This window comes from Nanorana parkeri, unplaced genomic scaffold (assembly GCF_000935625.1).
Source record: "Nanorana parkeri isolate BGI_ZX_2015 unplaced genomic scaffold, ASM93562v1 scaffold1142, whole genome shotgun sequence".
In the NCBI taxonomy this organism is placed as follows: Eukaryota; Metazoa; Chordata; class Amphibia; order Anura; family Dicroglossidae; genus Nanorana; species Nanorana parkeri.
Window position 1 is genome coordinate 503,102 of NW_017307410.1, and position 56,993 is coordinate 560,094.

Here is a 56,993-nt window from a genome sequence, read left to right on the forward strand (position 1 = left end):
TCCCCCCAGCCCTCCCACCCCCCCCCTCTCTATCCCCCTAACCCTCACACCACCACCATCGCTATCACCCTAACCCTCACACCACCACCATTGCTATCACCCTAACCCTCACACCACCACCATCCCTATCACACTAACCCTCACACCACCACCATCTCTATTACACTAACCCTCACACCACCACCATCCCTATCACCCTAACCCTCACACCCCCACCATCTCTATCCCCCTAACCCTCACACCACCACCATTGCTATCACCCTAACCCTCACACCACCACCATCCCTATCACCCTAACCCTCACACCACCACCATCCCTATCACCCTTACACCACCACCATCTCTATCACCCTAACCCTCACACCACCACCATCTCTATCACACTAACCCTCACACCACCACCATCTCTATCACACTAACCCTCACACCACCAGCATCCCTATCACACTAACCCTCACACCACCACCATCCCTATCACACTAACCCTCACACCACCACCATCTCTATCACCCTAACCCTCACACCACCACCATCCCTATCACCCTTACACCACCACCATCTCTATCACCCTAACCCTCACACCACCACCATCTCTATCACACTAACCCTCACACCACCACCATCTCTATCACACTAACCCTCACACCACCACCATCTCTATCACCCTCACACCACAACCATCTCTATCACCCTAACCCTCCCTGTAACAGTAATCCTGCATCCCTACCCTTCCTGTAACCCTAACTCTTAGTGCTTGTTCATACCAATTACATTGCGTTCCAGCGCAGTTAGCTGCTCGAACGACGCACTGTATCACATACTAAACACACAGCCCCCGCGCGTCAAGTCAATGGCACTGCAGCCACGCCCCGCAGCCCTCAGTGCGATCGCCCGCACACATTGCCTGCGTTCCGGTCCAGTTGGATCGCAAAAACATGCTGCATGTACTATCTTTTTGCCATCGCACTGGACCGGGACACATGCATTGTTGTGCCAGGCGTTCTGGTGCGGACGAGCGCTCTCGTTTTTTCATATATCGAATACTTGCCATCAATAGATGTATACAAAAAAAGTGCTTAATTGTACTTTAGATTGAGCTCTGGGCTGTTTGTTTGTGACTCCCACTCTTTGCACAGCACCTGAATGATGTTTGGATAGCAGCAGGTAGCGCTGATCATATAGATAAGTGTAGTTTTGCTTTCTTGCAGATCACTTGGGGTTTTCTAAGGATGAACGTCTCGTTTTTAACTTGCTAGATATGTCTTTTTTATAGTAACCACCTCCCTATGTAACCAACGAGTGCAGAGATTTGAAATCACATACTTAGAGGAAACAAAAGACAATGAAACTGATTTATTTTTTTATGTTAACAAGTAGGTCACATAAAGTGCATAGTAAAAGTAACCATGGCACCGGCACTAGAAACTAGGGATGCACTGATACTAGTATCGGTATTGGGGCCAATACCAAGTATTTGCACCCGATGCCTATCCTCATACCAGAACTTCCAGTATTAGGAAGCCGGGCGGGGAGTCGTTACACGCTGCCCGGCTTCCTGATTGTCTGGGAAGCCGTCTCCATGCTCCCTCGTCATCAGGTGATGAGAAGGAACTGATCAAAAGTCTAAGCTCCACGTGACTCTTGGCAAGAAGCAGCAGCAGGGAGATGCTTCCTTAACACGGAACGGTGGGGGAAAATAGTGCAAAACACCCAACACTTCACCTAGCCGATGACATCAGCGCTCAGTCCCTCAGCATTAACCCCTTTCCATGGCAGAGAGAGGGAATAATGGCACCCGGAGACCTAAGAAAGAGAGCTCCAGATGTGAACGGCCTACTAAGTCTTCAGAGACGGGGCGAGTACTGAGGCAATTCCGATGGCTCCGGAGCCGGAAAGCACTTCCCAGATAACTTTTACTAGAGTTTGGAAAGCACCGGAACACAGCGCCCTAAGGGCATTTGGAGGATGTACCCAGAATGTCCATCAAACATGGTCACTCAAAAAGCCAGGCTGAGGATGACTGGATAGTTTCAAGGGAAGAGAGATCCAGAAATTGTCCATCTTCATAGGACACTAGCAAGAAATTGGGTCATGATGGAAGTGGGAGAGGTTATCTTGGGCTGGCCTTTGAGAAACAAAAAGGGTAGGGATCAGCACTAAACGGAGACACCACCCCTAGGTATAAGCATAAATACAAAAAAAAAGAAAGAGAAAGACGGGGCTTTATAGGTGACTCATGAACAATGCGGTTTAAACATAATGTCACATATCTCATTTTATATAGTAAAATTCATATTTAATAACATAGTTCCATGATTAGCAGAAATTAGCACATACAGGACATACCACACATTTAAAAACAGGGCCATTCAATATATAAGCAACATGTCACCTCTAGGGATCTGTACAAAGGCCCACCAGTCCTCTGTGCGAGTAGAACCGTCCCCACCCGGAGGCGCAGTCGGCTCACCACCAGAATATGTGTAAGGGGATACTACCAATTGTTTTAGACAAGGTTATTTATATATATTTTTAGATATTTATACATTTATAATTATATCAATGGAGAATGTGAATCATGTGTGATTAGTCCCAGTGTTGTATGTATACAACATATTATCTTATTATAATTTGCAGTATGGACGGACGGAAACTAGCCTCCCGTCCCTATCGCCCCTATGCGTCCCTCAGTCCCCATGTCCTCTGTGCGGTGGATGTTGGCCTACTGGGGTTGCGGACCGGTTCACCACTAAGACCCTCAAAAAGGTTATGTTTTTTCATTATTTATTGTATGTTCAATATGTGAATTAAATGATTCTGTTAACTTTAGGATAGCCATACATAGTTACATTTTGATACTTAAATATTACAGGCAGCCTCTTATCTTCCTGAGGAAGCTTTTTAGCGAAACGCGTAGAAGAATGGAAACGTACAGATTCTTGATTGGAACACTTAACAAAATGAAATTATATATCAATATAGTGACTGATCTGAAGAATTATACATTGACTGATCTAATTTATTATGTATTTATTATAAAATCAAGAATGCCAATTATTGCTATTTTGCACAATATGAATTTGTACAGATCCCTAGAGGTGACATGTTGCTTATATATTGAATGGCCCTGTTTTTAAATGTGTGGTATGTCCTGTATGTGCTAATTTCTGCTAATCATGGAACTATGTTATTAAATATGAATTTTACTATATAAAATGAGATATGTGACATTATGTTTAAACCGCATTGTTCATGAGTCACCTATAAAGCCCCGTCTTTCTCTTTCTTTTTTTGTATCTTGGGCTGGCCTACTATTTATTTTGTGTTTGACATTGTCCATTCCTCCTGTAGGTGGCAGTATAACCAAAAGGCAAAGATTTCCTGTGCCTCTTAATGGACAAGAAAGGAAGATCTCCCTCATTTCCATCATGACTTTGGCTTCTGACCGGTGTTATTTCTAAGAGGTAATAGAAGATTTTTCAACAGCTGGACATGTGTTCTCCATTACGAGCTTGAATCCGGCCTCTTCTCAGTGTGAATTCTCCTATGAAACTTAAGATTGCTCTGCTGGCTAAAACGTTTCCCGCACTCCGAACATGAATAGGGCTTCTCCCCCGTGTGCGTTCTCTTGTGTAGCTCCAGATGGGACCCCAAAGTGAAACATTTGCCGCATTCTGAGCACGAATACGGCTTCTCCCCAGTGTGAGTCCTCATGTGATTAACAAGAGTGGAACTCCTACTGAAACATTTCCCGCACTCCGAACACGAATACCGCTTCTCCTTTGTGTGAGATCTCTTGTGGGTAGCGAGAGCTGAACTCTCAGAGAAACATTTCCCGCATTCCAGACACAAATACGGCTTCTCCCCTTCGTGAGTTCTCTTGTGGTAAACAAGAGCCGAATTTGTAGTAAAGCATTTCCCGCATTCCGAACATGAATACGGCTTCTCCCCGGTGTGAGTTCTTTTGTGATAAATAAGAGCTGAGCATGCTCCAAAGCATTTCCCGCATTCGGAACACATATACGGCTTCTCCCCGGTGTGAGTTCTCTTGTGATTGACAAGGGCGGTGCTCGTGGTAAAACATTTCCCGCATTCAGAACACGAATACGGCTTCTCCCCGGTGTGGATTCTCTGATGTCGGAGAAGATGGGAATTTGAGTTAAAGCATTTTCCACACTGGGAACAGGAGTACGGCTTCATGCCAATGTGAATCCGTCCATGGGATATGAGAGAGGACTTCTGGGTGAAACATTTCCCGCAATCTGAACACAGATATGGCTTCTTTCCTGTGTGAGTTCTTTTTCTATGATCTGGATGATGGGTGACAGGAGGTGAGCGATCGGGAAAACTCCCCCCAGGTGTAGAGGGATCATGTGACAGATGTGCCCCCATGTTGCTTATGATGTGTTGGCCATCTGGAGGAAACAAGCGATAGAAGGGGAACAGGGACAGTTAAAATATAGGGCAGGGCTCCATTTTTTTTTATATAGGTCATGGGCGGCACTACATTAATATCAATGAATCTGTGCAAATAATAAGTAAAACTAAATGGAAATCAAGTATATTAATCGATATTGTTGCTGTTGCCCCTCCCCCACCCTTCATTCTTGCTCCATGCAACAGGGACTGTAGGAATGTGCTGGAAGCAGGGCCGGCGCTAGCGCAAGGCAACATGGGCACTTGCCTTACGGCGCCAGGGAGCAGGGCGGAAAATTGGCAGTGACAGTCGCCCGATCGAGACCAGTGTGTGGGCTGCCGCTGCGGGCGGGTGGCATCTGAAGGACGAGTCCGCGCCGGCCGCAGCGGCGCTGACCTGTGCAGTCTCACTGTCCCTGGCTACGTACTGCGGCTTCTCCTTGCCCTCCGTTTCCTCACCGACATGCTTCTCAGCGTACGACGTCGCTAAGATGCGACTCGTAGTGCAGGCCGTGGCTGATGACGTCAGGACCAATCAGAGGCGGGTGCGCGCTTCTCGTCTAGCGATGGGAAGAGAGCCTGCAGTACGTCAACTTACTGAATGCGGGGGATCACCGAGCCGGGACCTAGGCACCTCTAGTTACCATGGTAACGACCTGCTGCTGTGTTAGGGGAGAAGTAGAGCAGTTACCCAGAGCAACCACTCAGGTTTTTTTTTAAGCTGGATTGGTTGTTGATGACTTTTGGTCCGTGTTTTGTCCATGAGCTTCACAGAGTGTTTTTGTAGCTGACCTCCAGGCTGGGTCATTCTCTGACCCCGAACGCAGACAGATTGCATCCAGGACCAGTCATCTGTCCCCAGCTGCTAGTGGCCCCTGAATGTGCAGGGACATGCGGACAGGGGTGGCTCTGGTCATGGTGACCCACCCCAGACCAGACACATCGGACTCGTATCGGGAATTGGGATCAGGAGCTGGCTGAAGTGGGAGCGGTATGTAATGTAACAAAGATGTAATGTAATGTGCACGTGGTATGCTGCATTGTATTGTATTGTTTTTTATTGTGCATTGTATTGTGTATTGACAATACACAATACAATATACAATGCACAATACAGTATTGTATTGTGCATTGTATAATATATTGTGTAAAGTGTATTGTATTGTATTGTGTATTGTATAATACAGCGGCACAATGCTGAACACCAGCAGCTATAGAGGAACAACAAATCCCAGCAATAGTACATTATACGGCTGGTTAATATATAATTGATGGGATTTGTTGTTCCTCTATAGCTAATATAAATAAATAAGTTAAACGATCACTTTAAGCTTCATAACCATTAAAGCTTAATGGAGCACAGATATAATGTATGGTGTGTGTGTGTGTGCGTGCGTGCGCGCCGGGGGAGGGGCGTCAAAATGCACCTTCGCCTGAGTTGGCAAAAATCCTTGCACCGGCCCTGGCTGGAAGGCATGACTTCTGCTAACACCTTCCTCCCATCAAGGACCACATTGTTCCAGATTAGCTAGTGGTCCCTCCTACAGGGCGTCCATGTTTCTAGGTTGGAGTAAGCATCTCAGGATTCCTACATAGTACAAAAGAAAGATGCTGAAGAAGAAGGTGACAACGCGGCTGGAATTCCATCGACGACCTCCCAAGATCAAGATCCCCTTATATGTGTACAGTTCTCTGCTGGATGATCATCGGCCAATCAAATTTTAGTGTTTGCTACTCACTTGTGCTGATCTCTATAGGAACTTCCTCCTCTTTAATCTTCACATGTCCTTCTTCCTCCTCCTCAGATTTGACGTCTCTCTGAGTGTCTCCGGGGTCTGTGGATAGAGATGAGAGTGAGGCCCCCCTGTACTGAGTTGTATGAGAGACCCCAGAGAGTGTGTGTGGGGGGGGGAGACTGGTCACGTCTCTTGGCTGGTAACACACAATGACATGATGTGAGGAGGAGAGCCGGAGTCTAATAGAGGCTGATGGCTCCTGACTCCCCCCACTAGACACATTCCGTCCCCCCATTACTGTCTACTGACAGAGGAGGGGGAGAAGAAGAGATTGTTGTAGTGACTGAACAAGGAGAATCTGGGACTTAGATTTAGTGTTTATTCCTCACCTGTGCTGATCTCTAGAGAACGTTCCTCCTCCTTACACGGCTCATCATCCATCGTGGACATCACTTCTTCATCTTCAACTTTAACGACAATCAGGCCTTCTCTCTAAATTAGACACAAAGTATTTTCTAAATTTTGTATTAGGCGAATACCAAATTGAATTAGGACCCTCAGTCTCAACTACCTGATAAAGGTGCTGGATCTCCTCATGTTCCTGTGTGGAATCCCGGGAATACAGAGGACGGGTCTGAGGGATCTCATGATGTTCCTGTGTGTAATCCCGGGAATACAGAGGACGGGTCTGAGGGATCTCATGATGTAAGACACATTCCGTCCCCCCATTACTGTCTACTGACAGAGGAGGGGGAGAAGAAGAGATTGTTGTAGTGACTGAACAAGGAGAATCTGGGACTTAGATTTAGTGTTTATTCCTCACCTGTGCTGATCTCTAGAGAACGTTCCTCCTCCTTACACGGCTCATCATCCATCGTGGACATCACTTCTTCATCTTCAACTTTAACGACAATCAGGCCTTCTCTCTAAATTAGACACAAAGTATTTTCTAAATTTTGTATTAGGCGAATACCAAATTGAATTAGGACCCTCAGTCTCAACTACCTGATAAAGGTGCTGGATCTCCTCATGTTCCTGTGTGGAATCCCGGGAATACAGAGGACGGGTCTGAGGGATCTCATGATGTTCCTGTGTGTAATCCCGGGAATACAGAGGACGGGTCTGAGGGATCTCCTGATGTTCCTGTGTGGAATCCCGGGAATACAGAGGACGGGTCTGAGGGATCTCATGATGTTTCTGTGTGGAATCCCGGGAATACAGAGGACGGGTCTGAGGGATCTCCTGATGTTCCTGTGTGGAATCCCGGGAATACAGAGGACGGGTCTGAGGGATCTCCTGATGTTCCTGTGTGGAATCCCGGGAATACAGAGGACGGGTCTGAGGGATCTCCTGATGTTCCTGTGTGGAATCCCGGGAATACAGAGGACGGGGACATCTCTCTGGGGTATTCCTGTTCCTGGATCCATCTGTAGGAAACACACACACTGACTGAATACATTGTTTCTATGTCTTTATATCAGAGGATGTGTGTATCTAGGGGGATCCTCAATACTCAAGAAATTAAAGTCTCCTCTTACCCGGCGATGTGAGCGGCGGCCGGTTCTCCATCGTGACGTCCTTGTACAGGTCCTTGTGTCCTTCTAGATACTCCCACTCCTCCATGGAGAAATAGACAGAGACATCCTGACACCTTATAGGAACCTGACACACACAATGATACAGTCACCATCCAGACACATCCCTTGTCTGTCCCTGGATCATGTCCCAGAATTCCCGGCACCGCTCACCTCTCCCGTCAGCAGCTCAATGATCTTCTGGGTGACTTCTAGAACCTTCTTGTCATTCTTGATCTCAGATATTAGGGAATAAGTTGGAGGCTCCATAACGGGTCTCTGTTTCCCTCTCCATTTTTGTGGCCTACGTGTCATGTGATCATCAGATGGCTTCTTCACTAAAACATATTCCTGTGTTTCAAGAGGGAATTCATATTAGTACATAGAAAAAATAACACACATCTCATGTAAATCAATGGAGGTTCCCAAAACCCCTCAGTTCTCAGGTTATGAATAGAGATAAGAGTGATGTCATGTGACCTCCCAGAATCCTCCTCACCTCTCCGGTCAGGTCTGTGTTTTATTAATAGAGGTAAGAGTGATGTCATGTGACCTCCCAGAATCCTCCTCACCTCTCCGGTCAGCAGGTAGATGATCTCCAGGGTGAGGTTCAGTATCCTCTCAGTCATGTGACTCCGCGCCTTCTCCATATTTGTGTTCGCTTCAGTTATTCCGGGACACAAAGAACTATAAAAACAGGAAAAGTAAATCATATATATTTAATATATTAATGGGAAAGAAGAGTTGATATTACATCAGAAGAGAGACAAAGGTTGAATTATGGAAGCAGAGAGGGAGATGTGCAGAGAGAGGACAATGCTATGATGTAATCTGGACAGAACATGCATACATATGGAGGTGAATAGGACCTGTCATCGCCATGGGAACATACACCTACAGCTGCCCATACATGCTTTGGATTTTGGTCTGTTCCATCTGAACTGGCCAAAATTCAAGCCATGGGTGGACCTGTCAACACCACCCGACTCCACTATGTCATTTGTTGTTGTAGCCCGAGAAAGATTTCTAATGAGTATCTACGACACTCGTTATAGAGGGCAAAGGTCAACGGTCATGTCACATAGGGTCACTTGCTAGCTACTGATGCCAAATCCAGTCCTATTGTTGGCATCAGTAGAAGGTGGGGAGCCTTTTATTTCCCTTCTGCCCAAATGCAAATGAAACAACCCCACCTGTGGACATGTGACCTGACTTTAGTCACATGACCCCCCCCATCCTCATCTCATAAGAAGAAGACATTATTACCTCCTTTCAGAGCACACACTCTTCAACAGGAAGCTTCTTCCAACTTAAAAAAAAGCATTTCTCCACCTCTTCCAGGCTACAACAAAATGGCCTCAAACCTGCTAGTCTGAAGACATTTCCATCTCTCACACAGAAAGCGACTTCCTATGGCGGCCATTTTGTTGTAGCCCAGACAAGATGAGGAAAGGATATGGCTTTGTTTTTAAGCTGAAAGAAGCTTCTTCCTGGAGAGTGTGTGCACATTGAGGAGGTGATACTGTTTTCTTATTGTGAGAGAAGGGGGAGTCCTCTGTGCACGGGAAGGGGGGTCATGTGACTTCAGTCAGGTGACATGCCCTGTATGAAGCACACAGGTGGGGTTGTTACATTTGAATTTGGTCAGAAGGGAAATAAAAGTCTCCTCTTCTTCCTGCCCGGCTCCCCTCTGTTCCCAGCCCCATACCAGGCCTGAGGAAAGCCATATTCCCTATTGTGGGGGGTCAGGCTGACGACTGGGAGCTCTGCTCTGAGGTGTGTGTTCCCCCAGCTATGACAGGTTCTCTTCATCTCCATAGATAGGTGTGTCCTGATATGGTTGTCCTCCCTCTTCATGTCTCTCTTCCTCTCTGTGTCCATACTTCTCCCTTTCTATATCTCTTGTAGAATGTGTCACCTGGAGGTTCTTTCCTCGTCCTGTCTTTAGATTTCTGTGTCCGGGGACAACTAAGGAGAAACCTCAAACCTGATCACCTGATGGAGACGGAGCGCAGTCACATGACCGAGAGGATCTTACACCTCACCCTGGAGATCATCTACCTGCTGACCGGAGAGGTGAGGAGGATTCTGGGAGGTCACATGACATCACTCTTATCATTGTCTCTGGGAAGGGGGTTGTCAAAGAAGATAATGTGGAAGGGAGTGGGCAATTGTACTGATTTACATGAGATGTGGATTATTTTCCCTATATGTTGATATGAATTTGTGTCTTTAAACCCAGGAATGTATTATAGTGAAGAAGCCACCTGATGATCACATGACACGCATGCCACAAGGTTGGAGCAGGAAACAGAGACCCATGATGGAGCCTCCAACTCCCTCCCTAATATCTGAGATCAAGAACGACAAGAAGATTCTAGAAGTCACCCAGAAGATCATTGAGCTGCTGACAGGAGAGGTGAGCGGTGCCGGGAATTCTGGGACATGATCCAGGAACAGACAAGGGATGTGTCTGGATGGTGACTGTATCATTGTGTGTGTCAGGTTCCTATAAGGTGTCAGGATGTCTCTGTCTATTTCTCCATGGAGGAGTGGGAGTATCTAGAAGGACACCGGGATCTCTACAAGGATGTCACGATGGAGAACCGGCCGCCGCTCACATCGCCGGGTAAGAGGAGACTTTAATTTCTTGTGTATTGAGGATCCCCCTAGATACACACATCCTCTGATATAAAGACATAGAAACAATGTATTCAGTCAGTGTGTGTGTTTCCTACAGATAGATCCAGGAACAGAAATACCCCAGAGAGATGTCCCCGTCCTCTGTATTCCCGGGATTCCACACAGGAACATCATGAGATCCCTCAGGCCCGTCCTCTCTATTCCCGGGATTCTACACAGGAACATCAGGAGATCCCTCAGACCCGTCCTCTGTATTCCCGGGATTCCATACAGGAACATCAGGAGATCCCTCAGGCCTGTCCTCTGTATTCCCGGGACTCCACACAGGAACATCAGGAGATTCCTCAGGCCCGTCCTCTGTATTCCCGGGATTCCACACAGGAACATCATGAGATCCCTCAGGCCCGTCCTCTGTATTCCCGGGACTCCACACAGGAACATCAGGAGATCCCTCAGGCCCGTCCTCTGTATTCCCGGGATACCACACAGGAACATCATGAGATCCCTCAGGCCCGTCCTCTGTATTCCCGGGACTCCACACAGGAACATCAGGAGATCCCTCAGGCCCGTCCTCTGTATTCCCGGGATTCCACACAGGAACATCATGAGATCCCTCAGGCCCGTCCTCTGTATTCCCGGGACTCCACACAGGAACATCAGGAGATCCCTCAGGCCCGTCCTCTGTATTCCCGGGACTCCACACAGGAGGATCAGGTAGATAAAACTTCCAAAAAATTTACAATGAGTTTCTTTCTTGACCATCAGGGAACACAGGAATACAGATACTGTTGGGTTATACTGCAGTGTACAAGACTGGACAATGGCAAACAAGAAAGGCCGGCCCTCCTCTACCCAGCCTGCTTCAGTTTTTTATTAGTGTTGGATGGACATCTTTCTGCTCCTAAGACAAGTCTGACCAAGCTTTGCTAGCCTTCTTTGTCCATGGACGTCCATCAGGATTCCTCACTACCTCACTTCTTGAGCTCGTTCTTGCATAGCAGCCATCTGGATGAGCCTTTCCTATGCCTGACTCTGGAGTGCTGACTGATCCTTCATGGATCCTCGTAGTCAGCACCATCCTGTAGGCCCTAACACCTGAAAGATCCGGCCACACAGTTTCCCTTTAGGACAATTCCTTCGGAACCTTTTTTTCTTTTCTCAACCCGTAGTTGCAGTTACTCTCTGTAGGGGACAGAGTATGTCCTGATGACTTTGTGGAACCTATCCACCCGGGGATGGGTCCTCCTTTCTTGGCAGATCCCCAGCCTGTTGAGGAGAGTTCCTCAGATTCCTAACTGTATTCTATTCTTACCAGGGGAACATTCTTAATGGAACTGATATGGGGTGTCGGGAGGTATTGTAGGCGCATAGCTCAAGGTTTAGGCAGGACAGTCCTCTACCAGGATCCTTCAGGAGTGTCCTTGTGGCACCTTTTATGTGCCAGGCAGGATGTGTTAGCTTCAGCCTCAGAGTGGTATGATAGAATCCCAAGATAGGACTAAGGACTCGCCTTCATTCCTCTGGAGTTGCTTTTCACGCACGTTACCCCTTCAGTCACACTGACATCATGGGATTGAAACCTTGAGTTCTCTGGGGGGCTCAGGGCACTTCATACCCCAAGCGGGCTTTGGTTCTTTGCCGATACATGGCTTTTCCTGATAAGTCTCACCTAGCGAGTTTGGTTGCTGGCCAAACAACCTCTGTAGTCACAGAGTTTCTCCTCTCTATCCTAGAGGAACAGGAATGCAAGGCCTTTCTGTGTAGACCGACTAGACTTTCTTACCTGGACCTCTTTGATCCTAGAGGAACAGGAATGCAAGGCCTTTAAGTGTAGACCGGCTAGACTTTCTCACCAGGACCTGTTTCATCCTAGCTGAACAGGAGTGCAAGGCCGTTCCGTGTAGACCGGCTAGACTTTCTCACCTGGACCTGTTTCATCCTAGGGGAACAGGGGTGCAAGGCCTTTCCGTGTAGACCGGCTAGACAAGCCCATTCTGTTGTGGTCTTCCCTTCCCAGCAATTGGTTATGGTTTCACCTATTTTGAGTGGCTTAGTTCAGGTTCAGGTCTTGATCCTTCAGACGGCTCCCCTACTGCCTGGGGAGCCATCTGAAGGATCAAGACCTGAACCTAAAATGGTTTAGGTGAGCCCCATTGTCTAGTTGGGTTTGTTAGTGATTGTTGTTGTGCTCCTCACCCCATAAGTGGACTGCCTGTGGACATCATGACAGTTTCTGAATTCATGTGTCTGTCTCTCCAAGGACCAGAAAGAATATAGGATTTTTGTACTCAGCATTTAAACATTTTGTTGGAGTCTAGTGAAGGATGGAGAGAGGAGGTGTTGTAACTTTTTTTTTTTTCTAGTGTCCAATCCTCCTGTAGGTGACAGTATAACCTCACAGTATCGGAATTCCTGTGTTCCTCAGTGTACTCCAAGTAGAAGATTTTACCTTAAGTACAAAAAAACAAAATGTTATGTTACATTTTAATCCAGATAATATTGCAAAGAACCTGATGTATTTTATTCAGGACGAAGGCCTAATTGTGATTAAAGTTGAAGAAGAAGAAGAAGAGCCTTATATGATGGATGACGAGTTGTGTAAGGAAGAGGACATCCCTCCAGAGATCAGCACAGGTGAGTAATAAATACTAAATCCAGAAAAGAGTCCCAGATTCTCCTTGTTCAGTCACTACAACAATCTCTTCTTCTCCCCCCTCCTCTGTCAGTAGACAGTAATGGGGGGACGGAATGTGTCTAGTGGGGGGAGTCAGGAGCCATCAGCCTCTATTAGACTCCGGCTCTCCTCCTCACATCATGTCATTGTGTGTTACCAGCCAAGAGACGTGACCAGTCCCCCCCACACACACTCTCTGGGGTCTCTCATACATCTCAGTACAGGGGGCTTCACTCTCATCTCTATTCAAAGACCCCAGAGAGATCCAGAGAGACGTCCATGCTGAAGAGGAAGGAGGTCATGTGAGGATCAAACAGAACCAAATTCCTATAGACATCAGCACACGTAAGTCATAAACACTAATACAGTAAAAATGTATTCATACTTGCCATCAATTCCATTTCTTTGAGGGAAACCCACCACTCTGGGTCTATGACCATGCTCTTGGTACTGCTTTTCCACAAAACTAAAGCATGCTGGGAGTGGGAGGGGTTATACCGAGCTGGCCACAGTTTTTTTTGTTTGCCATTATCCAAATCCTCCAGTAGGTAGCAGTATAACCCAATAGTCTCTGATTTGCTTTGTCCCTCAAGAACTCTAAAATATGGATTCAATTTTATTCTAGCTAACATGTATCTGTTTAAATGTTCTTTCATTGTTCTTGTTCCCATTTATAAATTTTTCTTTTCTACTAGATGGACAACAAATCAGGAGTGACATGGAGGAACCTCACATGATGTACAGTACATGCAGTTCTCTAGGAGTAGACCCCATTAACCCCAACCTCCATCTCTTGCCCAGTACCGCTTTGTCATCTGATCCCTCTGCACCTGGAGGAACCTTTTACGGTCCCTCACCTTCCATCACCCCTCATACAGATCATAGCGTGTGTTACGTTTGTGGGAAATTCTTTACCAGGAATGAAACTCTCACCGTACACCAAAGATCTTACACGGGGGAGAAGCCATGTTCTGTGTGCGGGAAATGCTTTCTTAGAAAATTGTGCTTCACCAATCAAGAAAAGCCCCATACGGAAGAGAAGCCGTACGTTTGTTCGGAATGCGGTAAATGCTTCAGCCAGAAGTCCAATCTTACCTTCCACCAGCGGATTCACACCGGCGAAAAGCCGTATTCTTGTTCCCAGTGTGGTAAATGCTTTAATGTCAACGCCCGTCTTCTCCAGCATCAAAGAACTCACACCGGGGTGAAGCCGTATTCGTGTTCGGAGTGCAGAAAATGTTTTACGGAGAGCTCGGCTCTTGCAAAGCACAAGAGAATTCACACGGGGGAGAAGCCGTATTCGTGTTCGGAGTGCGGCAAATGTTTTACTCAGGGGTGCCACCTTGAGTTACATAAGAGGACTCACACCGGGCAGAAGCCGTATTTATGTTCGGAGTGCGGGAAATGTTTTGCTACCAGTTCAGCTCTTGTTAATCACAGAAGAACTCACACCGGGGAGAAGCCGTATTCCTGTTCATATTGCGAGAAATGTTTCACCCGGAAAAAAAATCTTCTGTTGCATCAGAAAGTTCACACTGGGTAAGATCCATATTCGACAACGTGAAATCATTAATCCGGTGCGGGAAAGGTTCTCTCACTGAAGGTCCACACAAACCTTAAACCACATGTTTTCAGAGATTCTTATCCTTGCGTCACATCCTAGAGCTTCCCGGAGAGTTCCTTTCTGCCGGAAGGAGACCACTATACATATGTTTTTGCCTACTTGTTAATACGAACAATAACAATATGGGTTTCATTCCTTCTGTGTCTGTTTTCATTGTGTTAACCATTATTTGAGGTTTATACAGTTGGTGTCCTAGGCACATGGTCAGCTATAAAATAGAGATGATAGAAATAACACACACCTGTCACTGGTCACCATCAGCCCACGTGCCGGAAGACAAACCTCCTTCATAAAGTACAGTCCAATCTTCTTGTATGGGCAACAAAAATGTACTCAATAGGTTGCATAGTCGTGGCTTCGGCTGTGATGTCATTCAGCTCGGGAGGGCCCGGTCATCGTCACAGAGGAGTATGTCCAAAGGGGGTTGGGATTACATAGGGGTGAGTTCTGAATTTTGACCAATTCCTGCTATCCTGGCCTTGTCAATGGACATTTGGTGAAGAAACAGGTCCGAAAATTCTTGGTCCATCCAGATGTAGGCTCCGTGCGGGAAATGCACAAGCAGACAGCAGTGATTCCTCTACGCATGCATGGGGGGTAGCGCTGGATTTCTCTCTTTCAGCATTTGGGGGATGGAGAGAAAATTGTACCGTGTATGGCCTCTTTAATGTTGGGCTTACAGAAAGGGTTAGTGTTGGGGTTACAGGTAGAGTTGGGGTGGGTCAGTGTTAGGTTTACAGAAAGGGTTACTGTTGGGATTAGAGTTGGGGTTGAAGTCACAGCAAGGGTTAGTGTTAGGTAGGGATGCACCGATACCGGTAGTCCCATTCCGGAGGCCGGGCCGTGTGTAATGACTCGCTACACGATTATCAAGGAAGCCGTCTCCCCGCTCCCGTGTCATCAGGCGACGAGGAAGCACGGAGCCAGCTTTATGGCTAATCATGGAAGCCGGGGGGCGTGCAATGACTCGTCGCCTTTCTTCCTGATTGCCCAGCTTCCCGACAAATCAGGAAGCTGGGCGGCTAGTCATTAAATGTTGCCCGGCTTCCTGAGTGGCCGGGAAGCCAGTGTTCTGTCGAAGGCTCCAACTCGTCGAAATCTGTAACTGTAAGGGTTACAGGGACGGTTAGGGTTACAGGGACTACGGTTAGGGCAACAGAGTGGGTTAGTGTACGGGTTCCAGAATGAGTGAGGATTAAAGATAGGGTTACAGGGACGGTTAGCGTTACAGAGTGGGTTAGTCTACGGGTTCCAGAATAAGTATGGGAATTAAAGATAGGGTTAGGGTTACAGGGATGGTTAGGGTTACAGGGAAGGTTAGGGTTACAGGGACGGATAGGGTTACAGGGACGGTTAGGGTTACAGGGACGGTTAGGGTTACAGAGTGGGTTAGTGTACAGGTTCCACAATGAGTGTGAGGATTACAGATAAGGTTAGGGTAGGTTAGGGTTACAGGGACGGTTAGGGTTACAGGGAAGGTTAGGGTTACAGGGACGGTTAGGGTTACAGGGAAGGTTAGGGTTACAGGGACGGTTAGGGTTACAGGGAAGGTTAGGGTTACAGGGACGGTTAGGGTTACAGGGATGGTTAGGGTTACAGGGAAGGTTAGGGTTACAGAGTGGGTTAGTGTACGGGTTCCACAATGAGTGTGAGGATTACAGATAAGGTTAGGGTTACAGGGACGGTTAAGGTCCAGGTCCCAAGAAGGGATTGGGTGGGGATTAGGGTTACCGTTCTGTTAAACACATGAACAACCTGTACTAGTGATGGTCTCAGAGGGCAGCACATGACGTTGGATCACCAGTCAGTTCTTCTGGATCGGGTTTAAACAACATTTCATCAAACGTAACAATACAAAATCACCAAGTGGTACTCATGCCTGACAACGATGGCCGCCTATTAGCACATCGTTACCTGAGGTGGTCGATGATAATTTGCCTTCATCTATAACACTGTTGGCGGTTCATGTAACTGGGTCGCAGGGCAGGACTTTAGCTGTCTCCAGCGGGCACACGCTTCAGTCAGCATGGAGTACAGAACCGTGCCGACCTCATTTATGGTGGAGATAGGATTCTCAGCCTTAGGTAAACCCATCTGGGTACATGGGCATTGCCTGTTAGATTGCAAGCTCTTGGGAATAGGGATGAATTGTACAGTCATCAGGAACATGCTGCCCAATCAGTAATGGTCCAACAATCATCTCACGGTGCATTGTCACTTCGATCGCAAGCTCTTGGGACTAGGCCTGATGCCTTGTACGGTGTTCAGGAACTTGATGCGGAATCAGTAACGGTCCAGCAATCATCTCACAGCTCCGCGTCTCCTGAATCTGTCCAGTCCATGGACACGGGGCGGCGCCATGCCTAAGGAGTTCCTGCTCATGCTTTGCAGGCCTGGGTTCTGCTCACACCAGTAGAACTCTAAGTGTCGTCATACGTGTCCATAGCTGACCATGCTCTGGAAGTATTGGTGTCATTGAGTCCAGGACGGATGGGGGTGACCCATTTTCATTCATAGGGCGCCTCTGTACACAATACTGAACGACGAATGTCTAATGATGACAGAACACATCCGGCATTATACAATAATGAAAATACAGAAATCACTTCACGTAAGACACGGTGCTTTACATCCCAGATACAGCCTGACATTATATAGAGACACTTCCCCTAGTTATCTATAATACAAATATGATTCCAGCTCAGGCTGGGTACATGGAGACCCCCCACTGTCCTGAGGAGCTCTTTGTCCTCTCTATGGTCATTATTCTCCTCCTTTGGTTTATTCCAGTGTACAGCCAGAGCCACCACTAGAGGGCGAACAAGGAAAAGTCCTCAGTGCCCTTGGTGGCCATTTTGTTGTAGAGCAAATTAGGAGGAAGAGGAAGGCTTGTTCACTAGCATCCTGGAAGGGAGGCTGGAGAGTGTGCACCCGGTGAGGAGGAGGTCATGATGAATTCTTATTATGATATAACGGGGTCCCAGCACTCTGTGTGGACTATGGGGGGGGGGGGGAATCATGTGATCGGGGAGTCAGGTCATGTGCCTTACATAAAGTACTCATGTAGGATCGTTTCTTTCAAAACTGGGCTCCATTGTGAATTTTCTTTTTGTCTGTTCCACAGATATTGTTTTATTTTGCTATTTTGGACTTTGATATTCCTTTCTTTTTTCCTTCACAGTGAGACCCGTCCTTTTCCAACCGCGTGGAGTCTATCGGGGACATTAATGTGGTAGAAGGTGATCCTAAAGAAGGAATCCTTTCAAAAAGGCCCATCCATTGACCCCTCCCCCCCTCGCAGCGGGGTTACAGAGTATCTAAACAGCACCGGATTGAAGATGGAGACGGAGCGCGGTCACATGACTGAGAGGATATTAAACCTCACCCTGGAGATCGTCTACCTGCTGACCGGAGAGGTGAGGAGGATTCTGGGAGGTCACATGACATCACTCTTATCTCTAATAATAAAACACAGACCTGACCGGAGAGGTGAGGAGGATTGTGGGAGGTCACATGACGTCACTCTTATCTCTATTAATAAAACACAGACCTGACCGGAGAGGTGAGGAGGATTCTGGGAGGTCACATGACATCACTCTTATCTCTAGTAATAAAACACAGACCTGATCGGAGAGGTGAGGAGGATTCTGGGAGGTCACATGACATCACTCTTATCTCTAGTAATAATACACAGACCTGACCGGAGAGGTGAAACTTATTGTAATGAGAATTATGTTGATGAATCGAGGAAGTTTAATCTGCTTTGGATGGTGACATAAGTTGTGTTTTGGCTTTTCATATAGAATTATATCACTTTCAAGTTGTCTGATGGCTTAGTTGCTTCCAACATGATGAAGATCCAAAACCCCGACATAGATCCTCCATCTCACTCCCTGAGAAAGACCAAGAAGGTGGAAGAAGTCACCAGCGAGATGATTGAGCTGCTGACGGGAGAGGTGAGCGGTGTCGGGGATTCTGGGACATGATCCAGGAACATACAAGGGATGTGTCTGGATGGTGACTGTATCATTGTGTGTGTCAGGTTCCTATAAGGTGTCAGGATGTCTCTTTCGATGCAGAAGAAGATAAATATTTAGGACACCGGGAGCTCTTCAAGGACGTCATGACGGAGAACCGGCCGCCCCTCACATCACCGGGTAAGGTATCTATCCCTCGAGATACACACATCATCTGATATAAAGACATAGAAACAATCTATTCAGTCAGTGTGTGTGTTTCCTACAGATGTATCCAGGAACAGAAATACCCCAGAGAGATGTCCCCGTCCGCTGTATTCCCGGGATTCCACACAAGAACATCAGGAGATCCCTCAGACCCATCCTCTGTATTCCCGGGACTCCACACAGGAACATCAGGTAGATGGAACTTAGCATCCTAATGATAACTAATACTATGTTTCATTCAGAATATAATGCAGATATTGTCCTCTGTCTTCTCATACTTTTTGTTCCCTTAAAGGGTTTTTTAAACCCTCCGGTGTTTTTGCATATATATATATATAAGTCTTGCAAGCAGTAGATATATGCAAAAAAAAACCACTTTAAAAGCGGTTTAAGCTTACCTGTGTCTTCCCCGCACGCTCCCATCCGAAAATGTTAAAATTCTCGGGCGGCCGCAAAGCATCTTGGGGCGGGCGCATGCGCAGTTCACATTTTTGTCAGGGATGCGAGGAGAGACGCAAGGTAAGTCTATGGACGGCATGCACCCGCATGCAGACACCGTGGGACAGGAAGTGGCAGCAAGGACAGAGGAGTCAGCGCTGGTTCGGAGACCCGCCGCAGTGCTGGAGGGACAGATGAAAAGGACAGGAAAGAAGAGGAAGATCGGATTAGGAGACATCATTTAAGGTAAGTGCTGACATTAATATTGGGGGGAGGGGTGGGAAGGTTTGCCTTTAATGTCACTTTAAGATGACAGGAGTTCCTCAGCAGGATCTGGTGGAGGCTTTTCTATATTTGAAGTATCTTACTTTGTGAGGCAATACTGCTTTTATGTTCAAGAACCGTTTTATCCCTGTGTAGGGTACACTGGACGTAAACTGGATTGACTGTAAACCAGAAGTTAAAGAGGAGCCAGAAGAGCTGTATGTGACGGGTGATGAGCCGTGTAAGGAGGAGGAATGTTCTCCAGAGATCAGCACAGGTGAGTCAGTAGACAGTAATGGGGGGACGGAATGTGTCTAGTGGGGGGAGTCAGGAGCCATCAGCCTCTATTAGACTCCGGCTCTACTCCTCACATCATGTCATTGTGTGTTACCAGCCAAGAGAAGTGACCAGTCTCCCCCCACACACACTCTCTGGGGTCTCTCATACATCTCAGTACAGGGGGCTTCACTCTCATCTTTATTCACAGACCCCGGAGACACTCAGAGGGACGTCAAAGTTGAGAAGACGGCAGAAGAAATACACCAACAGACTCACACAGGCTTTCCGCCGACGGATCCAAACAAGCCGTACTCCTGTGCCGAGTGCGGGAAAAGCTATATGAAAAATTCTGGCCTTCTGCGACATCAGAGAGCTCACACCGGGGAGAAGCCGTATTCATGCTCGGAATGTGAGAAATGTTTTGCTATGAACGCAGATCTTGTACAACACCAGAGAACTCACACAAGGGAGAAGCCGTATTCCTGTTCTGAATGTGGGAAATATTTCATGTGCAAGTCAAATCTCACTGTACACCGTTTGACTCACACAGGCTTTCCGCCGACGGATCTGCACAAGCCGTACTCCTGTTCAGAGTGCGGGAAAAGTTTTAAGTTTAATGCTAGCCTTCTCCGACATCAGAGAACTCACACAGGAGAGAAGCCGTATTCATGCTCAGAATGCGGGAAGTGTTTTACGATAAATGCTGGCCTTCTCCGACATCAGAGAGCTCACACCGGGGAGAAGCCGTATTTATGCTCGGAATGCGGGAAGTGTTTTGCTACGAACGCATATCTTGTTCAACACCGAAGAACTCACACGGGGGAGAAGCCGTATTCCTGTTCTGAATGTGGGAAATGCTTTAGTCAGAGGACCAGTCTTATTTTACACGAGAGGGCTCACACAGGAGAGAAACCATATTCATGTACGGAATGTGGCAAACATTTCAGGCAGAAGTCAAATCTCACTCTCCACCGATGGACTCACACAGGCTTTCGACCGACGTACAGGCACAAGGCATACTCCTGTTCCGAGTGCGGGAAAAGTTTTACGATAAATGCTAGCCTTCTCCGACATCAGAGAGCTCACACCGGGGAGAAGCCGTATTCATGCTCGGAATGCGGGAAGTGTTTTGCTATGAACGCAGATCTTGTACAACACAAGAATACTCACACGGGGGAGAAGAGATATTCTTGTTCTGAATGTGGGAAATGCTTTAGTCACAGGAGCAGTCTTGCTTCACATGAGAGAACTCACACTGGGGAGAAGCCGTATTCATGCTCCGAATGTGGGAAACGCTTTAGTCAGAGGAGCAGTTTTGCTTTGCATAGGAGAACTCACACCGGGGAGAAGCCGTTTTCCTGTTCTAAGTGTGGGAAATGCTTTAGTCAGAAGAACAGTCTTGTTTTGCATGAGATAACTCACACCAAGCAGAAGCCGTCTTCATGTTCATAACGCAGCTTCCATTCAAGCTTGAGGATACCATGCCGTGGTATTGATGTGGCGCACGTCACCTTAAAATTAGAACAAGAGCCAGTTTCTGTTACTATTCCGAGATCCCTGAAAGGCCGCAAGACTGTCACAACGTTTCTGGGTCACTCCCTACTTGCTTTGAACGGTGACTGATGAACAATTCACTCTTCCCACACGCCTAATAGACCAATACCAATAGACCAATATCCCGGCCTAATACAACACCGAACCCACTGAGCATGCACCAGTGTTGAAGGATCCCATCTACAAACGCTTTCCAGATCATTGTCTCTGCTCACATGTCCTTGCTATCTCCCCGCCATACCTGGAATGTGTTCAACCTTCGGGGAATGGGCCAACCTGATGTAGAAGAATCTGGCTACTACCCTTCCTGATCCGGTCTTTGTAGAAGGTTTAGAGCTTATGACTTCGGCCCGATACTATGACGTAGATGGATTAGTTGGCATTGTCCCAAAGGAGTCCCTATCAGTGAATATGCAGAGAACTCTTTGGCTTCTCCAGATGTACAAAACGCACGCTATGCATGTCTATTGAAGGTCTACATCTTTCTGGTTCCTCTTCGGATGCCCTCATAGGATGCCATGGGGGGGGGGGGGGGTGTTTTGCTATTTGTGTATCTGGTTCTTGTAGTAAAACCAAGGAAACTGACCCAATAGTATTTGTTTGCGTTTTTACTATACAACAAAAGTACTACATACACAAAGCTAATTTGTTAAAGGTAAAAACTAGGGATGCACCGATGCCGTCATTTTCGAGTACCGATATTTTTTTCCCGGTTCTCGCACCGATACCGAACACCGATGCCTTGTGCCCCGATTATCCGGAAGTCGGGTGGCGGATCATGATCTGTCGCCCGGCTTCATGATTGTCTTTGAAGCCGGTGTTCTAGTGAAAGAACTCAGGCTTCTCTTGCCGAGGCTGCCTAGCAACAAGTGAAGCTGACTTCCTAGCCATTCAGGAAGCTGGGTGGCACGTCAGACCCGCCCTCCTGCTTGGCTAGGAAGCCGGCTTAACTTGTTCTAGACAGCATGGCTTCCTGATCAATCAGGAAGCCGGGCAGCACCCTTATGACTCGCGCCCCGGCTTGGTTATGATGCCAGGCTGCTTAGCAACACGTGAAGCCGTCTTCCTAGCCAATCAGGAAGCCGGGTGGCACATCAGATCCCCCTTCCGGCTTCCTGCTTGACTAGGAAGCTGGCTTCACTTGTTCTAGGCAGAGTGGCTTCCTGATTAATCAGGGAAGAGGGTCATTACACGCTGCCTGGCTTCCTGATTGGTTAGGAAGCCAGGCTGCTTAGCAACACGTGAAGCCAGCTTCCTAGCCAATCAGGCGCCATGCTCATATCGGAGGTGAGTATCGGAGCATTTGGGTGAGTATCGGTGCATCCCTAGTAAAAATAATATAAAATACAGACGGCTACAATACATACATACACATGCATACATTCCACCCTTCTCTAGCACATGCAATGGCTTCTTTAGGAGGATACACTGAAAAGTCTCGGGGGGAAAATGGCTTCTTGTCGTGGCTTAGTGTTGTCCTCTGTTCCAGTGAGGAGCTCTGGTCAAAGTTCCTCAGTGAAGTCCTCCTAATGGCTTCTGCCCATCCATCTCTATCCTTGTTGCTCCCGTTCACTCACATGAGGAATACACGATAGGTCCAAAGAACACAATCATATCTTTCTCAGGATTGCGGTTGGATGGCAACTGAAGTCTCTTTGAAGGTGATAAACAGCGGCTGTAACACATTTCTGATGCTCGGGTGAGATAAGTCATTTCCAGGGGCTACAAGCTGGAGTTCTGCTCTCTGCCTCCTGCCCATTTCATACTATTCAGCCAAGACTAGCAGACCTCCATGCTGCTCTTGCAGATCTCTTGAGCCTGGGGGCTATTTTTCCTAAGGCAGAAAGGTTTCAGAGGTTTTATTCCAACCTATTCAAAAACCAAATGCCCCATCTGCCCCATCATGGATCTGATTGTTTTAAAGGTCCAAACTAGAATGCACCAGGTCTGTCATAGCCTGCCTATATGTGGGGGACTTTACAGCCTCCGTAGATATCCAGGATGTGTATTTTTATGTCCCCATTGTTCCATTGCATCCATGCTATATCTGTTTTTGCTGTGGGAGCTCAACACTACCAGTTGGAAGCCCTTCCATTTGGTCTGCCCTGGTTCAGCAAGGTATTGACATCTATGCTAGCCTCGTGATGCACCCAGGGTACTCCCATAATGGGATACCTACACAATCTCTTATGGAGGGAACGGTTAGCGCAGATACTGACCAACAATGTCATGCAGAGAGTCTAGACGTTCAAAAGGTTTGGTTGGATCCCGAACGTTCAGAAGTCAGTGCTGGACATACCTCTTGGGAGTATGTGGGTCTCCTCCTAGGCACAGCTCAAGCCAGACTTTTTTGTCTGGCTCCAGTTCCTCAAAGAAATCATGGGAAGGAACCCAGTTGGAACTGTAAAACAATATTGTCCGAATGCAAAGGAAATATCCGGATCAATAAAAGGCGTGGAACATCAATCAACTAATAGAAACATCCTACACATAAAATCCCTGATAAGCCTGTTTATGAGAATCTCAACCATTGGATAAGATGTGAGGATAAGCATAGATCCCAGACTTTATCCATGCATCCCCGAGAGGGTTAGGCCATATTGACAAAACTCCAAAGAGGAAGCCATAGAAGCCTTCTATTTAAGGACAATGGCTATCCTTGCATAATACAAGAGAAGACTTAAGAAAGTCCTTGCGATACGAGTCTGGGGCTACTGGTTCAGCCAGACCCAAGAGACAGATCTCGACTATAAGAGGGATCATAGTGGTGGTGACCGATGTTATAAAGGTTTGTACTTCCTGCCAAAATGTCTGAATAACCCGGCACGTCCATACCATATGAATGAAGTCAGCATAAGCCTTGGAACACCTCCAGCACTGCGAGGGTAAATTCTGTGTATTTTATAAATGAACCCGATGGACGATCTTGAAGTATATCAACTTATATCTAGCAGAGACCAAGTTTGTAAGCGGATAACCCCACATGTCCTCCCCCATTTCCTGTGAGTCAACACCCGAGGCATCTGAGAGCCATTGAGAGCGAATACTGTTCAGACTCCCGTGAACAGGAAGAGTTTTGTACGTCGAGGATAGAGGTTTGTTCAAACCCTCAGAATGTAGGAGAGATTCCACTTCATAGGGTATCAATTCCAACTGCTCTACACCAAACTGGGCATGGAAGACGTGTCGCAATTGAAGGTATCTAAAGAGGTATTAGGCCATTTAAACCTCTGTTTCAGTCTAAAGTGAATGAGACCACGGTCCTCTACTATGCGTGTTAGAGTTTTTATACCCCCTGAAGCCCAAATTACTAGATCTGGGATGGCATAAACGTGCCTCAAACTGGGGTTCAGCCATAGTGGTGTGTGAGGGGAGTATCTGCATGGTGGGACATTGAATTTCTTATGCGTTAGGTCCCAGGCCTTTATCATAGCCAGCATGGTAGTAGTGAGATTATAAGGTGCCGATCCACCCCTATAGAGAAGGTTAGTGAGAGCTTCATAGGACCCCGCACACGCAGCCTCCGAAACCATAGCGGCATTCGACTTATCCAAAATCAGCCAAATTATGTGCGTGACAAAGTAGTGCCACCCGGAAATAGAAATCTGGCCACACCCCCATGTTGCCAAAGTCTCTGTAGAAGTGATAGAGGAACATTTGGACAATTAGGCCCCCAGAAAAAGGGTATAGTCAAATAATCCAGCTGTTTATTGTGAGGGAATCCAGGTAGGGGCAGGTCTCTGTACATAAAGAACAATGGACAAAACTTTCATCTTGACTCCATTTAGTCTCCCAAGAAGGAATAAAAAGGAGATTTTCTAATGCTTTGAATTTGCCTTTGATGGTAGATAGCAGAGGAGTTAGGTTCAAGCTACAATAGTCAGTAACCGTAGTTATCGGTACAGCCAAATAAGTTATTTCAGCAGCCCAGCGGAGCGGAAGATCCGGGTCTGCATGAGCTTTAGCCTCAGCAGCAATCGGGATTTGTCCCAATACACCCGGAGTCCGGGAAAAGGCCAACCAATCGAGATGGACCAGCATCTCCCAGCATTAAGATAAGGTCATCCACATACATTCAAAATCTTATTTTGTAAAAAAGTACGGCCAATGGTTTTCGGTAGATACCGGTTTTTCGATATCTATATTTATTTTTTCAGTACTCGCTGATACCGGAAGTCATATTAAGGAAGCCGGGCAGCGTGTAATGACTGGCCGCCCGGCTTCCTGATTAGTCGGGAAGCTGCCCAATCAGGAAGTCAGGCAGCGAGTCATTGCCCGCCCACTGGCTTCCTGATTGGCCAGGAAGCCAGCTCTATACTTACTCGTCACCTGGTGGTAAGGGAGAATGGAGACGGCTTCCCGGCTATTTAGGAAGCTGGGCGGCGAGTCATTACACGCTTCCTTAATGGGACTTCAGGTATCGGCGAGTACTGAAAAAAAAATATAGATATCGAAAAAACGGTATCTACCGAAAACCATTGGCCGTACTTTTTTACAAAATAAGATTTTGAATATTAATATGAAATCTCATGACACTTTGTACAAGACGCTCCTCTCCCCCCACGTACTCAGTCCACTTTGCCGAAGAGGCAGTACTCTGAGCGGTTCCTCCAGTATGAGCAGCCCAAGTCCAATCTAAGCAAGTTGCCATACGGTCCACACAAGCTGGGTCTCCGGAAGCAGGTTCAATTTTAGAAATCTTTATCCGAAACAGAACACTGGTCCTTTGACGCCCAGAAGTGTTTCAGGGCCTGTGGCACAGGTCGGGGTGCCAAATGTGGACCTCCAGTGCTCCAGGTTCAACAACAAACTGGACGGGTTTGTCTGCAGATGCGGAGATCCTTGTGGGGGAAGGAAGCAGTGGATGCTCTGGTGACTCCGTGGAACCAATACCGCTTGATCTATGCTTTTCCTCCTCTGAAACACCTTCCTTATCTTTGGATCAAGGTGGATGACATTCAGGTGATCTCAGCTGGCCCAGAAATATCACAATGGCTCCTCCTGTAAGTAGTTCATCCTCTTGTTTTGCAGATCTGGATTTCATTCACACCAGTAGAGCACTGAGGGTCATTGAGCGTGTCCAGAGCTGACTCTTATCTGGAAGTATTGGTGTGAGCGCCATTGTGTCCAGGATGGATTTGGATGACTCCACCCTTCTTGCGCCTCTGTACACGATACTAAATTTGGAATCTGTAACATGACGGACAATGGAAGATAAACAAATCACTTCAAGGTAAACATAGTGCGTTACATCACAGATACGGCCCAATATTATAAAGACATGTCCCCCCAATTATCTATTATATAGTTATAATACAAATAGGAACAAAAGGTACATAGAGACCCCCTCTGTCCTGGGAAGCTGTCTGTCCCCTCTATGGTCATTATTATTCTCCATAGATCCAGTATGGAGTCACCACTAGAGGGCAATCGTCTGCCATGCGAGAGGAGGAAGTCTCCTCAGTTCCGGGGGGCGGCGGCGGCCATTTTGTTGTAGTCTGGAAGAGGCGGACAGAGGAGTTTTTATGTGAAATAAATTTCCTGCTGCTTTGTGTGGCCAGTGAGGAGGAGGTGGTAATATCGGCTTCTTATTCATTCTTATTAGCAATTTCTATAGAAGGGGCTGTCTGTGAGTTATTGGATCACGTGTTTTGGATAAAGTGGAAGAGCTGAAATTCAGGCAAATATCAAATCTGGGTCAATGTAGCCATTTTGTTGTAGACCAGAATAGGAGGAAGAGGAAGGATATTTTACTCCTAAAGTCCTGGTAGAGATGTGACCGTAGAGAATGTGTACCCGGTGAGGAAAAGGTAATAATGTCTTCTTATTATGATAATACGGGGTCCCAACAATCTCTGAGATCTGGATGGAGGGATCGTGGGATTGGGAGGGGGGGGTCAGGTCATGTGCCTTATATAAAGTACTCAGGTGGGATTGGTTCATCTAAAATTGGGCTCTGTTTCGGGGTGTTCCTGGGAAATTTCTTATTGGTCATTCTGTAGATATTCTGATTTTAGTTTTACTTTCTTCTTTTATGTATTTTCCTTCACAGCAACTCGCCTTTTTCCAACAGCGTGGAGCCTGTCGGGGTCAGTCATGTGGTGAAAGATGATTCTGCGTTCTTTATAGGAATTTAGAAAACAAAAGTGGGAGGATCCATCTATTGGCCCCACCATATATATTGAGAGAGCTACAAGAGTCATCCCTGCATACGATACGGTGATAGATGCCTTGAGAGAGGTGGTTTGTCCCCCCGAAACATTGGACGCTTCGTAAAGGGCCCTGGCAGAGCCAAAACGAAGACAAACACAATTCCCAAAAAAACACCAAACAAAAAAAATCACCTGATTGAAGATGGAGAAGGAGCGCGGTCACATGAATGAGAGGATCTTAGACCTCACCCTGGATATCATCTACCTGCTGACCGGAGAGGTGAGGAGGATTCTGGGAGGATTTTGGGAGTCAGACATGACATCACCTATCACTATTTTGCAGTGCTGACCAGATAGGTGAGGCTTTTAAGAAGGTCACATGACATCACTCTTATCTCTATTACTAAAACACAGACCTGACCAGAGAGGTGAAACTTATTGTAATGAGAATTATGTTGATGAATCGGGAAAGTTGAATCTACTTTGGATGGTGACATAAGTTGTGTTTTGGCTTTTAATATAGAATTATATCGCTTTCAAGTTGTCTGATGGCTTGGTGTCTTCCAACATGATGAAGATCCAAAACCCCGTTATAGATCCTCCATCTCACTCCATGCACTGTGGAGAGAGGTTGACTACCTCTTCTCCCTGGAACCCTGTTGCCAGCTCTTCAGCTGGGATCAGTAGTTCCTCTGCATCAGCCTGCTGTTGGGGAGAGGGGCCATCTGCCCCGGTTCCCTGGAGCTTCAGAGGTGCTGTTGGTGCTGGGCAGAGGTCAGCAGTGCTCTGCCCTGATGCCAGCTCTTCTCCTGGGGTTAGTGGCTCCAAAACCTCTGTGGTTGCTGGGGCATGCTGTTGAGCAGTGTCGAACAGTCTTTTGTATGCCTGTTCCAGCTCCCATTCTTGTGTAAATAAAAAGTCCAGATCAGTTCTCAACCCGAGCTCACTTGGGAGTTCCAACTCCCTAAAATCACGTATGTCCTCCCACCTCCACTCCTGTGCACTCCCAAATTGTGGATCCTCCTGGAGCGCCTCAAATATAAGTCCCGGGCCGCCGAAGTCATAGCCCTCTGTGGGATCATCCCTGTGTAGGGTACACTGGATGTAAACTGGATTGACTGTAAAACAGAAGTTAAAGAGGAGCCAAAAGAGCCGTATGTGGGTGGTGATGAGCAGTGTAAGGAGGAAGCTGAAGATCCGTCTATGATGGATGTTGAGCCGTGTAAGGAGGAGGAACGTTCTCCAGAGATCAGCACAGGTGAGTAATAAACACCAAATCCAGAAAAGAGTCCCAGATTCTCCTTGTTCAGTCACTACAACAATCTCTTCTTCTCCCCCCTCCTCTGTCAGTAGACAGTAATGGGGGGACGGAATGTGTTTAGTGGGGGGAGTCAGGAGCAATCAACCTCTATTAGACTCAGGCTCTCCTCCTCACATCATGTCATTGTGTGTTACCAGCCAAGAGACGTGACCAGTCTCCCCCCCACACACACTCTCTGGGGTCTCTCATACATCTCAGTACAGGGGACTTCACTCTCATCTTTATTCACAGACCCCGGGGGGACTCAGAGAGACATCAAAGTTGAGAAGACGGCAGAAGAAATACACCAACAGACTCACACAGGCTTTCCACCGACGGATCCGCACAAGCCGTACTCCTGTTCCGAGTGCGGGAAATGCTATAAGGTAAATGCTAGCCTTCTCCGACATCAGAGAGCTCACACCGGGGAGAAGCCGTATTCATGCTCGGAATGTGAGAAATGTTTTGCTATGAACGCAGATCTTGTACAACACCAGAGAACTCACACGGGGGAGAAGCCGTATTCCTGTTCTGAGTGTGGGAAATGCTTTAGTCAGAGGACCAGTCTTGTTTTACACAAGAGGGCTCACACAGGAGAGAAACCATATTCATGTACGGAATGTGGCAAACATTTCATAAACAAATCAAATCTCACTTTACACCGACGGACTCACACAGGCTTTACACCGACGGACGGGCACAAGGCATACTCCTGTTCCGAGTGTGGGAAATGTTTTAAGAAAAACGATAGCCTTCTCCGACATCTGAGAGCTCACACAGGGGAGAAGCCGTATTCATGCTCGGAATGCGGGAAGTGTTTTGCTATGAACACAGATCTTGTACAACACCGGAGAACTCACACGGGGGAGAAGCCGTATTCCTGTTCCGAGTGTGGGAAACACTTTAGTCACAGGACCAGTCTTGCTTCGCATGGGAGAACTCACACTGGGGAGAAGCCGTATTCATGTTCGGAATGTGGAAAGTGTTTCAGTCAGCACAGCAATCTTACATTGCATAAGAAAATCCACACCAAATAGAAGCCGTAGTCATGTTCATAACGCAGCTTCCATTCAAGCTTGAGGATACCATGCCGTGGTATTGATGTGGCGCACGCCACCTTAAAATTAGAACAAAAGCCAGTTTCTGTTACTAGTCCGAGATCCCTGAAAGGCCGTAAGACTGTCACAACGTTTCTGGGTCACTCCCTACTTGCTTGAACTGATGAACAATTCACTCTTCCCACACGCCTAATAGACCAATACCAATAGACCAATATCCCGGCCTAATACAACACCGAACCCACTGAGCATGCACCAGTGTTGAAGGATCCCATCTACAAACGCTTTCCAGATCATTGTCTCTGCTCACAGGTCCTTGCTATCTCCCCGCCATACCTGGAATGTGTTCAACCTTCGGGGAATGGACCAACCTGATGTAGAAGAATTTGGCTACTACCCTTCCTGATCCGGTCTCTGTAGAAGGTTTAGAACAGTGGTTCTCAACCTTTCTAGGGCCGGGACCCCTTGGTAACATTTGCCAAGTTGTGGTGACCCCCAACCGTAAAATTTAGGGATGCAGCAATACTAGTATCTGTGTGGGCTCTGGGACTCTCTGATGGCATCCAGAGCGGCCTCTGTGGTGCCTAGTGCGTCCTCTGTGGTGCCCAGTGCGGGCTCTGTGGTGATCAAGCACTCACCTCCCCTCACTCCTGCCTGCTTCCCTCTCTCTGATCTTCTCCGGCCGCTGCTGCTGCAGCGCCATCTAGGAGTACTGACACTGCTGCGCTAGGAGGCTGAGGAGCCTCTTACCTAGAGCAGCACAAGGCACGTGGGGACCCCCTCAACTGTGGGTTGCGACCCACAGGTTGAGAACCACTGGTTTAGAGCTTATCCCATCAGCCCCGATACTATGACGTAGATGGATTATTTGGCATTGTCCCAAAGGAGTCCCTAAATATTTTTTTGGTGTTGAGTATGAGTACCGATATTTTTTTTTCCGGTACTCACCGATACCGAACACCGATGCCTTGTGCACCAATTATCCGGAAGTCGGGTGGCGGATCATGATCAGTTGCCCGGCTTCATCATTGTCTTTGAAGCCGGTGTTCTAGTGAAAGAACTCCGGCTGCTCTTGCCGAGGCTGCCTGGCTTCCTGACCAATAATTGCACCTAGCAACAAGTGACGTTGCCTTCCTAGCCAATCAGGAAGTCAGACGGCATGTGATGACCCGCCTCCCGGCTTCCTGATTGGCTAGGAAGCCGGCTTCACTTGTTCCCAGGCAGCGTGGCTTCCTGATCGATCAGGAAGCTGGGGCGCAAGTCATGAGGTGCCGCCCGGCTTCCTGATTGGTTAGGAAGCCAGGCTGCTTAGCAACTTGTGAATCCGGCGTCCTAGCCACTTTGGAAGTCAGATGGCACAGTATGAGCCTGCTTCCTGAATGGTTAGGAAGCCAGGTTTTTCGGTTTCGAGTAGGAGTACCGATATTTTTTTTTTTCCGATACTCACCGATACCGAACACTAATGCCTTGTTCCCCGATTATCAGGAAGTCGGGTGGCGGATCATGATCTGTCACCCGGCTTCATCATTGTCTTTGAAGCCGGTGTTCTAGTGAATGAACTCCGGCTTCACTTGTTCCAAGGCAGCCTGGCTACCTGAACAATCAGGGAGGAGGGTCATGACGTGCCGCCCGGCATCCTGATTATTAAAGGAGAACTATGGGGTTAAGGCTTTTCCCCATAGTTCTCCTTAGGGTAACGGGAGGACACAAACTAGCATCCTCCCGTCACCCTAGGCTCAGTATACCGCGAGCTGCTGCTCACAGCATACTGAGACGCCCCAGTATCAGCTCGCGGTATACTGAGACACCGCAGCTGAAGCGGATGCCGACAATTATGTCTGGATCCACCCAGCTGTGTGAGTGACAGCTGGCTCTGCCTATCTAGAGGCAGAACCAGCTGTACCCTCCCCCGTCCGTTCCGCCAGTCAGCGCTGGCGGATCGGGGGGAATCCAGTCCCTCCCCTGTCACGGCTCTCTGCAGGGATAGATAGAGAAGTGAGCGAACGCCAGTATGTGTTCGCTCACCTCCCGATCTACTGAGCCGACCTGTGACAGTCTCATTGTCACAGGTCGGCTAGAACTAAGAGGTGAGTGAAAATCACTCGCCTCATACTTCTCCTTTAAGCCAGACAGCTTAACAACATGTGAAGCTTGCTTCATAGCCAAACAGGAAGCTGGGTGGAACGTCATGACCTGCCTCCCTGATTGGCTAAGAAAGCCAGGCTGGTTAGCAAAACGTGAAGCCAGCTTACTAACCAATCAGGCTCCATCCTCCCTCGGCACTGTTCCGCTGTACTCGGAGGTGAGTATCGGAGCATTTGGGTGAGTATCGGTATCGGTGCAAGGGTTGCCACCTTTTCTTCAAGTGAAACCCGAACACTCTAGCGCCGCACGCGGCAATTTTTTTTTTTTTAATATAGAGGAGAGGCAGCCAGGGGAGGGAGTGATGAGACCAGCTAGAGAGGACAACAAATCCCAGCAATACATTTTACAGCAATACAAAATAATATGAAGCTACATACTCTGTGTTGTTCTGTGTTGACGCACTGATGTCTCCACGTGGCCTGGTGGGTTGTGCGGGCTCTCGTGGTGGGCTAAATGGGCTATGCTGTCTCACCAGGGGGTCCACAGGTGGGCAGCACGATGTCAGGGAGCTGGAGGAGGAGAAGGCAATGACAGATGCGTCTGTGGGGGTCCTCGGCAAGCACGATCTTAGGCAGCCGAATCTGCCTAAAACCCGGCCCTTCCTCTGAGCTGCGGGCACCTGTAAACAGACACAGGCTGCCGGCAGCTCAGAGAAAGATCCGGGTTTAGGCAGATGCGGCTGCCCGAGATTGCACTTCCTAAAGACCTCCACAGACGCATCTGTCAGAAAATGTAAAATGCCGGTGTCGGCACTGAGTGTCTTGTGTCCGGGTGCCCACTGGCTGGACACCCGGACACAAGACTCCAAAACCAGACTGGTGGCAACCCTTAAACCGCGCCCATTTGCTCTCACTTCCTATTGTTCCTGCAGGAAGTTTAGAGAAATCTTTAGAATGGCAAGATTTACCTCACTTTGGCATACCAAACCATCCTGATTTCTGCCAGACTGTCCTGGGATTTCAAGAGGCGTAACTAGAACCTTCAGGGCCCCGGTGTAAGAAACCATGAAGGGCCCCCACAACCCTAATCTGTGCATCCCTAGTAGAGACAATGGAAAACACAGACTGCTACAATACATAGATTGATAAATCGCGTGGACTGCGCTGCTGCTCATAAATGCGCATAAACTTCCACACAATGCCTACATTCTCATGAACATACATTTTCAAACATAATAATCAATCTGACAATATTCAATAGTAGTCCTTAGTAAATCCATCTCCCGACTCCCGATGTGATAAGATAACTGAGGACACGCCCACCAGAGATCCGCGACCGTATAACTCAATGGTCAATAAACGTCATTGTGGGGAGTGTCTCTCGTGGACGGGATATTCACTCTTCTGATGAAACAGATCCTCCTTTTCGTATTACACGGCAGGTGCCGTTCACTCAGCGAGGGCAGAAATCCAATATAAAAAAGGAAAAAATGCGCCAAATTGTGAAGTAGGTAAAAAAAAAAAAAAAGAATTTATTGCAATAATAAAACACACTTACAAGATCGCCGGAATGAAATCGCCTTCCAGCAAACAATCAATCGATCCCGCCTAAGCAAACCGGAACCAGAAATCCACCTGCTAATCACCTATGGTGTAACCTTAGTACGTGTCCTATCCTTTCCGACGCGTTTCGTCCCTTGACTTTTTCCAGGAAAGGTTCACAGACTGAGGTATAGCTCGGGCTTCCTTATATAGCCCAAGGATGAATCATCGAATTGCCTCCAGAGGCCACTAATAGACTTCACACGTTAGCAGTGCACGCAGTGGATTTATCTACCAGGGCCCAGTTGCAGCTGTGACCCTGGTAGTTCTGCCACTGACTCCAGCCTGTAGAGGAACTAATCCCAGCAATACATTATACAGCAATGCAGAATACCGCCAACTATAGAGGACTACAAATCCCAGCAATGCAGAATACCACCAACTATAGAGGACTACAAATCCCAGAATACCCCTAACTACAGTGGACCACAAATCCCAGCAAAACATTATACAGCAATGCAGAATACCACCAACTATAGAGGACTACAAATCCCATCAATACATTATACAGCAATGCAGAATACCGCCAACTATAGAGGACTACAAATCCCAGCAATACATTATACAGCAATGCAGAATACCTCCAGCAATAGAGGACTACAAATCCCAGCAATACATTATACAGCAATGCCCAATACCACCAGCTATAGAGGACTACAAATCCCAGCAATACATTGCTACATAGAGGCTGTGCAGATCTGACTGTCCCGGATTGCCTTTGTAGTTGGTACGCGATGCGGGACGGTCACAATCCGGCAGAGGCGGCACCCTCTAAACAGGCATATTAGATGGCTGCTCGCGGGCACCTCTAGGGGTCCTAGCGAGGAGGAAGCGGTTACATGCCGCCCGGCTTCCTGATTAGCCGGGAAGCTTAATCCATGCTTCCCGGGGGATGCCGGATGTGGACCTCCAGTGATCCAGGTTCAACAACAAACTGGACAGGTTTGTCTGCAGAGATCCTTGTGGCAGAAGGAAGCAGTGGATGTTCCGGTCACTCCATAGTACCAGTACAACCCGATCTATGCTTTTCCTCCTCTGAAACACCTTCCTTATCTTTGGATGAAGATGGAGGGCATTCCAGTGATCTCAGCTGGCCCAGACATATCACAATGGCTCCTCTGACATCTGTCCAGGCCACGGACACAGAGCAGCACCTTAGCTAAGTAGTTCATCCTCTTGCTTTGCAGAGCTGGGTTTCGTTCACACCAGTAGAACACTGAGGCTCATGCAGCGTGTCCAGAGCTGACTCTGATCTGGAAGTATTGGTGTGAGCACCATTGTGTCCAGGATGGATTTGGCTGACTCCACCCCCCTAGCGCCTCTGTACACGATACTAAATCTGGAATCTGTAACAATGACGGAGCTATCCTGCGTTATACAATAAGGAAGATAAAGAAAACATAGTGCGTCATATCACAGATACAGTCTGATATTATAGAGACATTTTCCCCCAATTATCTATCATATTGTTAAAATACAAATAGGTACATGGAGACCCCCTTCTGTCCTGGGAAGTTGTCTGTCCCTTCTATGGTCATTATTCTTCTTCATAGATCCAGGTTGGAGTCACCACTAGAGGGCAAATGTCTGCCATGCGAGAAGAAGTATCCTCAGTTCTGGAGGGGTGGCGGCCATTTTGTTGTAGACCAGAATAGGAGGAAGAGGAAGGATATATTACTCCTAAAGTCCTGGTAGGGATGTGACCGTAGAGAATGTGTACCTGGTGAGGAAAAGGTAATAATGTCTTCTTATTATGATAGTACGGGGTCCCAACAATCTCTGAGATCTGGATGGAGGGATCATGTGATTGGGGGCGGGTCAGGTCATGTGCCTTATATAAAGTACTTAGGTGGGATTGGTTCATCTAAAATTGGGCTCTGCTTCGGGCGTTCCCAGGAATTTTCTTATTGGCCATTCTGTAGATATTGTATTACGAATCTGGTCTGGGAGACTGGATGGTTGAGGAGGCTTCCCTTGCACCTCGTGTCTAAAAGCCTTTGAGGATGGTGACAGAGGCCAGGCAGACACCGAGTGGGACGAGTGCCAGTAGTTATGAAACCGTGCAAGTAGAAGGGTAATCCAGAATTCAAAGTCGAGGCAAGCCGAGGTCAAAATCCAGGAGGTCAGTTGCAGTACCGAAGGAAGAGGCAGAAGAATAATCAAAACAGTCCAGGGTCAAAAAGGCAGGTGGCAGTCAAGGCAGGTAGTTGAGGCAGGAACGGGTCAAAATCCAGGCAACGGCAATCTAATATTCAAGACAGGAAACAGGAGACACAACACAGACAGGAGCTGATAAGACAATCCAGCAAGTAAGTGACAGGCTGGCTTGGTTTAAATAGGGAAGTGAACTAATCAATTATGTCACTTCCTGTGGGCCTTTGGCACATTTTTCTTAGAACACGCTCCATCTGCGCATCACTTCCTGTGCGCCTTTGGCACATTTTTCTTAGAACACGCTCCATCTGCGCATCACTTCCTGTGCGCCTTTGGCACATTTTTCTTAGAACACGCTCCATCTGCGCATCACTTCCTGTGCGCCTTTGGCACATTTTTCTTAGAACACGCTCCATCTGCGCATCACTTCCTGTGCGCCTTTGGCACATTTTTCTTAGAACACGCTCCATCTGCGCATCACTTCCTGTGCGCCATTCTGCGCGTCTTTCTGTGGGAAGTGGTCGTTGTGCGCATGCGCGTATTCTTCTGCCTAGCGGTACTTGGCGCATGCGTGGAACGGGCATGGTGCTTACACATAGTGACTTCAGACTTCAGTTTTCCTTTCTTCATTTATGTCTTTTCCTTCACAGCAACTCGCCTTTTTCCAACAGCGTGGAGCCTGTCGGGGTCAGTCATGTGGTGAAAGATGATTCTGTGTTCTTTATAGGAATTTAGAAAAAGAAAGTGGGAGGATCCATCTATTGGCCCCACCATATATATTGAGAGAGCTACAAGAGTGATCCCTGCACACGATACGGTGATAGATGCCTTGAGAAAGGTGGGTTGTCCCCCGAAACATTGGACACTTAGTAAATGGGAGACCCAAAACGAAGACAATTCCCAAGAAAACACCTAAAAAAAACCCCACCTGATTGAAGATGGAGAAGGAGCGCGGTCACATGACTGAGAGGATACTGAACCTCACCCTGGAGATCGTCTACCTGCTGACCGGAGAGGTGAGGAGGATTCTGGGAGGTCACATGACATCACTCTTATCTCTAGTAATAAAACACAGACCTGACCGGAGAGGTTAAGCTTATTGTAATGACAATAATTTTATTAAATTGGGGAAGTTTTTATTCTATTTTGGATGGTGACATAAGTTGTGTTTTGGCTTTTAATATAGAATTATATCGCTTTCAAGTTGTCTGATGGCTTGGTGTCTTCCAACATGATGAAGATCCAAAACCCCGTTATAGATCCTCCATCTCACTCCCTGAGAAAGACCAAGAAGGTTGAAGAAGTCACCAGCGAGATGATTGAGCTGCTGACAGGAGAGGTGAGCTGTGCCGGGAATTCTGGGACATGATCCAGGAACAGACAAGGGATGTGTCTGGGTGGTGACTGTATCATTGTGTGTGTCAGGTTCCTATAAGGTGTCAGGATGTCTCTTTCGATGCAGAAGAAGATAAATATTTAGGACACCGGGAGCTCTTCAAGGACGTCATGACGGAGAACCGGCCGCCCCTCACATCACCGGGTAAGAGGAGACTTTCATTTCCTGAGTATTGAGGATCCCCCTAGATACACACATCCTCTGATATAAAGACATAGAAACATTGTATTCAGTCAGTGTGTGTGTTTCCTACAGATGGATCCAGGAACAGAAATACCCCAGAGAGATGTCCCCGTCCTCTGTATTCCCGGGATTCCACACAGGAACATCAGGAGATCCCTCAGGCCCGTCCTCTGAATTCCCTGGACTCCACACAGGAACATCAGGAGATCCCTCAGGCCCGTCCTCTGTATTCCCGGGACTCCACACAGGAACATCAGGAGATCCCTCAGGAACATCAGGATGATCAGGTAGATGGAACTTAGCATCCTAATGATAACTAATACTATGTTTCATTCTGAATCATAATGTAGATAATGTCCTATGTCTTCTCATACTTATTGTTCCGGTAAGATGACAGGAGTTCCTCAGCAGATCTGGTGGAGACTTTTCTATATTTGAACTATCATACTTTGTGATCGTTATTGAGGCAATACTGCTTTTATGTTCAAGGACCATTTTATCCCCGTGTAGGGTACACTGGACGTACACTGGATTGACTGTAAAACAGAAGTTGAAGAGGAGCCAGAAGAGCTGTATGTGACATTTGATGAGCCGTGTAAGGAGGAGGAACGTTCTCCAGAGATCAGCACAGGTGAGGAATAAACACTAAATCCAGAAATGAGACCAGTCTCCCCCCACACACACTCTCTGGGGTCTCTCATACATCTCAGTACAGGGGGCTTCACTCTCATCTTTATTTCCAGATCCCGGAGACACTCAGAGGGACGTCAAAGTTGAGAAGATGGCAGAAGAAATACACCAACAGACTCACACAGGCTTTCCGCCGACGGATCCGCACAAGCCGTACTCCTGTTCCGAATGCGGGAGATGTTTTAAGAAAAAGGCTGGCCTTCTCCGACATCAGAGAGCTCACACAGGGGAGAAGCCGTGTTCATGCTCCGAATGCGAGAAATGTTTTGCTATGAACGTAGATCTTGTACAACACCAGAGAACTCACACGGGGGAGAAGCCGTATTCCTGTTCTGAATGTGGAAAATGCTTTAGTCAGAGGACCGGTCTTGTTTTACACAAGAGGGCTCACACAGGAGAGAAACCATATTCATGTACGGAATGCGGCAAACATTTCAGGCAGAAGTCAAATCTCACTATCCACCGACGGACTCACACAGGTTTTGCGCCGACGGACGGACACAAGGCATACTCCTGTTCCGAGTGCGGGAAAAGTTTTAAGAAAAATGATAGCCTTCTCCGACATCTGAGAACTCACACAGGGGAGAAGCCGTATTCATGCTCGGAATGCGGGAAGTGTTTTGCTATGAACACAAATCTTGTACAACACCAGAGAACTCACACGGGGGAGAAGAGGTATTCCTGTTCCGAGTGTGGGAAACGCTTTAGTCAGAGTACCAGTCTTGTTTTGCATAGGAGAACTCACACTGGGGAGAAGCCGTATTCATGTTCCGAGTGTGGGAAATGCTTTAGTCAGAGGACCAGTCTTGTTTCGCATGGGAGAACTCACACCGGGGAGAAGCCGTATTCATGCTCGGAATGTGGAAAGTGTTTCAGTCAGCACAGCAATCTTACATTGCATAAGAAAATTCACACCAAATTCACATAACGCAGTTTCCATTCAAGCTTGAGGATACCATGCCGTGGTATTGATGTGGCGCACCAGCCAGTTTCTGTTACTGGTCCGAGATCCCTGAAAGGCCGCAAGACTGTCACAACGTTTCTGGGTCACTCCCTACTTGCTTTGAACGGTGACTGATGAACAATTCACTCTTCCCACACGCCTAATAGACCAATACCAATAGACCAATATCCCGGCCTAATACAACACCGAACCCACTGAGCATGCACCAGTGTTGAAGGATCCCATATACAAACGCTTTCCAGATCATTGTCTCTGCTCACAGGTCCTTGCTATGTCCCCGCCATACCTGGAATGTGTTCAACCTTCGGGGAATGGGCCAACCTGATGTAGAAGAATCTGGCTACTACCCTTCCTGATCCCGTCTTTGTAGAAGGTTTAGAGCTTATGACTTCGGCCCGATACTATGACGTAGATGGATTATTTGGCATTGTCCCAAAGGAGTCCCTATCAGTGAATATGCAGAGAACTCTTTGGCTTCTCCAGATGTACAAAACGCACGCTATGCATGTCTATTGAAAGTCTACATCTTTCTGGTCCCTCATAGGATGCCCTCATAGGATGCCATGGGGGGGGGGGGGGGTGTTTTGATATTTGTGTATCTGGTTCTTGTAGTAAAACCAAGGAAACTGACCCAATAGTATTTGTTTGCTTTTACTATACAACAAAAGTACTACCTCAACCTGGTCACCAGGATTTTGGTCAAGACCTTCAGGTCATAGTCTAATAATGAGATAGGAAGAGCAAGAGGTCATCTCAGAGAAGAGATCACCTTACTCAAGCTAGTTTTTTTTTACTGAACACAAGAAAAGTTAGACATACAGTGTGATCAAACATTTCACAGCTTCCTGGCGAGATGCCGCATAACAGTCAAACAGCTAAGATGCCATACTGTACAGTACAATACAGGGCAGACCGTGTTGGTGGTAAGTCCCACTCAATCCCTCAGTAGATCCATACATAGAGAGTAGCCTGTCCATTAAACATGTCAACGGAGTGGGTATGTAGCTCGAATGGCCCTTCAGGTCGATGACCTCAGCCATACATGCTGTACATTTGGGCTGTAACAGTGATATTATCATCAAATAGACGACAACAAGTAACGAGACAACACAGACAATGAGGGGTGGGAGTCACAGGGAAGAATAGATGTGGTAGAGACGGATGGTAGAAGTTCCAGAGTCTTCCATGGTAAAACCACCGAGAACTCTAGGGTAGGTTAGAGAATGGAGTGCGGTGGTGGGGGGAGACATAAAGCGCGTTGTTTGGAGTACAATCCCGCTTGGTGCGCTATCCCCTACACCAGAAATGTGCTCCCTGAGGGCCGGTCAGCTATCTGCGCGTGCATTAGTCTTCTAAGCGGTGGTACGTGTGAGTTCTTTGTATACCTTTCCTAGGCAGAAATGGGTCCAAGGTGCCCACAGTCTGGAGAATTTGGTCAATGTGTCTTGTTTGATAAAAAGGAGTTCTTCCATTTCAGAAATGTATTTTACCTGAGCGATCCATTCGGTGATAGTCGGGGGCAGTGGCGTAACAACCGGGGGGGCAGCAGGGGCGCGGGCCCCGGGCGAAAAGTGAAGGGGGGGCCCCGGCCGAAAATGGCACTTTCGGCTAAATGCCAAAAGTGACATTTTCCATCAGCAAGCGTTAATCAAATGCTTGCTGAGAGATTTGTCGGGTCCCTCGTTCTCTACCTCTCGGATATGGAGTAGGTAGACACTCGGGCTAAAAGCAAGCTGTTCCCCCGTGATCTAAACGATAATGTCGTGGGCCCGTCTCCAATAAGGTTGGAGAAGGGCACACTCCTAGAAGATGTGATGAGTGTACCTCGTGCCGAGGTGCATCTATGACAGGTCTCAGGTATTGCAGGGTCAAATTTCTGGAGGAGTGCTGGGGTTCTATATCATCGTGAGAGGAGTTTGAAATTGGTTTCCTGAGTCCTACAACTCACTGAGCTTTTGTGGGCCCCCAAGCACTCTGTTTCCCATGTATCTACTGGGATGTCTTGGTCTAACTCCCTCTACCAGGCTATGCGTAAGGTGTCGGTGCGAGCAGGCCTAGATGGACGAACGAGGCCGTAAATCCAGGATATGAGGTGTCGAGAAGGACCCTTGCCAGAGCACGCTCTTTCAAAGCTGGTCATGTCTCTGGCAAAGCCCTCCCGTCTTGCTGGGGCAGTGAGGTAGTGCCTAACTTGCAAATAAATCCACCAAGGTGTCAGGGTATTTCTATATAAAATTACAAAAAACTGATGAACTATGACTTGTACAGAAACTAAATCAAACTTTTCTGTGCACTGTAATGCAAGGGGCCAGGAGTCTGTGCTGGACAGATAAATTAATCAACCAAAATAGCCTATTGTGTGCAAATTAAGCAATACACAAACAATACAGGAAAAACACTTCAGGAACCAGCCTTTGTACAGCCAAACTGATTCAAAGAGGTAAAACATTGCAAATGAAGTCTAAGGATTAGATAATCATAAAACCACAATTGACAATACTGAGAGAAACTTAACTTCAAGGTCAATAATTACCAGTGTTTAATCAAGAAACACAAAGGCGAAGGATATCACAACTACAAATGAAAAATTTACAAAAAACCCTTACAAACTCCAAGACAGCTAATTCGCCCGATTGTTCCAAGAATGAGATTACCTGTGATTATTGTCTGAGGTTGAGTAAGTTATCAAACACATCCAAGGCTTACTCAACTGAATGCAAACGATATGAGTGAATCATACCAATCAACTACCATTTCTGAACCGATCAATTGGAAGAAAGTAAATAGTGGCTGGGGAGTCGCCAATACGAACAATGCTCTCAAACCATATAAAACACCATGACAGGAACGGAGAGAGGAGGAAGAGTCTGGAGAAAACTTCCTGGATATAACAAAATGACTGTCACTCATTGACCATCGCTAAAGACTTAACCCTTGACGCCTAAAACGAGCCATCATCTCATCCAATAAGACTCTGAACATTTTCTTTTGAAGGATTGGTGAGATATTGATCATATATGAAGAATTAACTTTCTTTACTCCGAAATCATAGCGATTACATTTTATTATTAGTTTTTTTTTTACAATTCTAATTAACAGTGTGCAGGGTGAATTCTTGTGATAATTTTTCATACCTTTCCCCATTTTATTCCTGAGATTGTATTGTGTATGGTTAAATTGGGTACAGATTTGTATGTAACTCGTTGCCATTGTAGGTATACTGGCCTGTTTGCTTGCTGTCCCTATTATACTAGTAAACCTACTATCTTCAGAAATCGTTAGGATCAGAAGGGAATATTTACTTTTGAGATACGTTTCTTTATTTCCTATGGCCACGGAGAATAAGAAACAATCGTAAAGGTGTCCAGGTATTTTTATTTTTCTGATAATTTATTTCCATTTAGTTCTTTGATTGGGTATTTGAATTGTAATCACCAGTAATGTATGTTTTGTACAGAAATATATGATTATACTCGTATATTAATAAATTATTTTGATTTATTAGTGTAATTGGGAGATATTTATATATTGTGGTAAGAAATCACCATAAGCTCAAAGAACTCAGGGAAGTGGTTCGGGGTGTATTATCAAGTGTCTGAACTGAATTCATACTGTTTGTTAAGTTATTTATTATTTGCCGTCATCGGCTGGAGGCACTGTCTATTAAATCTAGATATAATTCAGACACCACCCTATTATTAATATTTCACCAAGATTTGATACCACTCAATCACAACAAAGGAAGCTGTCCTTTCTTGTATAGCGGAGCTAGATCCTCTTTTTGGAGGAAGTTGTTATGTTTGTAGAACGAGTGTGCCACCAGCTCAGCTGAGGGTGTCCAGTGAGTAAGAAAGTCCGTTGCGGAGCTTGGGGCAAAATCCGGGTTATGAGTCAGGGGGGTCATGGGACTGTCTGGAGTCGTGAGAGTGCCACGTCTCCGCTGACTGGCGAATTCCTGCAGGGATGCTCCTATTAAAGGGAGAGTGGTGATGTGCCTGGGGCTGTGTCGTTGATGAAGCCATGTTAGAGGAGTCAAGGGAGGTGCATTGTCCCACTGTGATTCCATGGAGACCCACAGTTTAGAGGGGGCGTTGACATGCCAGTCGACAATCCGGCAGAGGTGGGAAGCTAAGTAGTATCACGGTATGTCTGGCACGTCAAGGCCGCCATGTTGTTTGGAGGTCTTTAGTAATGCCCACGCAATTCTCGGATGTTTGTCTAGCCAGATGAAGCATTTAAATGCTGTCTCTACTTTGGTAAGGTAAGGTCTGGGTAGTTTGATGGGGAGCGCTTGAAACAGGTACAGAAGTCTCGGGAGGACGTTCATTTTGATTATGGCCGCTCTGACAAACCAGGAGCAGGTCAAAGCCCTCCATCGGTGTAAATCCTGGGAGATGGTCTGTAGCATGGGTGCGTAGTTCAGGCGGAATAACTCCGATGGTGAGGCTGGTAGGTGGATGCCCAGGTATTTAACCGATGAGGAGGCCCAACTATAGGAGAAGGCATTCCTCAGTCCGAGCACCACCTCCGGAGGTAGGCCAATGTTAAGTGCTTCCGATTTAGTGTAATTAATGGATAGATTTGACAGTGTACCATATTCCAAGAAAAGGGACTGTAGTTTCTGTAAAGATTGCATGGAGTCAGTCAAACAAAACAGCATATCGTTGGCATATGCTGCCACTTTGTGTTCACAGTCGCCTATTTGGACACCACGTACCTGGGGGTCAGCCTGTATTAGTCTGAGGAAGGGTTCTAATGGCAGTATAAAAATGGTGGGCGACAAGGGGCACCCCTGTCGCGTCCCGTTTGTGGTTTTGAAAGGGGGAGACAGGCAACCCATCGTGCGGACTCTAGCCCAAGGACGGGAATAGACCGCACGGATCCATCCCAGCATGCCATGTCCCAGGCCGCTGTGAGTAAGAACTGCCAGCATAAAGTCCCAGGCGACCCTGTCAAACGCCTTCTCCGCATCGGTGGAGAGTAGGACCGCCTCACTGTTATGTGTTTCTAGCCAGTGGACTAGGTTAATGGCCCGGATAGTGTTGTCCCTAGCTTCACAGCCAGGGACAAACCCCACCTGATGAAGGTCGATCAGGGAAGGCATGGATGGGAGAAGGCGGTTCGACAGGATCCTGGTGAACAGTTTTAAGTCCACATTAAGTAGCGATATCGTACGGTAGCTGAAACAGAGCTGCGGGTCCTTCCCCTCCTTGGGTACGATCGATATGTGCGCTTCTAAGGTTTGGGCGGGGAGGACTGTGCGGTTGTCGATACTGTTATACGCCGAGAGAAAGTGAGAGCTGAGGGTCTCTTGAAAGGTTTTGTAATAATGAGCCGGGTGGCCGTCCGGGCCTGGGCTCTTACCTGGTTTGGTTTGAGATATAGCAAGTGTCAGCTCCGCCATCGTGATGGGTTGTTCTAGGGACTGGGCAAGTGGTACCTCTAGGGTAGGTATTTGTGATTTGTGTAGGAAGGCTTGGTTAAGAGCTAGGCACGCCTCCCGTGCCGCATCGTCCCGAGGCCAGGGCGAGTCTAGGTTATAGAGCGTATTATAGTAGCTCTGGAAGCATGTAGCAATATCTGGAGGCGAGGACTCTACCATGTTTGTTGCTCTGCGATACCTTGAATGTGAGAGCGGGAGGCGCTGAGTGCGGGTCGCTCTTGCCAGGAGTTTCCCACACTTATTGCCACCCTCGTAGTAAATACCGTTTCTAAGAGTGAATACCCTGCGGAGTTTGGTGTCCAGCATGGCAGATAACTATTTCCTTGCATCTAGGAGTTCGAGATAGGTCCCCGCCGCCAGAGATTCCTTGTGTTGGGATTCCAGCCTCGAGACGCGGCCGCACAGAAGCCGCAGGCGCTCCAGCCTATCCCTCTTCTGCTTGGCCGCCATCGAAATGAAACGGCCTCGGACAACGCATTTGTGAGCCTCCCAAACCATCATCCGGGAGGGAAAACTGCCAGCATTTATCTCAAAGTAAGTGCGCAAGTCCGTCTCAATGGTGGATATGACACAAGGGTCTGCCAGAAGGGAGGAGTTCAGTCTCCAGGTGGACTGGCGGGGGGTTGGGGGTGTAGGGTTAAAGTATTGAGGAACGGTGTGTGGTCGGACGTAGTAATGTTACCGATGTGGGATTTTGTTATCTTTGGTAAGTCTCGTTGTGTGACGAAAATGTAGTCAATGCGGGAGTATTTTGAGTGAAGGGGGGAATAGTATGTGAAATCTCTGCCATCTGGCTGAAGGGTGCGCCACGCGTCACAGAGGCTGAGGGTTTGAAGTTTAGATTTTAAATATTTAAACGGCCTATAGGGCATGGACGATTTCTTCTCTAATGTGTCTATCAAGAGGAAATCAAGAACTGCTTTATTAAGGAAGAGCACACAGAGTTTCTACCTCACAGGATCAGATAAGCATTCATTGTTACATCGAACAGTCCCCTCCCCCAGACAGTTAGGTGCCGCATTGGATTGTCTTAATTAGAAAAGAGCTTAATCCCATCACTGTAAACAATGGCCCCTCCAGACAGCCTGCTGCCTTTACTGAACACAGTGGTGTGTCCGGTATCAGAAAGCCGGGCGGTGAGTCATTATACTCCGCCCGGCCTTCATGCTCCCTCGCCACGAGGGAGCATGGAGCTGGTTTCATAGCCAATCAGGAAGCTGGGGGGCGGGTAATTATTCCCCCTCCCCCCGACTTCCTGATTGTCCAGGAAGTCGGCTCCACGGCCAATGGTCGGGAAGCTGGCCAATCAGGAAGTCAGGCAGCAAGTCATTGCCCACCCCTCGGCTTCCTGATTGGCCAGAAAGCAAGCTCCATTCTTACTCGTCACCTGGTGGCGAAGGAGAATGGAGACGGCTTCCCGGCTATTTAGGAAGCTGGGCGGCGAGTCATTACACGCCGCCCGGCTTCCTTAGCGGGACTTCCTGTATCGGCGTGTACCAGAAGAAAAATATCGGCACTGGATACCAAAAAAACGATATCGGTGCATCCCTGCCGAAAACCATTGGCCGTACATTTCCTGACTACCAAAATAAGATTTTGAATATTATTATGAAAATCTCATGACACTTTGTACAAGACGCTCCTCTCCCTCCACGTACTCTGTCCACTTTGCCGATGAAGCAGTACTCTGAGCGGTTCCTCCAGGATGAGCAGCCCAAGTCCAATCTAAGCAAGTTGCCATACGGTCCACACAAGCTGGGTCTCCGGCAGCATGTTCAATTTTAGAAATCTTTATCTGAACACGGGTCCTTTGACACCCAGAAGTGTTTCAGGACCTGTGTCACAGGTGGGGATGCCAGATGTGGACTTCCAGTGATCCAGGTTCAACAACAAACTAGACGGGTTTGTCTGCAGAGATCCTTGTGGCGGAAGGAAGCAGTGGATGTTCTGGTCACTCCATAGTACCAGTACAACCCGATCTATGCTTTTCCTCCTCTGAAACACCTTCCTTATCTTTGGATCAAGATGGAGGGCATTCCAGTGATCTCAGCTGGCCCAGAAATATCACATTGGCTCCTCTGACATCTGTCCAGGCCACGGACACGGGGCAGCACCATAGCTAAGTAGTTCATCCTCTTGCTTTGCAGATCTGGGTTTCGTTCACACCAGTAGAACACTGAGGCTCATGGAGTGTGTCCAGAGCTGACTCTGATCTGGAAGTATTGGTGTGAGCGCCATTGTGTCCAGGATAGACTTGGATGACTCCATCCTTCTTGCGCCTCTGTACACGATACTACATTTTAAAAGGGTAACAATGACGGAGCTATGCTGCGTTATACAATAAGGAAGATAAAAAAATCAGTTCACGGTAAACATAGTGCGTTACATCACCGATACAGTCTGATATTATAGATACATTTTCCGCGAATTATCTATCATATATTTATAATACAAATATGATTCCAGCTCAGGCTGGGTACATGGGGACCCCCCTTTCTGTCCTGGGAAGTTGTCTGTCCCCTCTATGGTCATTATTCTTCTCCATACATCCAGGTTGGAGTCACCACTAGAGGGCAAATGTCTGCCATGCGAGAAGAAGTGTGCTCAGTTCTGGAGGGGTGGCGGCCATTTTGTTGTAGACCAGAATAGGAGGAAGAGGAAGGATATATTACTCCTAAAGTCCTGGTAGGGATGTGACAGTAGAGAATGTGTACCCGGTGAGGAAAAGGTAATAACGTCTTCTTATTATGATAATACGGGGTCCCAACAATCTCTGAGATCTGGATGGAGGGATCGTGGGATTGGGGGGGTCAGGTCATGTCCCATAAAAAGTACTTAGGTGGGATTGGTTCATCTAAAATTGGGCTCTGCTTCGGGGGGTTCCCGGGAACTTTCTTATTAGTCATTCTGTAGATATTGTGACTTCAGACTTCAGTTTTCCTTTCTTCTTTTATGTCTTCACAGCAACTTGCCTTTTTCCAACAGCGTGGAGCCTGTCGGGGTCAGTCATGTGGTGAACGATGATTCTGCGTTCTTTATAGGAATTTAGAAAAAGAAAGTGGGAGGATCCATCTTTTGGCCCCACCATATATATTGAGAGAGCTACAAGAGTGCAACTGTGATAGATGCCTCAAGAAAGGTGAGTTGTGTCCCCCAAAACATTGGACGCTTAGTAAAGGGGAGACCCAAAACGAAGACAAACACCTCAAAAAATATCACCTGATTGAAGATGGAGACGGAGCGCGGTCACATGACTGAGAGGATATTAAACCTCACCCTGGAAATCATCTACCTGCTGAGCGGAGAGGTGAGGAGGATTCTGGGAGGTCACATGGCATCACTCTTATCTCTATTAATAAAACACAGACCTGACCGGAGAGGAGGATTCTGGGAGGTCACATGACATCACTCTTATCTCTAGTAATAAAACACAGACCTGACCGGAGAGGTGAAACTTATTGTAATGAGAATTATGTTGATGAATCGGGAAAGTTTCATCTACTTTGGATGGTGACATAAGTTGTGTTTTGGCTTTTATTATATAGAATTATATCGCTTTCAAGTTGTCTGATGGCTTGGTGGCTTCCAACATGATGAAGATCCAAAACCCTGTTATAGATCCTCCATCTCACTCCCTGAGAAAGACCAAGAAGGTGGAAGAAGTCACCAGCAAGATGATTGAGCTGCTGACAGGAGAGGTGAGCGGTGCCGGGAATTCTGGGACATGATCCAGGAACAGACAAGGGATGTGTCTGGGTGGTGACTGTATCATTGTGTGTGTCAGGTTCCTATAAGGTGTCAGGATGTCTCTGTCGATTTCTCCATGGAGGAGTGGGAGTATCTAGAAGGATACCGGGATCTCTACAAGGATGTCATGATGGAGAACCGGCCGCCCCTCACATCACCGGGTAAGAGGAGACTTTCATTTCTTGAGTATTGAGGATGCCCCTAGATACACACATCCTCTGATATAAAGACATAGAAACAATGTATTCAGTCAGTGTGTGTGTTTCCTACAGATGGATCCAGTAACAGAAATACCCCAGAGAGATGTCCCTGTCCTCTGTATTCCCGGGATTCCACACAGGAACATCAGGAGATCCCTCAGACCCGTCCTCTGTATTCCCGGGATTCCACACAGAAACATCAGGAGATCCCTCAGGCCCGTCCTCTGTATTCCCGGGACTCCACACAGGAACATCAGAAGATCCCTCAGACCCGTCCTCTGTATTCCCGGGATTCCACACAGGAACATCAGAAGATCCCTCAGACCCGTCCCCTGTATTCCCGGGATTCCACACAGGAACATCAGGATGATCAGGTAGATGGAACTTAGCATCCTAATGATAACTAATACTATGTTTCATTCTGAATCATAATGTAGATAATGTCCTCTGTCTTCTCATACTTATTGTTCCGGTAAGATGACAGGAGTTCCTCAGCAGATCTGGTGGAGGCTTTTCTATATTTGAAGTATCTTACTTTGTGATCGTTATTGAGGCAATACTGCTTTTATGTTCAAGAACCGTTTTATCCCCGTGTAGGGTACACTGGACGTACACTGGATTGACTGTAAAACAGAAGTTAAAGAGGAGCCAGAAGAGCCGTATGTGAGGGGTGATGAGCCGTGTAAGGAGGAGGAACGTTCTCCAGAGATCAGCACAGGTGAGTAATAAACACTAAATCCAGAGAAGAGTCCCAGATTCTCCTTGTTCACTCTCTATAACAATCTCTTCTTCTCCCCCCTCCTCTGTCAGTAGACAGTAATGGGGGGACGGAATGTGTCTAGTGGGGGGAGTCAGGAGCCATCAGCCTCTATTAGACTCCGGCTCTCCTTCTCACATCATGTCATTGTGTGTTACCAGCCAAGAGACGTGACCAGTCTCCCCCCCACACACACTCTCTGGGGTCTCTCATACATCTCAGTACAGGGGGCTTCACTCTCATCTTTATTCACAGACCCCGGAGACACTCAGAGAAACATCAAAGTTGAGAAGACGGCAGAAGAAATACACCGACGGACTCATACAGGCTTTCCGCCGACGGATCCGCACAAGCCGTACTCCTGTTACGAGTGCGGGAAAAGTTTTAAGAAAAATGCTGGCCTTCTCCGACATCAGAGAGCTCACACAGGGCAGAAGCCGTTTTCATGCTTGGAATGCGGGAAGTGTTTTGCTATGAACACAGATCTTGTACAACACCAGAGAACTCACACGGGGGAGAAGCCGTATTCTTGTTCTGAATGTGGGAAATGCTTTAGTCAGAGGACCAGTCTTATTTTACATGAGAGAACTCACACAGCAGAGAAACCATATTCATGTACGGAATGTGGCAAACATTTCATGCACAAGTCAACTCTCACTTTACACCAATGGACTCACACAGGCTTTACACCGACGGACAGGCACAAGGCATACTCCTGTTCCCAGTGCGGGAAATGTTTTATGAAAAACGATAGCCTTCTCCGACATCAGAGAGCTCACACAGGAGAGAAGCCGTATTCATGTTCGGAATGCGGGAAAAGTTTTGCTATGAACACAGATCTTGTACAACACTGGAGAACTCACACGGGGGAGAAGCCGTATTCCTGTTCTGAATGTGGGAAATGCTTTAGTCAAAGGGCTAGTCTTGTTTCGCATGGGAGAACTCACACCGGGGAGAGGCCGTATTCATGTTCCGAATGTGGGAAATGCTTTCGTGAGAAGACCGGTCTTGTTTCGCATGAGAGAACTCACACAGGAGAGAAACCATATTCATGCTCAGAATGCGGGAAGTGTTTTGCTACGAACACAGATCTTGTACAACACCAGAGAACTCACACAGGGGAGAAGCCGTATTCCTGTTCCGAGTGTGGAAAAAGCTTTACTCAGAGGAACGGTCTTGCTTCGCATTGGAGAATTCACACTGGGGAGAAGCCGTATTCATGTTCGGAATGTGGAAAGTGTTTCAGTCAGCACAGCAATCTTACATTGCATAAGAAAATTCACACCAAGCAGAAGCCGTCTTCATGTTCATAACGCAGCTTCCATTCAAGCTTGAGGATACCATGCCGTGGTATTGATGTGGCGCACGCCACCTTAAAATTAGAACAAGAGCCAGTTTCTGTTACTAGTCCGAGATCCCTGAAAGGCCGCAAGACTGTCACAACGTTTCTGGGTCACTCCCTACTTGCTTTGAACGGTGACTGATGAACAATTCACTCTTCCCACACGCCTAATAGACCAATACCAATAGACCAATATCCCGGCTTAATACAACACTGAACCCACTGAGCATGCACCAGTGTTGAAGGATCCCATATGCAAACGCTTTCCAGATCATTGTCTCCGCTCACAGGTCCTTGCTATCTCCCCGCCATACCTGGAATGTGTTCAACCTCCGGGGAATGGACCAACCTGATGTCGAGGAATCTGGCTACCCTTCCTGATCCGGTCTTTGTAGAAGGTTTAGAGCTTATGACTTCGGCCCGATACTATGACGTAGATGGATTAGTTGGCATTGTCCCAAAGGAGTCCCTATCAGTGAATATGCAGAGAACTCTTTGGCTTCTCCAGATGTACAAAACGCACGCTATGCATGTCTATTGAAGGTCTACATCTTTCTGGTTCCTCTTCGGATGCCCTCATAGGATGCCATGGGGGGGGGGGGGGGGTTTTGCTATTTGTGTATCTGGTTCTTGTAGTAAAACCAAGGAAACTGACCCAATAGTATTTGTTTGCGTTTTTACTATACAACAAAAGTACTACATCAACCTGGCCACCAGGATTTTGGTCAAGACCTTCAGGTCATAGTCTAATAATGAGATAGGAAGAGCAAGAGGTCATCTCAGAGAAGAGATCACCTTACTCAACCTAGTCACCGGGATTTTGGTCAAGACCTTCAGGTCATAGTCTAATAATGAGATAGGAAGAGCAAGAGGTCATCTCAGAGAAGAGATCCCCTTGCTCAACCTAGTCACCGGGATTTTGGTCAAGACCTTCAGGTCATTCTTTAATAATGAGATAGGAACAGGGCCGTCTTTAGGCGCCCTGTGGAAGAAAGCTTTAGAGTGCCCCTCAGTGACCACATCCCTCTCTGACCACACCCCTCAGTAACCACACCCCTTTTCCCCAATAAAGACTCCCATTTTGTTAAGCCCCAAAGAAACATTAAAAAGTATGATAAAACTAAAAATGTTATTCAACTTGTCGTCACAATATAAGTATTCTTATGAAATAAAACAACAGAAGGCAAACAATGAATGTCAAACTAAAATAGAATCTATAAAGATAAAGTGCCCGGTTGTCATGCCGATCCCTTTTTTCACGTCAATATATCTAGAAAAGTAAAAATAGAAAACAGAACACAAAACCCGGACTACATGGAAATGAATGAATTACTATATGTCCGAATATACGAAAAATGTAATCCGGCACCTAATAATAATTTGTTTGAGAATGTGCGGCGACTATGTTGACCACCAAATTGTGTGTGTCTTACTGCACTCCTTACCGGATCTCCTAGGAGATGATGTCTGTAATAGGGTGCTTGTGGCGACCACAGAGGCACCGTGTAGTCAAGTAGTAATTCCAAAAGATGTCACCAGCACTCCAAAAGTAGATTCAATACATTTTAATGACAACGGTCATTCAAAATCACAAGTACTTTCGGGGGCCACGTTGGGTCCCCGTCATCAGGCTCAGAAGGCACATTCTCCAAATGCATGCCACCATCTTGGAGGCGGGGAGCATGACGTTACATGACACCATGCATGCGTAACATCAGGTGACGTCACACGCCGATATTGGCCCCACCATCTTGGTGTATACCTAGATATACACCAAGATGGCGGCGCCCAACACGTGCGGTGTCATATGACGTCATGCGCCCCGCCTCCAGAACACGCCAATGGCTGAATCCAAAATAGCATAAAAATTTGTTTTGTTTGATGAAACGAATGAAAACGTTTTTAGTTTTCGTTCAATTCATCTGAAATGAAATTTTTAGTCTTTGCACATGTCTAATAATATGTGTGTGGGGGGGAGGGGCAGTTTTCACTTTTTAAAAATCATTTTTTAAATTTTTTTTTCTTTTTACTGTTGGGGGGCTTCGGGAAATATTAGGGGTCTAAACAGATCCCTGACATTTACCTTTCAAAATAGAAAAGAAATTGAGGACACAAAGTCCTCAATTTCTTTTTCTGCATCCTCTGTTCTAAATGAATAGAGAGCACTCAGTACAGAGGCTCCTCCTATTCATTCAGAAACTGATGGTTAAAGATTTACTATCACCCGTTTTTGAATGGGGAGGAGCCACTGAGTGCTGCTCCCCATTCAGAAATTCATGAATGAACAGGAAGTGATGTAAATCCCATCCTATTCATTCATAACTGGGGACACATAGTACTATGTGTCCCCAGTTATTTACAAACACTGGAGTGATCACATAGGAGATGACAGCGGCGCCGCTTTACTCACTGCTCGGCCATCCTGAAAGCTGCGGTTTCTCTCCTCCTCACCGCTCAGCCATCCAACATGACAGCGCTCCCTCCTGATTGGCCGGGCTTACTTCATGCTCCCTCGTCACCAGGGAGCATGGAGCTGTTTTTTACAGCCAATCAGGAAGCTGGGGGCGGGTAACGATTCCCCCCCCCGGCTTCCTGATTGTCTAGGAAGTGGGCTCCATGGCCAATCAGGAAGCAGGGCGGTGTGTAATGACTCACCGTCCGGCTTCCTGATTGGTCGGGAAGCTGGCCATCAGGAAGTCAGGCAGCGAGTCATTGCCCGCCCCCCGGCTTCCTGATTGGCCAGAAAGCCAGCTCTATACTTACTCGCCACCTGGTGGTGACAGAGAATGGAGACGGCTTCCTGGCTATTTAGGAAGTGGTGCGGCGAGTCATTACTTGTCGCCCGGCTTCCTTAATATGACTTCCGGTATCTGCGAGTACCGGAAAATAAATATAGATATCGAAAAAATCGGTATCTACTGAACACCATTGGCCGTACTTTTTTTTACAAAATAAGATTTTGAATATTAATATGAAATCTCATGACACTTTGTAAAAGACGCTCCTCTCCCACCACGTACTCAGTCCACTTTGCCGATGAAGCAGTACTCTGAGCGGTTCCTCCAGGATGAGCAGCCCAAGTCCAATCTAAGCAAGTTGCCATACGGTCCACACAAGCTGGGTCTCCGGAAGTATGTTCAATTATAGAAATCTTTATCTGAAACAGAACACGGGTCCTTTGACACCAAGAAGTGTTTCAGGACCTGTGTCACAGGTGGGGGATGCGGGATGTGGACCTCCAGTGATCCAGGTACAACAACAAACTAGACGGGTTTGTCTGCAGAGATCGTTGTGGCGGAAGGAAGCAGTGGATGTTCCGGTCACTCAGTAGAACCAGAACCGCCTGATCTATACTTTTCCTCCTCTGAAACACCTTCCTTATCTTTGGATCAAGATGGAGGGCATTCAGGTGATCTCAGCTGGCCCAGACAGTTACATCACAGATACGGCCCAATATTATAAAGACATTTCCCCCCAATTATCTATTATATTGTTATAATTCAAATAGGAAAAAAGGTACATGGAGACCCCCCTCTGTCCTGGGAAGCTGTCTGTACCCTCTATGGTCATTATTATTCTCCATAGATCCAGTATATGGAGTCACCACTAGAGGGCAATCGTCTGCCATGCGAGAGGATGAAGTCTCCTCAGTTCCGGGGGGCGGCGGCGGCCATTTTGTTGTAGTCTGGAAGAGGCGGACAGAGGAGTTTTTATGTGAAATAAATTTCCTGCTGCTTTGTGTGGCCAGTGAGGAGGAGGTGGTAATATCGGCTTCTTATTCATTCTTATTAGCAATTTCTATAGAAGGGGCTGTCTGTGAGTTATTGGATCACGTGTTTTGGATAAAGTGGAAGAGCTGAAATTCAGGCAAATATCAAATCTGGGTCAATGTAGCCATTTTGTTGTAGACCAGAATAGGAGGAAGAGGAAGGATATTTTACTCCTAAAGTCCTGGTAGAGATGTGACCGTAGAGAATGTGTACCCGGTGAGGAAAAGGTAATAATGTCTTCTTATTATGATAATACGGGGTCCCAACAATCTCTGAGATCTGGATGGAGGGATCGTGGGATTGGGAGGGGGGGGTCAGGTCATGTGCCTTATATAAAGTACTCAGGTGGGATTGGTTCATCTAAAATTGGGCTCTGTTTCGGGGTGTTCCTGGGAAATTTCTTATTGGTCATTCTGTAGATATTCTGATTTTAATCACGTGTTTTGGATAAAGGGGAAGAGCTGAAATTCAGGCAAATATCAAATCTGGGGCAATGTAGCCATTTTGTTGTAGACCAGAATAGGAGGCAGAGGAAGGATATTTTACTCCTAAAGTCCTGGTAGAGATGTGACAGTAGAGAATGTGTACCCGGTGTAGAAAAGGTAATAACGTCTTCTTATTATCATAATACGGGGTCCCAACAATCTCTGTGATCTGGATGGAGGGATCGTGGGATTGGGGGGGGTCAGGTCATGTGCCTTATATAAAGTACTTAGGTGGGATTGGTTCATCTAAAATCAGGCTCTGTTTCGGGGCGTTCCCGGGAATTTTCTTATTGGTCATTCTGTAGATATTGTGACTTCAGACTTCAGTTTTCCTTTCTTCTTTTATGTCTTTTCCTTCACAGCAACTTGCCTTTTTCCAACAGCGTGGAGCCTGTCGGGGTCAGTCATGTGGTGAAAGATGATTCTGTGTTCTTTATAGGAATTTAGAAAAAGAAAGTGGGAGGATCCATCTATTGGCCCCACCATATATATTGAGAGAGCTACAAGAGTGATCCCTGCACACGATACGGTGATAGATGCCTTGAGAAAGGTGGGTTGTCCCCCCGAAACATTGGACGCTTAGTAAAGGGCCCTGGCAGAGCCAAAACGAAGACAAACACCTCAAAAAATATGCCCTGATTGAAGATAGAGAAGGAGCGTGGTCACATGACTGAGAGGATATTAAACCTCACCCTGGAGATCATCTACCTGCTGACCGGAGAGGTGAGGAGGATTCTGGGAGGTCACATGACATCACTCTTATCTCTATTAATAAAACACAGACCTGACCGGAGAGGTGAGGAGGATTCTGGGAGGTCACATGACATCACTCTTATCTCTAGTAATAAATCGCAGACCTGACCGGAGAGGTGAGGAGGATTCTGGGAGGTCACATGACATCACTCTTATCTCTAGTAATAAAACGCAGACCTGACTAGAGAGGTGAGGAGGATTCTGGGAGGTCACATGACATAACTCTTATCTCTAGTAATAAAACGCAGACCTGACCAGAGAGGTGAGGAGGATTCTGGGAGGTCACATGAAATCACCCTTATCTCTAGTAATAAAACGCAGACCTGACCGGAGAGGTGAGGAGGATTCTGGGAGGTCACATGACATCACTCTTATCTCTATTAATAAAACACAGACCTGACCAGGGAGGTGAGGAGGATTCTGGGAGGTCACATGACATCACTCTTATCTCTATTAATAAAACACAGACCTGACCAGAGAGGTGAAACTTATTGTAATGAGAATTATGTTGATGAATTGGGAAAGTTGAATCTACTTTGGATGGTGACATAAGTTGGTCTTTTGGCTTTTAATATAGAATTATATCGCTTTCAAGTTATCTGATGGCTTGGTGTCTTCCAACATGATGAAGATCCAAAACCCCGACATAGATCCTCCATCTCACTCCCTGAGAAAGAAGAAGAAGGTGGAAGAAGTCACCAGCGAGATGATTGAGGTGCTATTAACTGTGGTACGTGAATGAATTAGTGCTGAACAGTTCTAAGATAAAGTGGCTCAATACAGAAACGTGCAATCAATTATTCCATGAAGTTGCCTGTCTGTGATTCTACATTCATTCGCTGTGAGTGGGAACTCAAACCAATGCCGCATATGTGACAGTATCATCTGTGACTGCGATCTATATGTGACATTGCGGGCACCTTTATATGGTTAATGTGAATGTCTAAAAAAAAACGTGACTGTGCTCAAGCTTTAACAATCATAATCTGGAGTGCACATGTATCGGCTAAGTCTGTAGATAGGATTCATCTACAACACTTAAAGGAGAACTATGGGGTTAGGGCTTTTCCCCATAGTTCTCCTTAGGGTAACGGGAGGACACAAACTAGCGTCCTCCCGTCACCCTAGGCTCAGTATACTGAGACGCCGCAGCTGAAGCGGATCCTGACAATTATGTCTGGATCCGCCCAGCTGCGTGACTGACAGCTGGCTCTGCCTATCTAGAGGCAGAGCCAGCTGTACCCACCCCCTCCCCCATCCGTTCCGCCAGTCAGCGCTGGCGTTTCGGAGCGGGCAGGGGGGAATCCAGCCCCTCCCCTGTCACGACAATTCATGGTGTAGCGTGGGGGAATATAATTACTTAGCTTTCCTGTTGTTCGGTAAATTCAAACAAAGTTTTATTCTTTGGGACGATCCCTGTTGGTTAGAGTGAGCCGTCCATCTCCAACGGTGGTTTGCAGATAGCTGGGTCGGACGCCACTCTCTCAAGGAGAGGTGAGCGGTGCCGGGAATTCTGGGACATGATCC

The 56,993-nt window shown here is 47.1% G+C and overlaps 2 protein-coding genes and 1 long non-coding RNA gene across 3 annotated transcripts in view; 1 reads left to right on the forward strand and 2 right to left on the reverse strand.

Annotated features, from left to right (window-relative positions):
- LOC108796636 (zinc finger protein 845-like) overlaps positions 1 to 4,409 on the reverse strand; it is a 32,508-nt gene extending 28,099 nt beyond the window's left edge. Inside the window, 1 exon segment of the mRNA XM_018568135.1 lies at positions 3,522 to 4,409. Coding sequence (XP_018423637.1) covers positions 3,522 to 4,392 — 871 coding nt within the window. The 5' untranslated portion in view covers positions 4,393 to 4,409.
- On the reverse strand, positions 4,405 to 7,074 carry LOC108796644. Its single transcript, XR_001941824.1, has 3 exons — positions 6,976 to 7,074; positions 6,152 to 6,251; positions 4,405 to 4,415 (listed from the first exon to the last, which is right to left on the reverse strand). It is a non-coding gene; the product is annotated as an uncharacterized LOC108796644 (long non-coding RNA).
- Positions 7,075 to 13,749: 6,675 nt separating this feature from the next.
- On the forward strand, positions 13,750 to 50,429 carry LOC108796638 (zinc finger protein 850-like). The gene is made up of 7 exons (XM_018568137.1): positions 13,750 to 14,582; positions 14,929 to 14,935; positions 20,139 to 21,263; positions 29,186 to 29,516; positions 29,619 to 29,852; positions 38,215 to 38,923; positions 49,463 to 50,429. Exons 1-7 carry the CDS (start codon positions 13,762 to 13,764, stop codon positions 50,427 to 50,429), a joined length of 4,194 nt encoding a protein of 1,397 aa, XP_018423639.1. The 5' UTR covers positions 13,750 to 13,761.
- Positions 50,430 to 56,993: the final 6,564 nt, after the last annotated feature.

Coding starts and splice junctions, on each gene's coding strand:
- LOC108796638 (XM_018568137.1), top strand. CDS start 13,762: ATGGAGGAACCTCACATGATGTACAGTACATGCAGTTCTCTAGGAGTA. Junction 21,264..29,185: donor AGATAACTCACACCAAGCAG/AAGCCGTCTTCA, acceptor ACGGATCCGCAC/AAGCCGTACTCCTGTTCCGA. Junction 29,517..29,618: donor ACACCGACGGACTCACACAG/GCTTTACACCGA, acceptor GAGCTCACACAG/GGGAGAAGCCGTATTCATGC.